This window comes from Lepidochelys olivacea, assembly GCF_965140295.1.
Source record: "Lepidochelys olivacea isolate rLepOli2 genome assembly, chromosome: 4".
NCBI lineage: Eukaryota > Metazoa > Chordata > Testudines > Cheloniidae > Lepidochelys > Lepidochelys olivacea.
Genome location: NC_140414.1, coordinates 40,813,045 through 40,885,133, shown reverse-complemented (window position 1 = coordinate 40,885,133; position 72,089 = coordinate 40,813,045). Strand labels below are relative to the sequence as shown.

Below are 72,089 nucleotides of genomic sequence, written 5' to 3'. Positions count from 1 at the left end.
AGAGATAGAGGATGTATGTGGATGGATGCTTGGTGTGGATAATAACTGAATGATCAGGGAGGTGCCAGCCTAAGAATCCAGTGTCCATCGGCTGAAGAAGGCGTCAAGTGGAAATAACCAGAGGACCCTCCCCCCCCGGAGGGCAGACTGGAATCCACCCAACAGCCTCAAGGATGGGAGAACCAAAGAACAAGATAACATCTTGGAGCTGTCAGGAATGTGCTATCTGCTGATTGATTCAGCAACAGCATGATGAAGCAATTCCCATAGACTGGCATAGGAAGAAATTCCTATAAAAATAGACTCTAAAAAGTGAGAACTTTGGGGTCTGATTCTGCAAACCAACTTCCAGGAGCATCAGATGAGCATCTGACAAGGCCCTGCTCCCTCCTCATGTCCAGGCCACCTGGCCAGTGACTTGGCATGAGCAACTCTAAGGCTGGTAACTATGATAACAACCTTGCAGAACCTGTGTGTGTATGTGTGTGGGTGTGTGTTTGTATGAATGAATGTGAGAATAAATATGAGATTGAATGGAATGTTATAGCTATAACTAACTGCTTACTATGATTCTTTCTGTATTCACAATAAATGTGGTATTTTGCCTTTTTCCCTTTAATAAGATCCTGCTGGTTTTTATTTTATTGGTACAACACGGGGCCATAAGGATCAGGGATGCCTTGAAGCAGCAATTTGAAGCTGAAAGCCACTAATATTTGTTGCTATGCTTGGGAGTGCAGTGCTTGTAATGCTAGGAAATGATTGTGGCTGGTGCAGACGATGCACTATGAAGGTTTAAGAAAATTACCTGTTGCTTTGCAGGGCTCTGTTTGCTTTCAATTAATGGAATACAGATTGCTTTCAAACCAACACAATTCTTTTATTTAAAAACAACAACTGGAGGAGAGAGACAAACAAAAAACCACATCAGTACTGTTGGGGATGGGGGAAGAGAGGGGCCCAGGAGGAGGTGGGGTCCCGGGACGGTTAAAGATTTGTGTATGTCCAAGTATCATATGCAACCTTGTCCTTTGGAGTACAGTGCAGTGGGTACTGAATGAAGTGGATACTGGGAGTCTCTGGTACTGGACGGTGATGGGGAAGGAGTGGAATGCAGTGGGGACCGACTGGAGCCAGGCAGTTGATAAGAGTGTGTTGGCAGTGTCTAGGGGGTGGGAGACACACGGGAAAGAGTTTTGCAACAGCAGCTGCAGGGGAGTGCAGGTGCAGAGTTGCTCGGTTTGCAGTGCTATTAACACCTGGAGTGTGTCCGCTTGGCGCTACATAACATTTAAGAGCTGTTCCAGGGCTTCATTCTGATGTGCTGCATTCTCCCTTCAGTCCCTCTTCTCGCTGTCCCACCACTCCTTGGATTCTTGTTTTTCGGCCACGGAGTGCATCATGACCTCACGCAGAAAGTCCTTCCCTAGTTTTTCATGGGGTCCACTTTCTAATTCTGCGCAGCTGTTCAGCCAGTGATAACAAAGACGGTGGTTGGGCTCCCAAGGTCATATCTATGAAACCAAAATGCAACATTTTACAGAAGCAGTATTGTTTGCAACACACAGACCACTGATTCAGTGATTTAAAACATAGCCAGTATTGACATACCTGTCACTAACTGGCTGACCCCAGGCAAGCACACATGAGCCACAAGTCTCCCAAAATAGGTGTTCCAGGACTGTACTGTACTGTACACTGGACATGTGGCTCTTGGGGAGAGCCAGCACTGTAGGGGGGGCTTTATAATCATTCCTGTCCCCTCATTTTCCACAGGCTATGTTCATTAGGGAAGATATCTCACTGCTGAGGGTGAGCAGGGAATCAAGGGTTCTTCTCCAAGATTGCAGCTTCTGCCCTGGCCCCTATGCGGCTTGCCTGTGTGCAGCAATGGCCCTCCCTCCTCAGTGATGGCAGAGTGGCATGGGAAAGTTACCCTTAATGGGGCAAGAAACAAAGCAGCTCTGCCAAAGAACCTGCGGCAGTGGATTGCCCAGTATCTCCATGAGAGTTTCGTAGAGATCTCTGAGGCAGATTCCCGTGAAGTGAGGGAGTCAATCAACACCCTGTTCCACTGCTCAGACTAGGCATGTGGTGGTACGTGCACCATACAGACACAAGCCTGCTTTCTGCAACTCTCCTGCCCCCAACAACTCGCTTCAGCGATTCCCAGAATCAAAGCCACTTACCAGGGGCATCCTCTCCTGTTTGTTCTTTTGCAAGTTCTGACAGCTGTGACTGGCTAGCCTCCTCCGGGGTAGAGAAGAGCTCTTGGCTGCATGCATCGCTGACCTTCAAGTTGTCCTCTGCCTCTGGCTCTGGGTCCCCCTTCCCCTCCCCCTCCTCATCCAAGATTTCCTCCTTCCACTCTCGACTGGCAGGCGAGTCACTGAAATATCCACAGTGGCCTTCGCAGTGGAGGTGGGGTTGCCACAGAGTATCAACGTCCAGCTCTTTGTAGGACCAGCAGCACCGGAGCTGCGGTTTGCCTCCTGCGCCTTGTGGTAAGCGCAGAGGTGAAAGTAAGCTGGTACGCCCTGGCACGGCAAGAGCCGGTGCGCCATACTGGGGTGGATCGGCTTCTCCAGGCGCAGTTTAAAGGGCCTGTGGCTCCCAGCAGCGGCTGGAGCCCCTGGCCCTTTAAATTGCTGCCAGAGCCCCGCTGCTGGAGCCCTGGGGTAGTGGCGGCAGGGCTGGGGCTGGGGCGGCGATTTAAAGGGCCCAGTGCAGTAGCGGCGGCCGAGCCCTGGGCCCTTTATATCGTCCCCGGAGCCCTGCCGCCACTTCCCTAGGGCTCCGGCAGCAGGGCTCTGGCAGCAATTTAAAGGGCCAGGGGCTCCAGCCACCTGGGGACAATTTAAAGGGCCTGGCATGGTAGTGGCGGCCGGATCCCTGTCCCTGCAGCCCTGCTGCTGGAGCCCTGGGGAAGCAGCGGTGGGACTCCAGGGACGATTTAAAGGACCCAGGGCTCCGGCCACCGCTACAGCCCCGGGCCCTTTAAACTGCTGCCAGAGCCCCCGGCTGCCGCTGTTACCCCGGGGAGGGGGAAGGAGGCACTTGCCGGTACAGGGTGGGCCGGGTCTGGCTCTGACCTCCCCCAGCCCCGCCCCTTCCGCCCTAGGCCCCGCCCCTTCTGGGGGCCAGATCCAGCCCCAGCCCAGCCCCGTACCAGTAAGTCCCTAGACTTACTTTCACCCCTGGGTAGGCGTTCCGCAGCTCCTTCACTTTGACCCTGCACTACAATGTGTCCCGGTCATGGCCCCTTTCTGTCCTGCATCGTGAACTCTGTCCGTAGGTATCGTAATTCCTATGGCTGGAGCGCAGCTGGGACTGGACAGCCTCCTCTCCCCAAACGCTGGTGAGGCCCAGCAGCTCGGCACTGCTCCAAGCGGGGGATGGCCTGGTGCGTGGAGCAGGCTTGGCCACCTGGAAAGATGCACCGAGACCACTGCACGCGTCACCGAGCACACAGGAAGGGGATTTCAAAATTCCTAAGGAATCTGAGGGGTGGGGCTCTCAGTTGGCCGCCTGAGGGCAGGGCAGTAGAGTTCAAGTCGATGACCAGAGAGGCGAGAACAGGCATCGTGGGACACCTCCCAGAGGCCAATCGCAGCGCTGGAATTGTCACGCTGTCTACACTGGCATTGCAGCGCTGTAGCCCTGGGGCAGAAAGCTCTCCGCCTCTCGTCGGGGTGGGTTTTTTACAGCGCTGCAACTGTGCAGTTTCTGTGCCCTGAGTGGCTTGGCAGCGTGTACCCCTCGGGAGTTACACTGCAGAAAGCTGCTTTACTGCGCAGAAACTTGCCAGTGTAGACAAGGCCTTAGTCAGGACCAGATTCCACTCCAACTGAGGCCGGTTGTGGCACCTTACTGAAATAGTGGTCCCAGTGAAGTAAAAGGGACTAATCACAGAGTAATGGTTGACTCAACCAGGGTGTGGCCCTCAGGTTTTAATCAGGCCTCCCTCAAGCAAAATTACCATTTCTTCCCCAGTGCCAGAGATTGACATCTTTCAGTACGGTATTTTGTATGATCAGACATACATTCCTAGACTGTTTATTCACCCATTTGGTGAGCCTGGCACACGTAAGATTGAAGTCTCAGGGAGGGATGAATTAAGGCATTCTGAGCAGTGTGGGCACAGCGCATTCTAGAGCTCCCATGGGCCCACCCCCACGCTGTGACAATGGTGCTTAGGCAATGGCCCCCCCATCCCTCCTTGGGGTGGCAGCAGCTTTTGGAATCAAGATGAATAGGGCAGTTCACATCTCTAGGAACTATTGTTCTATTGTTTCAGGCTGCCTGCAGACTCAGGCAGATATCACGTCTATTTGGCTCACATTCAACTCTTCTTTGCATTCATGAGAGCTGGAGACTTTTTTTTCTTTTTTTTTAATTGTTTCTGAGTTCATCATAGGATTCCAGCAACTGGAACACTAGGCACAGGCCTATAATTCCTACACCTTAATCCAGCAGTAGGTGGCATGAATTTAATCAGCAGGGAACTGCATTAGTGGCCCACTGATGCATTTCAAACATGTACATTGAGTGTAATCTACAAATAATACTTATGTGGGATTTATTGAATCCAATTTAAAAATAGATTGGGACAGAAAGAGGGGAGGAAAGTGGATTTAAAAGATAGGAGAGATTATTAACATTCTTTGTGGTTGTGAAAAGTCAGTCTTTTGCATTGTAATATTAATCCCACCCTTGTTTGAAATATTCCTGGAACTCTACATGTGCTCTAACCCTCCTCCCCTGCAGAATTTACAGCAGCCTTTCATTTATTCCTGCAGTGGATGTCTTGTTTTTTTCCCCTTAATAGCAAAGTTAGGGGGAAAACTCTCTTTTAACTTTCTGACGGCTAGATTTTGCTTTCATTTCTTACCCTGTCCACAGGTCAGTGCATTGGTGCACCCCCATGCCCCAGAAATAGCACAGGGATGGGCAGAGGCATGATTCCTTCCTAACTTCCCCATGTTTCAGGTGAGGTATAGAAACTTGATCCTGATCTATTCAAATAGTAAACTATTACCCACCGTGAGCTGGCTCTGCTGTGCTGGCTGGTGCATTAAGAAGGCGGAGCTGAGGCTCTGGCCACTCCACTCCCCTCTTATTCTCTGACCACCTGCTTTGGATGGGTAGGTAGGTGGCATGGTGGGTGTGTGCAGCATTAAATATAGCTAAAAAAGCATGTATTTTTCTTGGCGACTATTCGATTTGTCTCTGGGTGAAATAAAGGTGCTAGATTCTGGCCTGACTCACCTGCTGTGCAACACTATTGATTCCAGTGGGGGGTTATGGGCTATACAGTAAGTCAGGACAGAATTGCCCTCGCAGTTGCCATGTTAAAATATTCTACCAGTGCAAAATTCTACTCCCTGATCCGTATGCAGATATTGACATTTATTTCTGCTCTCCCTGCCCTCTGCATACCAATCTCCCATCAATGTCAAAAGGAACTCAATCACTGACTGTATCCACCACCATATAGAGCTAAGAGCCAGACTTAGCCCTTATGGAGGTGATGGAGAAGCAGCTGATGTCCTGCTCATCCATTCAGTAAGGATTAATCCCAGGCTATGATATCCCTTACTTTGAATAATCAGTGACCAGAGACACAATCTAACTAAGGAATTAGAAGGCAAACCAGATTAAAATAAAAATCTGTTCCACTCCAGTGCAGCTGTGGTCATTCTGGAGGGATGGCGTTCTTTGTAGAAACAAAAGAGTGATTGGAAATGATGGGAAACCTCAGCAGAAACATTATTTTTCTGCTCTTGGTAGCATCTCCTGTGAATATTCAATGTCTGCTCCTGCTGCCATTGAATTCAAAGGGAGGACTGCTATTGTCTTTAAGGAGAGCAAGTTTCCCTTTGAGCCCTCTCTCCCGCCTCCCTCTACTCCTGTGAATGAGAATCTGATCATAAAGGCACCCATATGAGACTTATCCAGATAAAGTCAATTGAATGGGTAGCTAAGACCAGACAGTCAGTGAGCAATAACTGCATTGTGCTGAGGCCAGAGCATGCTCCACGAAGCTCTGCAATTCTGGAGGGGATAAGGATTTGTATCCTCTGTACGGCCCTGTGGCCAGTTCAACAAATCCATTATAAACATCCAGCGTGATCCTGGTTTTCTGTTAAGGAGCAGGCCTTCACACTGTTGGAGTGAGTCACATGGCAGGGGGATTGGATGGAGAGGCTGCATAGTGGGCATTGTTCTAGGCAGGCTTGTCTGGAGATGCTCTTCTTCAGACAGGCAGCAGTTGCCGCTGAGTGCCTCTACAGTGCACTGCTGCTGAGATCTAACTCATTTATCCCCCGCTCCCATCCCCGCAGATGGACTCCGTGATGAATGCATCATAACTGATTTAACTGAGGCAGTGTTTAATCCAAAGGGGAACACAGGTCCTCCAGCTACATCCTGCCCCCTATTCTGTTAAATAATTAACACAGCTTTCCTTGTAACTGTCACCCCAGATTCCTGCTTGCTGAGAAACTGCAGCAATACATGCACTGATGTGTTTGTCATCCATGTGGAGAATGAAGGGCTGTGTTATTCAGAGGAGGAATGACAGTTACAGGCTGGTGGCATGCAGGCTCTGGAGTTAATATTGCCAGCTGGACCCTTTTAACCTCATCTGCAAAAAACTTTCAGTATTTCAGCAACATTACTCCAGTGATTTCAAATCAATCTATCAGAGACACGAGGAGCCAATGAAAAAAAGCTTCTCTGCAGTAGAGTTTTTGGATATTATTTTTACGGATGGGTAATATTACCACTCTAGCACCCCCCAGAGGTGATCTCAGAGTCTTCGGCACAGCCCTCCTGCTGCATTGTTCAAGGTGTCGGCCTTCTTGCAGGGAGGAGTTAAAGTACTCCAAACAAAGTCAGTATGCTTCCACTGCCCACAAAAAGGGTGAGGAGCCCCGGTGGGCCAGCCTATACTCTACCCTGGCCTGAGGCCCGCTGGGGATATCAGTTGGCGGCTCCTTCATGGGGCCTTGAGGACGGGCGTGTATTTGGCACGGTTTACCCCTGTCCCAGACACCTGCCCCTTCTGTGGCGTGAGGGAGACGCTGGCACACGATTACTTGGAGTGCACCAGGTTGCAGCCCCTATTCTGGCTCCTCACAAATATTTTGTTACATTTCTGGCTGCACTTTTCCCCTCACCTCCTTATCTATGCACTCACTATCCATGGCCCCACAAAACCACAGGACCTCCTGGTCAACCTCCTCCTGACCCTGGCTAAAATGGCCATCTATAAAACCAGGGAGAGGAGGTTGGCCGATGGAGTCTCCTGTGACTGTGGGGCCTATTTCCGATCCTCAATCCATTCATGCATCCAGGCAGAGTTCCTCTGGGCGGCGTCCACTGACTCCCTTGACGCCTTCGAGGAGCAGTGGGCACTGTCTCTGCTCGGTGTCCCCCTCAGGTTTCCTTTGACCACACTCCTGTTACTGTTATTTTATTAGTCGTCCCCTGAAATCACTTGGCTTCCAGTTCCTGTGGATCCCCCCCCTTAGGCTGGGGTGGGGCGGGGGGGAGAATCCTTTAGCAGTGGGTGGGCTTCCGCCTGCCCACTTTCTGGATCCCAATAGGATCCCTCTCCTGTAGCCATGTGGCCCGACCCTGTCACAATGGTTAACCTGACCTGTTTCTAAGAGGCATGAAATATAAAAAAAAAAGCAAAAAAAAAAAAAAGCAAAAACCAAAACAAAACCCACAATCCTACACCACTGGGAAGCCAAAGGGGAGTGGGTGAGGAACAGGGAAAAATACCGGCCCTTCACCTGTCTGAGAGGGCCTGGTGGGCCAAGGCTCTCAAGGCGTTTCGCCAGGCAGCAGCCCCGGCTTCCAAGGGCGAGGGAGGTGCTGAGTTGCAATCCTGCTCCTTCAGAGCAGCTACAGGCAGCAGCACGCAGCAGGGATCCTCCCTTTTAAGGCGTGACGAGCTTCACAGGTGCTTGCTGGGTTGAAGCTCACTGTGCCAGTGGAGCTTTTTAACCCCTTCCTGACAGAAGTGGGGATTTGCCCCACTACAAGAAGTAAGATCTGAGGAGTCTCAGGGATCAGGGTCAAAATTTAGATCTCTGGATTGAAACGAGTGTCCATTATCTTCAGGAGTGCACCATCTTGAATTCAAGAATGCATATGGCTGCCACAGACCTGGAGAGGTCTCTCCGAATGCATTGTTGACACCATTTAATGTGAAGTACTCGGAGTGATGTCTCAGGCCAGGAGAGTAGAGGGCAAACATTTATATAAAGCTACTAAGGCAATTTTATTCAGTAATGCATCATTAGAAGAGACTGACTCTGGGCTCTGCAGAGCTCTTTTTCCACAGGAAATATCCTACTGTACTCCGCAATTATGTTAAATGCTGGTAGTGCACTGGAAGTGTCCACTGCCACCACTACTCTCTTGCTGATAGTTCCTCCTAAGCCCTGGAATCTGCTGCATTTGGGACATCCTAGTTGGCCAGGCTATTAGATTTGCCCCATACACTTTATAAAAAGCACCAGGGGATCCCCAGAGAGACTCAGAGAGAGAAGTAGAAGGGACCACATCTCCTTGGAAGGACAGAAAGATCTCTTCAAATGGTCCCGCACACCCACCGCATACTCCTGGCAGCACCAGAGTGCAAGCACGGAGTATAAACCCAGGCCCTTGTCTGTTACTTGAGCCAACAACATGCAGGCAGAGAAGAGAGACTGTTTTCTTCTCCCCCTACTCAGACCTAATTTCCTTATGAATAAAATGACAAAATTCTATAGAGACCAAAACACAGAGCAGAGAACAGCTTTTGTAGAATGATCATGCTAGCACTTATATGGTGCTTATATCTTCAAAGTACAATATAAACATTAACTAACTAATCCCACGGCACCCTTTGACAGAAGTAATTTATCATCCCATTAATAGATAAGAAAATAATTGAGACTCAATTAGGTTAAGTGATTTTCCCAAGGCCTCATAAGTCAATAGCAGAACTGGGATTTTTAGTCACTACGTCCAAACTGAATTCTAGATATAGATTTGAAATGCTCTGTGTCCAGCTCCCACCCCTGAGTCATCCAATCCCCTGTTTAGGACCTGTTAATGTTATAAATAAATAAAATGAATCGTTGCAGTTCCCTGTGATTCAAGTTGCGGCCTGCTGCCATTCTGAGCCTCATTCTGATGACACCCGGATCTTACACTGTTATATATCTATTGATTTAGAGTTACTTCTGGAATTACTTCTGATCTACATTGGTGTGAAATCAGAATCAAGTCCTAGGCCATAGTGGCTTTGGCTAGTGAAGCCTTGCAAGGAGATCTCCCAATAAAGGAAAATCCACCTGGAGGAGGTTTCAGTAGCACAAGGTACCCATAACCCCCACACTGGTGGGGACAGGGGAGGGGCCCTGAGGCTGGCAGTGCAGCCTCGGAAATGGACAGCATTACGCTGTTGGGTAGGCATGGTCAGGGCACCCAGGATTCAGCACATAATCAGGCAGCCTCCACCAGGAGGGCCCCTTTGGAGGCCTGGTCACAAGTTATAATGGCCCTGCTCAGGGGTGAATCCTCCTGGGTTTAGTGGAGCAATTTGTACCCCTTTGTGCTAACAGCAGTGACTTAATTTCTGGTAGGGTATTTGTTATTCGTAACTAGTCCCCGGATTACATTACAAGGGAAGCAGCAAAACTGACCAGGCACAAAGTGCTGTGCAATGCCCAAAGGAACCCAACTAACACAACTGAGCAGCACTTTGGCAATCCAAGTGATTCACTATTGTTTAGGCTGCCAATCGCCGTTGTAGCTTGTCTGGCAGGCGCTCTGCTACACGGTCATTGCCACTAACTACAGAGTGACATACTAGCTGCTTCTCATTAAAGGGCTGTAGTAACTGAGATGCTTATCCATTGACTCCTACAATCCTGAGCTCCCTGACTCAGAAGTCTTGCACCAAAGTAAACAACAGAGGCCGACCGTTACAATGTGTCCTTATTTCAAACAACTACTGCCAGGAAGATGTGCTGAAAGAGCACGCTGCTGAGGCTACCCTTCTTAAAGCTAGCTCACTGCTAGCTGAGTCAGTCTGGTTTGTTGCTAACTCAAAGGCAACCATAAGCCAGAAACCCACTCAGAGCTAACCAGGGCACAGAGAAAGCCCATTTTTGAACAACCAGGGAAGCACAGGAAGAAAATTACCAAACTTTGGTTTTGGCCTCACTCACCAGATAAAACTGTTAAAAATGGATATTAAAATGTTAGATCATCTCCTTTTGGGCCAGGTTCTGATTCCTTCCTCACAGCACGTAGCATCTCAGTATTCTACTCCTCAGAGCAATAACACTGAAGTCATTGGGGTTACGCATGGAGCGATGAGCTATTCAGTGTTGTTAATAGGATCAGACTCTGGCCTTCTGTGGTTTACGTTACACAGCATCTCAGAAGAGACTGGGGACCCAGTTAAAGGGCCTGATCCAAAGCCTGTTGGAACCAACAGAGAGACACACATGAAAATACAACCTTCTGTAATGATCTGGTGTGCATTCCATCTTTTATAGCGCACTGGGAAAACTCAGCAAAATGGTGTCATACACATTTATTTTCCTAAGGATTTATGACAAACACTTGCATATTTGGGCCTTTTTACGGTGAAAAAATACAGGTACAATAAGGGTCTGTAATTTGTTAGAATAAAGAGATACTGCCAACTTGCTTAAGACTTAAAATTTAGATTTTTGTTAAGAAAAAAGTTTTTTTAATAAATCTCATAAATAGAAAAAATCATTTTGTAAAAATGTAAATGAAAAGGTTTTTTAATTTTTTTTTTTTTGGTTTCTCTGTAACAGCCCCTCAGAACGGAAAGGTGGGTAAATGGTTACGGTGCAATTCCTTGCTCCATCACAGGCTTCCTCTGGAAGTCCTTGGGAGAATTACTGCAGACAATTACCCACAGGGATATTTATACTTGCTGACATCACGGGGTATTTTGAGGATAAATACATTAAAGACTGTCAGGCACTCCGATACTAATCTAATGGGGGCCATATAATTATGTAAGATGGATAGATTGTGAAAGAAAACAATACCCTTGTTCTCATGCATGATAACCAAAAGTGAAACTGACTAAAAATAGTGAAAATGATCAGTTTAATTTCACTGTCTACCAGAGTGAAATCAAAAAGTAAAACAAACAATATAAACAGCAAATTAGCCATTTAAAATGCTGTCAGCTTTAATTATTAAAAGTGTTATTAGTGCTGATAGTTACTCGGCATGGCAGTGTTAGTTGCTTATAATTTATTAGGACCCTTCAACTAATCTGAGAAAATTTTAAAAACACCCTATAGAGTTCTGCAAAAAAGCTTTAATGTAACATTTTTGCAGCCTATTAATTCCTGAAACCTTACTACCTTTTTTTCCTTTAAATTCTGTAGCTGTATTTTCCAGAAGCACTAACCCATGTGCACACAATTTTTGTCACTAGGTTAACCAGCATTTTACTGTTGCAGACAATCCTCTTCTTTATTGGCTGTGGTACAAGATAACTGACTTAATCTTCCCCGTAACACGTGAGTTTTCATGTATCATTTTAATCTGCGAAACATTGGAGCTGAGTGTACTGTCACATGCCGATTTTACTTTTCTATGAGAAAGTGACTCCCAGGCTCAATGATGGATTGTTTGCTCTTTTTTAACAACAGGCAAGACGGTGAATGCCCTGGGGTGATAGACAGTGTGCAGTGGGAATGAGAGCAAATCTGATGGCCCAGTTCAAGTTCACCTGACAAAGCTGGAGCAGTCTGCAAACAGCATTCTAGAAAGGATTATTCACACTAGCATTATATTTCTGAATGCATTTTTTCCCTGCGCAGCTGCACAGCTCCCCAACACTGAAGGTTTATGCACCATAATAAAGAGATTTAATTTTTTTCTCTTACTTCCCACTCCTTACAACTAGTTTCCCCTGCTCTGTGCAATTATAGGACATCTGTATATCCAAACAACTCAGTACAAACAACACCTTGAAAACAATAGCAGAACTAAACAACAATAACAAAAAGCCTGAACTCTCTGCTGGCTGGAGAAACAAAAGCTGATGGTTTTGTTAAGCCTAACTTTGTACAGGGGGTCCGATATTTTTATGGAACTTTAGTACCCAGTTTCCTTCCCCCTCAAGATGAGGGAAAAAAATACCCTAAACAATATCAACCAGATGCTTTTCTGGGACAGGATATTGGAACTTTAAGACCTATTTTGGCTTGTAAAAAATTGTATTTTAGCTAAAGGAAGTCTTGAACTAAATATTTAGCAGGAAAATCAAATGTTGTTACAAAACACAAGGGGGCACACTCTTTGCAAAGTCAGAGGTGTTCTATTTTAGCTGGTGGGGCAGCTCCCTGAGAAGTGACAAATATTGCCCCCCATTCAAGAGGTTGTTCCCCCTGAGCGGACCTCCCCCAAACCTACACAGAACCCCACTGAAATTGATGAGGTGCCACATGGAGACAGAGTTGAACTGCATGGAACCATATGCAAGATCAAGGCCTTTAGCTGCTTCCCAGGTACAGTTTAGATAATACTTAGCACTTACTAGACATTGCAGTGGCATCTTCAAAGTGCTATACGAACAGTAACAAATTAATCCTCATCAAACCTGTGTGGTAGGTATTCATTATGCAGATGGAGAAACAGAGCAGCAGTGAAGTTAATTAACTTGAGTAAGGCCATACAGCAAGTCAGTGGAAGAACCAGGAATAAAACTCAAGAGTGTCTGAATCCTGCATTGCCACCACTAGACCATACAGCTCAAAAAAAAGTTTGGACAATGATCTGAATACATCTGAACCTAGTTTGTCTGGCTATTTCACAGACAGAGGCTTTCAGCGCTTTCTACGAGGTCAATCACATCACCAGCAAAGTAGCACTAAGCGTGAGGCTTCACTGCACAGTTAGCTCAAGCTATAATCTGAGTGTTAATACTAAATCAATTCCTGCCCCCACACAAAAATCTCTAGCTAAAGTGTGCTTTAAACTCAAGCCAGCTGCCCTGTCAGGTAATGTCTACACCACAGCTTGGGGGATGCAATACCTAGCAAGGGTAGACAGACTCATGTTAGCTCAGCTTGAGCTACGATGCAAAAAATGAGGCACAGGCAGTGGCTTGGACTAACCACCCAAGCTCAGACCCAGGGGGTTGGGCAGGCTTGGACTCTGACAGCTAGGCCGTGCTGGAACATCCACACTGCTATTTTTAGCACACTGGCTCAAGCAGAGCTAGTCTGAGTCTGGCTGCCTGGCCTGGAAATCACCCTCCCGACCCAGGAGCAGTGGAGACATACCCTTAAGGAGGGTGTGTTGAAGCTCCAGTGATGCTGCCGCTAGACACACAGTGGGGATATAACAGCTCGAGTTACAACTCATCAGTCTCTGCTGCTAATCCAACCACTCCGTGTAACTCCTGTGCTGTTCTGAAGGCTAGCTCGAGTGCAGGAACTTGAGTGTACTAACTCGAGCTATCTGTTGCAGTGAAGAGAAGCCCTACAAGAAATCTAATGCAGATAAAGCCTGACATTCTCTGCCCCTTGAATACATCCCCAGTGAGTTTCTGAGAAGGGAATGACATAACTGCATTTGCTACTTTCCAATTCTCCAGGTGGTAACTCACAAAAGTCCAAGAAGGTCATGTCCATGAATTACAAGCTTTGGTCTAAAAAAAACAAAAGATTGTTTCATAAAAAGTAAAAAGCGGCAGCTGCCTCTACCCAGGGTAAGCACTATTGAAGCCTGCGGACAGCACACATACCACAGGACATTCAAAGACTGCGGAGTGTTAAAAATCAGGGATTCTTGGAGTATACTAGAGAACCATGAACAATAACAAAAGTGCAGATAAAAATGAATGAAATAGAGGAAATGTTCAAAGCAGCAGCTGCATGTACATGCAATACTAAAACATGTCCCCAGCACACCCAGCAAACATGTAAAAGCTCCAAGAAATGTCCTTGGATTGTGGCTTGAATTAAATTAAGTATTTTCAGGGGGCAGAACAGCAGGGTAAGTGACACTGGCTGTTGAGGGAGTTAGTGTGAAATTACATCTCCTGAACCCTAGAATATCACCAGACATTTCTGCTTCAGTCTCATAATTTATGTTGACTGAAGAAACCCCAAAATGAAAGGCATCAAACCCATTCGGTGGAGAATTACAGTTTTATATAATGGTCTGTGAGTCAGGGTCACAAAATCAGGGACAGGAATCGATCCTGAGTCAACAACAGAGCTCCCGCTGATGATAATGATTGTACAAAGGATGAAGAAGAATATGACCATGTCATAATTAAACTTTCAGAGGCTATGACAAGTCTTTGGAGTCCACGCAAATTTTTCCATTAGCATTAATTGGAGATGGATCAAACACGTAGCTAGTAAAATTGCTAGTGCATTCAGCATCAGTCAGTGGGAAAATTCTGCAGGATACTTTTAGGACTGTCCCTGTGTCTGCCATTTGTTTATTTAATCATTTGTACATGGAATTATCTAATTTGCATGCATGACTGCAGAAAACATATGTGCAAATAATGTGTGCAATAGCAAGCCTTAGTTATCCACAAATGTGTTTCTTCCAGCATCATTACAGTTCAGAGTTAACATCATACTGCTCGGAATTAGGACCGTTCACAACTTTCTTTGAGTTGGTGTTTCAGGTTTATCTAGGCTAGTGCATAGGGTCACTGTACATTGCAAAGTTTATTTTCACAACCATGAGGAGCAGAAACTTAATATTTATATGATATTCTTATATTCTGCAGAAATCCTAATATATCATGGGCTGCATAGATACATTGAGCAAGTAGGGAGTTTGGCATCCTCATTCTTTATAGAGTTAAATCAAGAGACATGTTAGAAATGAAAACAGAAGAAAAAGGGAAGTTACAGATGTAGACCAAGGGAGAAAAGAGATCCTTTCAGGGTGGATTTGAAAACAGCTAGGAGTTAAGTAGAAAGAACAGGCGTACTTGTGGCACCTTAGAGACTTACAAATTTATTTGAGCATACGCTTTCGTGGGCTTGTGATGTACAGGAAGGCACTTCTAGATGACATGAGCTACAGATGACAGGCTCTTACACCATCAGTGACAAAAGAGTGCAAAGTGTCAGAGAATAAGTTCATGCTAGATGAGCACATGGGTATAGAATGTGACTTTAGGCACTGCCCTGAAAATTGTGTAAGCTGCAGTCCCCAGGAGACATTGTTATTCTGTGGCTATGTCGACGCTATGCGCTAGGGGGCGTGATTCCCAGCTCACATATCCATAGGAGTGCTAGCTCTCATCTGAGTTAGGACACTAAGAACAGTAGTGTAGCCACAACGCTTCCAACAAAGATAAATTCAACATTTCAACAAAATTCAACAAAGACAAAAGGTAAGGTGCTACACTTAGGGAAGAAAAAACAAATGCACAAATACAGAATGGGGGATAACTAGCTTGACAGCGGCACTGCTGAGAAGGATCTGGGAGTCGTGATGGATCACAACCTCAACATGAGTCAACAATGAAATGCTGTTGCCAAAAAAGCAAATGCAATTTTGGGCTGCATTAACAGAGGCATTGCATGAGGTGATAGTACTGCTCTACTCAGTGCTGGTTAGGCCTCATCTAGAGTCCTGTGTCCAATTTTGGTCACCACTGTATAGAAAGGATGTAGAGAAACTGGGAAGGATCCATAGGTGAGCAACGAAGATGATCAAAGGGATGGAATGCCAGCCATATGAGCAAAGGCTGAAGGAACTGGGTAAGTTTAGTTTGGAAAAGTGGAGATTAAGGGGTGGGGGACATGATAGCAGTCTTCAAATACTTGAAAGGCTGCCATAAAAAGACGGAGAAAAATTGTTCTCTCTAGCCAGAAAGGGCAGGGCAAGAGACAATGGGTTCAAACTACAACATAGCAGATTTAGATAAGATCTCAGGAAAAACTTCCTAACTGCAACAACAATAGGACAATGGAACAAACTGCTTCGGGAAGTTGTGGAAGCTCCTTCCCTGGAGGTTTTCAAGAAGAGGCTGGATAGCCATGAGTCTTGGATGATTTAGATCCAAGTCCTGCATCCTGGCAGGGGGTTAGACTAGATGGCCCTTGCGGTCCTGTCTATCCCTATGGCTCTGTGATTCTATGAAGAGCATAGGCAGCACCGCGGTGCTAGCCGCCCTGAGTACAAACCCACCTGAACCCTGTGGGTACGTATTTGGGGCTGCTCGCGTGTGCTGCTGCTGTCTGTGCTTTTGCGGCCAACTCCCTCTGATTAACACGGCAGCTCAGATGAGAGCTAGCATGAGTACATCCGCATGGACATGGAATCACATCCCTAGCTCATACTGTAGACCTAGCCAGAGACACCCCTCAGAGAAACAAACAATTTCTCCTGGGTCCTCCTTGGTACCAGCAGCAAATCACATCCCCCTGTGCCAGCTCAGCCAAGGTTCCACCTTCCTCCACCACCGCCTCTCGGGAGCAGTTACACCACGTAAAGCTAGTGTAAGTCAGATCAGAATGTTCCTCCACATGTGTAGGGCAGCAGGGAATGCCCTAAACCTACCCACATCCAGTCGACAGCCAAAAAAAGCAAAACCAATGTTCTTACAGACCAACTTGCCATTACTTATGGCTTGTCTCTATGGAGAGTTAGTATGCAGCAACCTGAGGAGTAAATCTACAGTTCAACTAGCCTACCTTTCACTAACTGACTGCGTGGATCCTACTACCACATGCTACAAGTTCAGTACAAGTTTCACAGCAGCGACTGCAGGATCTACGCAATCAGTTAGTGCACGGTCGGCTGGTGCATCGCAGATGTACATTCCAGCTTACTACACACTAATTCTCTGCACAGACAGTCCCTTAGTTTATAACTGTACTTGAGTATACTCGTTAAAGGCAAATAGCTCCCTTCACTTCAGCGGGACTACTTGTATGAATACGGGTTGCAAGACTGGCCTTTAGATTTGTGGCAGCCAGAGTTCCATTAGAGGCATCAGTGGGAGTTTTGTTTTGTTTTTAAGAGAGAACTGCCAGGCTGATAGGAAAGTGTCCTGTGGGCACATTAAACACAGATGTGAGCAAGTCCATCCATCTGTCCTCAGGCACGGCTTCCTTTGGCTTCAACAGCAGTTTTGCCTGTATAAGGGCTGCAAGGTTTGCTCTGTGGCTAGCACAGTTAAAACTGCCATTTTACAATGTAAGCAAGAAATTACACACTCAGGTCTGAAAAAAAGAAGCTAAGTTTTTATCACTTTTTGTTTTAGTAACACAGCATGTCAACACTGAAAAAAGTCTCTGAAAATCATAAATACAAGTAAACCCAAATACCTGAAATAACTATACCAGATCCTGACTACACCCTCTTCCTTAGGATAGTATCTCCTAATAGCAGCAGGGGTTACAAATCCCACTGTCCTTTCTCAGCCAAAACCCACATTGAAGTCAAGCCCTGAGTAAAGGTTGTACCATCGTATCTCCTTCTGGTGCTGTGATTTCTAGATGAGACTGATCATTATAAGGACAAAGTTCTAGTGTGAGCTCACAATATTGCTGGCTCTTGTGGGTTTGTTATACCCTTGATGTTCCTTGAATATACTTTTATGTGGTTTTGTTAATTTCCACAACAAGCTGTATTCAGTAACGTGGTGTTACCAACCTGGAACAATGACCCAGATCCTTCCAACACTTAGGAATAGAAGTAATTTTACTTCTATGGCTCTTCTCTAACAAGCAGAGTTATTAATGTATATAAATGTGTGAGGGATCAGGTCCCATGTCAGCACCTGTCAGGCTGTCTTTGCACAAAGCTAGTTAGGTTTTGCTACCGAAGGCCTCGTTAAAGAAAGATGATGGCAGATTTCATTGCACTCCACGTGTTGATTATTGAAGAAATAATAAATTCCTTTCTCTCCAAAGTTGGTGGAGTGTGAAACATCTTTCCCATTAAGAGAATGAATCTGGGGGTCTGTGAGGTAGATGAGGCCTTTTCCATTACCAGTCACCCAACCTGTAGAATAAAGAATACATCTGAATATAAAATGACATACAATAGTCCCTTCACTTCATTGTGTTCTGTAATTAAGCTCCACCCACCCCAAGTCTGATCAATTTTACATAGGTGGAATTCTGCTGATGTCAGTGGAGTTACTCCTGATTTACCCCAGGGTAGGTGAGAGCAGAATAAGGCCCTTAACGTCTGTACTGATATGCAGGTAAGAACACATTCACAAGATGACATTAGGTCCCAATAGCATCTTGTTTTTGGCTTTACCCTGCTAAGGGAGGAGGGTACTTGAGTCAACAGCTTGGAAGGTCAGGTCATCAGCTCTAACCCAGGAGAGCCTGTGAAGCTAAAGAGGGGATGAATGGTTTCAGCCATTTTGGGGCTTGCCAGTCACAGGGAAGGAGAAGGGTGGCATGGGAACTGCTACACTGTCTCGGTGTTACCTGAGGAGCCCCCTTTGCAGGGAAGCCCCTCAGGGGCCCATTTCTGTTAGCTTTAGTTTAGCTTTCACATGGGTGGAGTGACACAAGGTTGCACCACACTAGGATCTGGCCCAGGAACATGATTACAGTTTCTCTCACATCACGAAGAAAGGGAGGGTCTCTTTGAGCCGCCAGGTGTTATTTATTTCACATGCCAAAAATTATGGCCTATTTTCTTACACAATGTGAGTCTGAGTCCTCTCTATGCCTCCCCTTGTCTTAGTGACACTGTAAATGGTTTTGTTCTTTGTACAGCACACACTGCTGGAAAATGGGAAGGACACACAACAAACAGAACCAGCCATCATACAAACCTTGCAAATCGACAACCACATCTGTGCCATGGGAAAACTCATGGGAGAAATGGCCAAAGGCCAAGCCATACTCTGTGGCTTTGTACTCTGTTTTTACTACTTTTGTGTTATTAGATAGTTTCACAAATTCTCCCAGAATATAGGGCTCCACACTCACACATCCTTTTATAGATTTGCCTTCTAATATCTGAAAGAAAACAGAATGTTAACGGGTTAAAATAATCCTAGTAGAGATGAAAACAGTGAGAAGTCCTATAGCTCAGCTATCTGAATTCTTATTTGCACTATTACTTTTTTTCACTGCACTAAAAGGATGTAAAGAGCCCCCACACTGTGCCATCCATTTGTTTGGTCCCATCACAACACATCTGGAAGCAGAGCTCACATCTAGCGAGAGAGAAGAAAGTATCAGCTCTGGAAACGTTAATTCAGCCTGGTGACACTAGACACGGGGATCAACAAGTTCTATAGGTATCTTCCTTGTAAAGCAAATGAAAAATATATTGCAAGAAAGTCAGTATAAAAAGTGGGAGAAGGAGATGAGAAGATGGCAGACCAACAACCAGCAGCCGTTCATCTTTTACATGGTCTGTGGTTGGTGGACGTAGTTATGTCTACATATTCAAGCGCTTGAATGTATTCATGCTAAAACTGCATTAGGCCTTGCTAACCAGTGCTCCAGTGTAAAGCAGCATCAATGACAGCATACTTAGCAAAAGCAGTAAAGCAAAGCTCTTTGATCCAAGGTCATTTGCATATTGCATTATAGCATATACGTGAACAACAGAGCAGTAAATTATATTCCACACATGCAGGGACAAAGACATAGAGGACATAGATACTGTGTATAATAGTCTACTTGGCTATTTGTATTTGAAATGCAGGAATCTAATAGAACGTAGTTAAATATGTAAACTAGATTTATAAAAAATAGAGGGATAGATGTTGGCTAATGCTCTGGACCCGGTGCACCATTCAGGTGATGCAAGAGGGCCAGAAAGCCACTGTCTCAGGGTAGCTGCAGATTTCCCTGGAACGGAGGACTCCCCACATGGCTTGTGGCCAGCTATGTTGACTCTAGGCCATCCCCTCCCATCCCTCTCGGTAAGGACAGTGTCTTGGGGGCAAGTCTGGATGTAATGCAACCTGGTGATCCCCATCTGCTCCTTGGGTGCCATTACAAATCAATGCAAATTAGGGTAACCCTCAGGCTGCACTGAATGGGGACTGACTGGACCTGAGGATCTGGCCCACATTATTGTAACCGTTATTTCCAGCAACATTGTTACGATTAGTAATTATTATTTATGATTATTTTAATGATCAAATGAAAAAACAAGTTCCTGTCTCAAGGAATTGACAATCTCAGGGCCACACCCTTCTTGCCTGGCTCATCTGAGTAGCAAGGCCACTGGAACCTTCATCGAAGCGGGTGGGCCAAGGACAAAGTGGCAGAGGAATTAAAATACTATTTAAATAACCTGCAGAATACAACTGTAACATAAATAACCAGAATACAAAATGTAGCCACATTATAATATTTAATTATAGTACAAACAAACAGGCAACTTTAGTTCTAAACATGGGGACTGCATTTTTTCCCCTCAGCACATGTTTCCTTTGTTAAAAAGTGGGGGGCATGGTCCTTTTATAAGTGGGGAGAGCCACGGCTCCCTGCCCCCCATTCTGGCACCAGTGCTGAGCAGTCCCACTTAAATCAATGAGCCAATTTAAGTGAATAAATGGAGCAGAATTTTACCCAAATTCTGGTAGTTCCGAGAGCACCATTAGAAGTATAGGCTAAATTTTAAAGAAGCATACTAAAGGTGCAGCTACTAAAATAGTACGTGCACCTGCAGGCAAACATGAGCCCTCATATTTCTGTGCACAAACTGGTTAGGTGCTAACACAAGTTGGGCAACTACACCTACCAGCTGGTTAACTGAACCCTTCCCTGCCCAAGTTACACACGTAAAGGTATGGGTTTGGTGGCCTGGCAGGACATACATACTTTTACAGGTGCATCCATTGCACCCTTTAGTGAGAATCTGTGCTTGTATGTTAGATGTTTTTTCATCTTTAAATAATCAAACTTGTTTACCAGGTAATGGCATTTGCCTCTTAGGGGACCTCTACCCAGTGTTTCGGAGTGTGAACGAGCGAGCCTCTCTGGGTCGACAGACTTGGCCTAGCGAGGATCATACAACTGTTCTAAAAACAGCTGTTTAGACAGTGCTTTGAAGTTACGGCTTGAGCTCAGACTCTGAAGCCTACGAAGCGGCGGTCTACCCTTAGCCAGGAGGCTCACTTCCATTTGCTCCAAAATGCTGTGTTTACATATCCACTGTGTATGGGACACAAGTGGCTTATAATAAATTATTGTTCTGCAGAGATCTTGTAACTTTCCTAATTTTATACCTTTCTCTCTACCCACTGTTCTACAGGAGAAACATTCTCTGATCATTTCCTGCTGGCTTCTGTAAGCTCCCTGCTTCAGTTGATTTCAGTTCAGGATTTCTTACCAGGAGTACTGCAGAGGGGATATAAAAGATCTGTGTTGGGATCTTTTGCTCATACAGCCTTTTGTTGAATTCTGTCACGTAGTACTGGGCAGTCATTTGTCGCTCTACATCAATGAAATGATTAAGAAGCCCCTTTTCTTCTTTATACTCTTTCCCAACATACCTACATGGGAAAAACAGACACACAGCATAGCCAATTCCTCAGGCAGATAGCAATAAGCAAAATCCTCATTGGGATGCAAATCATCACCACAAATCCACTTTGTTGTTCAAGAGCAAAGCTATTTATTGGTAACTTATTTAAATGACAACAACTGAAATCTGGTCTTGTACCTCTTGATGGAACAACAGAAGTTAGCTCTGAAAGATCTTAGTCTTAGGGTGAGAATTTCAAAAGCGTGTAAATGAATTTGGCATCTAACTCTAGCTGACTTCCACTGGAGCATATTGCACCTTTGAAAATCCCACCACACTCCCTAATAACCCATATACCACATTTACTCATGATCCAAAATCCACATTTCCTTCTGCCAAGCAGCAAGCAATGCCTCTAGGTGCTGTGGCCTTGGTGAAGTGAGCTGGTAGACTTATTCCAGTTCTTAGGGCAGGGGTGTCCATTTCACAAAGCCATGGCACAGAATAAAATGTTATCCATCTCTCAGACATGCCATGCTCCGCCCTGCCCAGCTCTCTCCTTATCCTCTTGAGAACAAGACAGCTAGGCTCAGATTTTTAAAGCCATTTAGGTGTTGCTGCGCTCAGCATTGCAATGCCTAACTGATTTAGGAGCCTAAATCTTACTTTCAAAAGTGATTTAGACACTTGGGAGCCAAAATCTCTGACTGTAAATGGGATTTAGGCTCCCAAGTGTCTAAATCATTTTTGAAAAAAAATCAGACTTGGGCGTTACAGCACTGAGCACAGCAAGACCTAAAGACCTCAACTCGAGGCAGAGGACAAGACTTGGCAATTAATCTTGTGCCCATGAGCAACCTCTACTCATATTTGTATTAAAACACAACAAGCCTGCACTCTACTGTGTGCCTTGTTTACATACAAGCTTGCACTGAAATCACTAAATTGGTTTTAATTTGACTATTTTCCTATTTTATGCAAGTCTGTGTGTGAATAACTCTCATTTCAGATTACGAGTGTTGTATCTGGATTATATTTAAATTGGAAATAGGAATGCAAAATGAGAGAATCTGAAACAACAAAAGGTGTGAAATAAAATCCATTCACTTACTTCTGCGCAAGTTTGTATGTAGACAAGCCCAAGGGCATAATAGGAAAATGGACAGTAAATGTAACACAGTGTCAGATAACATAGAAAACAATAATGAAGCAATTGGTTCTTTTTAAATACCTGTCCCAATGGAAAGCTGTAACTTCAGAATCAAACTGGGTAACAAGAATATCCAGAGCTATAACAGTGAGGATCAATCAAATAGCCAGGAGCTTTGGAAGGGCTATAAAACCCTTTTGCTTCAGGATATTAACAGCTCTTAACAAATGGAGATTAGGAAGAAATACTTGCCCTGGGAACAGGTTATTCCATAATTCCCCTATAACATTGGGGTTTCTTGCACCTTTTTCTGAAGCACCCGGTACTGACCACTGTCAGAGACAGGACACTGGACTAGCTGGACCTTGGGTCTGATCCAGTATGGCAACTGCCATGTTCCTATGTGTGCAGAATTAGCCCTGATTAAAATTTCATTTCAGCAATTTGTGCTTGATCAATACCTTCCCAAAGTTTCTTCTTGATGCAGAAAGTGTATCCAAAATGCAGTCCTTTGTTTGCCTTCCTTCGCCACGCTCAGGTAGTCTCCAATATACACAGCTGTTTCCTGGCCTGTCCACAGCCCAGATTTCTTGGAGTATTTCAGAAGAAGAGCAGCTACCAAAAGAAAACCCCCACACATGAAACTGACAGCTTCTTTAGCAATGTTGTTCTATACCAGTAACCAAGGATGAAACCTAAGAGCTATCAGTTTTTTTCGTTGGGATTGATGTCCATGCCCAGACAAAGTTTCAAAGCTCTGCTACCCTGTCACACTCAACTATTACAGCGCAGTATTGAAACAGCATCTTTTGTAGAAGCGCATCTGTAAGTGGAAATATATAAGATAGTTAGGCAAAATGCGTTGCTTTGGCAGGACACACTGTAGGGCTGCTTTGCGGTTTCCTGCCCCCGTCTTGTACACTAATAAAAGTTTAAATGATTAGGGAGTCCAGAAGAAAAACTATTAGCAAGTAGAGAACACAAAATATCTACAGGAAGAATGAAATGCATTTCACTCCTGCTCTGTAATGCCCCTGCTATGTGCCAGTCATAAGCCTCTCGCTCATATATAAGCCTGAATACCACCAAATTGTGTGGCACTGGACAGTTATACTGATAAGAATATCTAGACTTATACTAGTTAATGCTAACACAAATTTGGAAGGAATATAAAACCTTCACGGTTAAAACCAATGTACTGCTAGGATTAGGACAGAGGTGGGAAAACTACAGCCCAGGGGCCACATCCGGCGCTCGAGCTCCCACCGGGAAGCGGGGTCTGGGGCTTGACCTGCTCTGGTGCTCCAGCTGGGGAGTGGGGTCGGGGTTTTGCCCCACTCCGCCTGGTTCCCGGAACCAGCGGCACATCCCCCCTCCGGTTCCTACATGTAGGGGCAGCCAGGGGGCTCTGCATGCTGCCCCCACCCCAAGCGCACCCCTGCAGCTCCCATTGGTCAGGAGCTGCCAGGAACTGAAAGCCAATGGGAGCTACAGGGGCAGTGCCTGCACACAGGGCTGCACGCAGAGCCGCCTGGCCGCGCTTCTGCATAGGAGCCGGAGAAGGGGATGTGCCATTGTTTCTGGGAGCTGCGTGAGGTAAGTGCTACCCGGAGCCTGCCCCTGATCCCCTCCCATGCCCCAACCCCCTACCCCAGCCCTGATTGCCCTCCCGCCCACCAAACCCCTTGGTTCCAGCCTGGAGCACCCTCCTGCACTCCCAACTCCTCATCCCCAGCCCCACCCCAGAGCCTGCACCCCCAGCCAGAGCCCTCACCCACTCCAGCACCGCAACCCCCAATTTTGTAAGCATTCATGGCTCGCCATACAATTTCCATACCCAGATGTGGCCCTTGAGCCAAAAAGTTTGCCCACCCCTGGATTGGAGGAGACCTTCATGTGGAAGTAGATTCTCTCACATTTGCCCACTGCAGGGCTCGTATACCTTCCCCTGAAGCATCTGGTGCTGGCACTGTCAGAGAGTGGATACTGTACTAGATAGACCATGGCACTTAGAGCTGGGCAGGAAATGATTCTACAAGAATTTTCAAGATTTCAAATAATTTTCCCATCACAAATTGAAATCTCAATATTCACAAACTGAACTTCTGATTTTTTTTTTCAGATCAGATCAATCAAAATGTTTAATCAAAACTTACCCTCTTCGGATTAGAGCCACACATTAAGCTAGTGCTTCGCTTCAGTTGTTTATTAACTTTGTGAGCTAGCAGACAGAGCTCCTAGACTCACAGATTGAGAACAGAGTTTTATTGAAATGAACAAAATATAAAACTCACAAGGACCTTAAGACAAATTAAAAATAATTGAGAGATTCTGGCAGCAGGTACAGTCTTACTTGGTTTGGTTAACGGATCAAAGGAAGAAACTGGATACGATATTAAGCAAAACAGTAAACTAAGCCAAAATGTTGTGCTGCCCTGGCTTGGCTCTTTTTTCATTTAAATGTAAATATTTTGAAAAATGAGGAGGGCCTAAAAATATCCAGACTCTTGAGATCTATATAATCCTAGTAAGAAGTACAGACCTGATTCTGCAGCCTTTACTCAGACATAGTTTCATAGATGTTCAAGACCAGAAAGGACCAGTCCCTACTCTACTCTCATCTAAATTATTGGCATAAATCAAAATGAGAATCAAAGATGTGACCCTCAGTTTACAGGGGCAGTACTCTAACCTCTGAATTAGAGGGCCAATGTACAAACACATATGAATAAGAATTGCAAGATCAGACTCTAGATTTCTATCTATCTTTGAGGGATTTATACCTTGTTCATCATCATAGTAGGAGTGCCAGCCTGCATGTAGTTCAAAATCCCTTCTTACCCTCTTATAACTGGATTTGGGATTACGATGGCACATAACATATACACACAGGGGAGATGTTACTTACAGTATGCTTTATGGAGCTGTCTAGCCTTCAATATTCCAGTAGACTCCAGTCTCTGCACTAGCCAGTGATGCTCAACACCTGACAAGAGCTTCTCATAGTCATCATCCTCTAGAAAGCGAGCTTTTAGGATTTGTTCTTTGGTTCTCCCAGGCTCAAAGACAAGAGAGCTCCCACTGGAGTTCAGAAAAGATGGACTCTCTAGTTCAGAGAAACTGCTGGAAAACTGCGCTGATTTGTACCATGATTTCAGAGAGGAGCTTGAGCTGTGGCTGCTGTTCAGAACATTCCTGTACTTTTCCGCTTCATCTTCCTCTGTGGTAGCACAGTCATTAAAATTGTCAGCTTCTGGCTTCTTCCTCCCTGATGGTGAAATTCTGATCCCAACCCTGTGGTTAAGTTGAGGCCTTGGAGCATTCATGGCAGGAGTGTTGTTTACTGAGCTCCCTCTATTGCTGAAAGCAAACTCCCATTCATCTTCTGTATCTGCCTGGGTGTCAACTTCAGGCATTTCAAAAGACCCATTTCCAGCAGAAGATTTATTAATCCAGTTACGTACAAAGGAACCACTTGCTATTTTTGACTTGTTGCTTATAGATGTAGTAGTACCTACCTTACCTATAGGTATATGAGGCTCAACTGACAGATCATCTGTACTGTCTACAGTATCTCCTTCCGGGTCAATCCACACATAACTATTTCTAGATAATGGCTCTGTGATTCTTTTATACGCTTCGGCATCTATTACATTTCCTTCCACTCTGCTGCGCTGAGTAGGGCTGTGAATAACACTGAAGTCTCTATTGCTATCCTCGGTTCTGGACTCAATCATTTCAAAGGATTCTAATTCTACCAAGGAAGAGGAAATCATCTCCCTCTCAGGTCTGTTGGGACCAGAAAAATGGGAACCCTTTAAGTCCACGAAAGAAATAGCATTGTTCCTGAAGTCTATACTATTGGCATCCCCTGCGTTCTGTTTTGAGGCATCCCTTTCAGGTTCTGTCCCCTGCAAGAGCCCTTCTCTGGAAGCTGAGGACACATCTGCTAGTCTATTAGCAAAGAGCATATTATTCTTTAATGAATGCTGAGAAGGACCTGAACAGCCACCTGGTGACTCCTGAAGAGAGAGATGATGAGTTTGGAAGGACGAGTGCAGGCTCCCGCCTTGAACATTTCCCTCAGTAGATTCAGTTGAGACTGTGCAACACTGCTCATCCACTGAGCCCTTTCCCCTTTGTTGCCAATCTCTGGGAAGCGTATTGCTGGCGTTGCAATCTAGCTCCTCCCAGCTAGCAGAGGAACTTGATTTTGACAACTTGCTCCAAGACTTCAAAGAACTAGTGGTTTGACTCCTGCTTTGCAAACTGCTGAAAATGCCATTTTCATCCTTGGTAACTTTGTCTAATGGCTTGCTCTCCATTTCTTCTACAAGGGAGACGTTCATTGCATTAGAACTAATCCATCTCCTTCTTGTTTGCCCATGGAGTCTCTCATGGCTTCTTGTGTTTTGTGAAGCAGAGATTTTGGCAATGTCCTTGCCACCGCATAATTTTTCTTCAGTGTTACATATAGTGTCTACATTTTTAGTGTCAGTTTTTAAGGCAGTGATGCAAGCTCCCATTTTGGCTTCTCTGTGCCTGGTTTCCTGGCTCCTGCAAGTACTTTCAAACACTTCACTTACTGACCTATGATGCTGGGAATGCATTTCAAGGATTTTCTCAAAATTCACTTCACCACGCAAGATAGGCTTTTCTACTACACCTTTGTAGCTATCAGGAACATAAGATCTGGCATCTGAATTAGGGAAGCTTTGTACTTGTAAATGCTCCTTGACAGACATGATCAAAGACATGATCTCTTTGGCAAGTGTTTCTTTGTCTTGATCTTCTGTAAAAGGTGAAGTGCTGTAAGTGTACAGTTTCTCCATGGCTTCGCTACATAGCTGTCTCACCACACAGAGTCTCTCGCTCTGCCCGTAGAGCTGCCGATTAACTGTTGTAAGGCAAAAAGCTGCTTTAATGAAACTATGAAGCTCCTGCCTGCTAGTGACAGGGTCATTTTCTTTCTTGGTGAGGAGACCAATTTCAAAGGATTTCTTAGCTTCAGACAAATAGAACTTTCTCTTCTCTGGAGGACATTGTGTGGAGTAACTATAGGACAATAAGCATGTGCCACGGATGTTCTGAAAAGGAAAAAGGATGAGAAGTCAATGAATTAGAAATCTGGAATTCTGTTCCAAATAAAAAGAAAAAAGTGCTGTTTCTTCATGCATTTCAAGGCACAGATACCAACTCTTACAGCTCGTTTCTGCATTTCTAGGAAATGAGGTAAGGATTGTCTCATATATCTGATTATGCTGCTTTATTCTAAATTTGCTTAAAGTTGCATGGGGGTGAGGTATTAACTTGCAAAGCACTATCACTCTGGGGGATCTCTCTCTCCGCCTGTCTTTCTTCCTCTGTGGTTTTAGATAGGAGTTCTGGGAAGGGTGCAGCATCCTGCCCAAGTCCCAGATGTGAACTGAAATCATACTCACCACTGCTGTGAGCACAAAAAGCGGGGTGTACTGGCTGAAGGCAGCTGCCAGCTTGCAGGCTTCAGCAGCTGACAGGAAGCGATGGTCAAACTCTTGGAGAAGGCGCTGTTAAAACAGCAGGATAAAAATTCCTTTACACACTATGTCATCTTTGTAATGTCATGTTCGTGGAGGTGGACAAAGGCAAGTAACACTTATAGGGTATGTCTACACTGCAATGTAAGTCCAGGGTTAGTAGATCTTGAGTTAGCAGAGCCTGGATTTGTTAACATAGGGTTTGAGTCTCTACGCTCATCTATGACCCTAGGTTAGGAATTGTTGAACCCTGGGTCCCAACTTGGGCCTGGAGCATCTACACTACATTATCTGGGCCTGAGTCCAACCACCCATATCTCAGATTTCCTAGCACCCTCCCAAAATGTGGCCGCTCTAGCCCTTTATTCGTGGTACAGTGTGGAAAAACTTGACGGTCCAGAGGACAAAGGAAGTCAGCTCATGGAATACTTTTGGTGGACTCCCAGAACATGGATCTAGTGGGGCTGTGTCTACATTGCAAAGCAATAGAGCTTGAACTGTGGGTCGTGGCTTGACTCAGGCTCAGATCCTCCACCCTCCTGGGGTCCTGGGTCTGAGCCCTAGGTTAGAGTGATTTTTGTGTGGATGGAAGCGGGGTTAGGCTTGAGCCTGAGTTTGAATCTTGGGCTTCCATTGGTAGCATTGCATACCCATAAAGACTTGACTGTATAATGAGGGTAATAGTAATGTGGTGGGAAATAGTTGGAAATAAAAGGGCAGAGTCTGATCTCAATTACACTGAGGTAATCCAGTATAGTTCCATTGAAATCAGTGGGACTGATCTGACTGCAGAGCCCAGCTGCATCTGCTGAGAACATGAGTCATAATTTGGCCTGATGTCATGAAATGCTACAACTTCATTAAAATAAAATCAGGTAAAGCAGTAAATTGAGGATTCCTATAACTACATTCAATTGGCCATGGATTTTGTAGTAGTCATTTTATGTCCAACAGAAATTAAGCTATATATCTAACCAGAAAACAGGAAGATACTAAATATAGCCAATGCACATGAATTAAATTGCCTTGTGAACCTTAACTTCTAGGTATCCTGATTTCTTCTGACTAACTGTGCAGCCTTACTGTTTACATTAACATAGTTCAACAGGAATTTTGTCTGAGCAAGATCTGATTTAGGACCACAGGACTTGACACACTGTGGAAGAAAATGAAAGTCCCTGTTTGTTCCAATGCAATGCTATGTTCAGATTGCACTTCTAGTTCAGAAGGAAACTGATTTCTCCTCTCAAGTTATGTGAAATAAATGACTTCATTATAGGACAAATCCTGAGATGCACTGAACATGATCCACTCCCTATGGGATGAATCCTGAGATCTTTAAGAAGTTAAAACATAATAATTACTCAGGCAAATTGCCATTGATTTCAGTGAAGATCAAGACTCAGTCAGGATAGAGCATGGTCCTTAGAATTTGATTAGTTGAGTCCACTAGGTTTTGCAGATGCTCAACACCTCTCAAGTTTTGTGTCCATAAGAGGCTTTCTCTTTAATGAGTCTTGGGCTATTGCCAGAGCAAGATACTAGATTATCTACACTAATGGTCTGATCAATACCAATTCCTGTGTCCCGGAGACCCTTCCCATCACATTGGAAGTTTTAAGAGGTGTCTAATTTTGGTCTTAACAATGTTCACACAGTGTTCCTTCAATTTGTCCTGGAGGGAAATGACACCCACTTTGTGTTTAGGTGAGATAATGAACTCTTTGGCTGGCGTTGTAGAGCTTCCCCAAGCACTCAGTGCAAGGACAAGAGTAGGAAGTTTGGCTGCGGTTGGTGCAACTAGACAAGGATCAGCAAAAGACTTCTAATATATGAATATTTACCAGGTCAACTTGAGAGTTGTTTTTAAAACTATTATAATCTTTCTCACTCATGGAAACAAAGATGTCAGCCAAAATACCCAGTGATGTAGCAATTCCCTGAAAAATAAAAAACAAACAAACAAGTGTTTTTTCCATTTTATTTTCTATTTTTGACGCTGCTGTACAAGACACAAAGATAAGGACATCTACAAGACACACAGAGAAGAGAGGACACATGGGGAAATCTAGAGCAGGAAACGAATTAGCCAAACTATATTTTTTGGATTATTATAAATGTGCGGGCATTGGGGAAAAATGAAGGCTGGTGTAAGTCTGTATGGCTCTACTAAACTGAATTAAACTGCATTCATTTACACCAACTAGGGAACTTGCTCTGTATTATAGGAGGGATTTGAATGAGGATTGGAATTTTGTTACATTCTTCCTTCCTATTTTCTCCAGCCTGTCAGCTTTCAAGGTGTGACAAATACGGCACAGCATCATGTGACATAAGAATATCTTCAGACTAAATGCTACATTAAATCCTGACTAAACAGATTTTGGAAAACAGGTTCTTAATCTGTTTAGGCTCAGTTTTAACACTCTACTAACTTTAGCTGCACAACAATAATTTAGAACTGATCAGTTTTTCTCAAACTATTTGCGAGGCACAAGGAAAAATTGTCTAGACAAGCGCCATATCAAATGCAATCAACATGCAGTTCTGCTGATAGAGCACCAAGCTACTGAAGAGTTAATGTTGCCCTGAACTATTTTATGAAGCACTTAAAAAAATCCCAGATTTTGACAAAAAGGCAGGAGCTCCAGTTAACGACAATTTAACTCTGGGGATTGGAATGAGCAATTTTGAATAGGGGTCAGTGAACCACAAGAATTTGTAATGTCATGAAGATAGGTGAATTTGCCATTTGTGTCCTTCTAAAACAGGACAATTGTTCACTATTCCCAAACAGATGCCAGCCAACAGATTACCTTAAGATTGCAGTTAGTACAGCTAAATCATTCCATTACATGATGCCTCTTTGCCTTCTTAAATATCTGTAAAATTCCCTGCACACCTCTGCTTTCATATAAGTATTTCTGATTCTGATTCAAAGGTTCAAGATGCAAAACTTTGGTCCAGAGTTTTAACAAACTAAGTTTAGGGAGTTTGGGATCTGGAGTTTTGGTTTGGTCCATTATAAAGACAGGACTGGTTTACACAATTGAGATCCAGATTCCAAACATTCTAAAGCATGGAAGTGTTATAAAGATCTGGGCTATTTGCAAAGTTAATAACAAAATATATGAAGGATGGCTGTAGGACCTATGATGGTTAGGGCACTAACATAAGACTGAGTAGACCAAGCTTCAATTCCCTGCTCTGCCACAGACTTCCTTTGTGACTCTGTGCAAGTCACTCACCCCTTCTCCGCCTCAGTTCCCCATCTGTAAAATGGAAATAGCAGCATTTCTCTACCTCACGGGGGGGTTATGAAGATGAATATATACTGTAAGCCATTCAGATACGTCAATGATGGGGACTGTATAACTACCCAGATAGACAGATAGATAGATATTCAGACCCTGGTTCAGAATTTGAACACTCCTGAAGCTCGGGAAAGTTTGGTTCCAATTAAATGGTTAAGGCCCCTCCCTAAAAGTATAACAATGGCTGCATCTTGGTACTAGTCTGTCACTCCATCAGAGAACTACATTGCACCGTCTCATTTGATCATTTACTTCTGATGATGCTAATGAATGAAAATGATCATTTTATTCCTTTGCAGAAAGCAAAACAAAGCTCAAGACATGCTGGTTTCAAATAAGCGCATGCACATGCATGTAAAAATAAATCAAGTATAGTGTAACATTCAGCTAGAACATTTGCCCCCCGTGACTGAAATTGACTACATCCAGGAAGAATAAACCCAGGACATATGACTGAGGGAAACACAATGGATTCTGGAATCAACGTGGAATTAGTCAGAGTATTCAGGGTGAAAAAAACACTAACCTTTTTATCTGGCTGAGGCAGTTTGAAATAGCCTACAATTGAAGCCCAAATCAGCTCCGCTGCCTCATACCACATTCCTGAAATAAAGCAGAGAAATGATCAATAAGCAGACTGCTTCTTTAAGTTACAACATAGCTCTATATTGCTTTAAAGCAGATGAGTTTATTTCACCTAACCTGAGCTGGGAGATTTCAAGACTGTATAAAACCATTCTACCACACTTTTCCAGCTTAGTTACAACATTACATTTATTAATTTCATATTGCTTTGGTTTGTTCATAAATGTAAGTTTTATGCTTGTGAAAGATCCTAGATTAGCAGTCATGAAAATGCAAATTCACTTGGAAGGCACAGCATAGCAGTAGGCCGGCTGTGCTATCATCCTACCAAGGGCAGAGCTTCCATACAGCAGCTCTTTGCACCACCATCCTGGGCCTTCTTGCGTCTGCCCAGGGAATTTTCATGACAGCTCTATGGGGGTAAGTTACTGGCTGGCAATTCAGGAAAGAATGTTGAAAAGGGGGGAATTGCTTGAATATTAAAAATAACATAAGAAACAGCATTTACAAGTGCATATCTTCTGGTGGTCTCAGCAAACAGACTGACGATCGGGTAATTAGTTTAACGCTTAAATGGTGAAATCACTGCATGGAAAAGTGTCTGGCTGCACAGTGTGATCTTACCAAGCTTTTGCAGAATCTGTCCTCTGATCTGTATACAGACTGACTGAACAAGAATCCTATCACTTTCCTTGTCATACAGCCACACGCCTGAAACGAGAGTTAAAAAACTCACTGGAGTGTGACAGCTGTTGGTGGTTCCTGAGCCCTTAAAATCTGATCCAAATCCCAATGAAATCAACTGGCGTCTTTCCAATGACTTCAGTGGGCTTCGAATTAGGGCTTTAGGTACCTTGTAGGTACTGAGATACAAAGGTGATGGAACAGTAAAAGAACTCAGAGAGATATACACCAGTATAAAGCTTTCATACCAATTATTTTTAGATAAACCATAGAACAACAGCAATAATAATAATAAAATAAAATAATAATAATAATATTTGGCACTTTTATGGAATATCCTACTAAAGATTTCAGAGCGGTTTGCAAGGGTGGCTAAATATTAATAAATAATATTTAAATATCACAAATATTAACTGAAGTGATTACTTAAATTAATTAATATATTTGTGGTAATGTATAAATGGCAGCGTAACACATTTTTTTAGCCTGTGCCAAAAAATGTTTTCTCATCACACATCAATATGTCAGGTTTCAGAGTAACAGCCGTGTTAGTCTGTATCCGCAAAAAGAAAAGGAGTACTTGTGGCACCTTAGAGACTAACCAATTTATTTGAGCATAAGCTTTCATGAGCTACAGCTCACTTCATCGGATGCATTCAGTGGAAATGCATCCGATGAAGTGAGCTGTAGGTCACGAAAGCTTATGCTCAAATAAATTGGTTAGTCTCTAAGGTGCCACAAGTCCTCCTTTTCTTTTATCAATATGTTATGCATCTTAAAACAAGAGTGCTCATAATTTCATCAAATAATGTTTAGGAATCTACATTCTTATTTTTGTCTGATAGTTATATGGCATCTTTCATACATATTGTATGTTCACACCCAAAACTTTATTAACTTATAAGTAAGTTTGCCAGGCATAATTAAAAACAAGACATACATTTACACACATCACTGAAAATAATTAAGGAATGAATATCACAAATTATGGTTACATAAAACAATTATTCTCGCTGAACAGCATTCAAATAACCTTATCTCAGAGGTTTGAATTTTTTTAAAACTGGCAATGTTGTTCATATTCAAAACTGTCAACCCACACTGACTTAATCACAAGTCTTCTGATATTTGGTATGTCTCTTCAACCCCAGCTCCTGGACTTACGTGGATGTTTGAGAGACTTATCTTTCATTTTAAAAAAGGAAGTTTCTAGCCCTCATTGTTGTGGAGAAAAGCTTGAAAACATGACCCAAGTGAATCATAAAGGCTCAGAAACCAAAAGGCAAAGAAAAAGCACCAAAAATTTATAATTTAAAAAAAAAATCTCATGATTTTTGGGGCCTGACTCGTGATTACTGAGCACCTGGAGTTGGCAATACTGCACATCCTTCCACCCGTAAAGCAAGTTCTGACTCCAACTGTATAGACCTCTGAGGGAGAGAGAGTAATGATAACAAAGAAGTATTTATAAAAATTCTAACAGTGTTCTAAAATAGCACAAAAATATTATGACTTTTAAGTTCAGTATTTCAGACCTTTCCAAGGCTAGAACCAGTGCTGTGAAAGATGGAATTCTTTCTTTTCCATTGGTACAAATCCCAATTTTTTAGCTCTGGTGGTCACTATATAGAGAAACAATTATTATTGGCACAGGACACAATATTCCTCATTTTGTGCATAAAGCCCGAATGGGAGGAAAGAGAGAAACATTTCTCTGACAATCTGAGTTAAAAAAGAAAATAAATAAAGATCAGTCAACTGTTTGAAACTGGCCAAAGGTTTAGAATCGGACAGAAATCAGCAGGCAGAGTGCCAGTCATACAGTCAAAGGTGCAGGGTACTTCTCGAACTAAGTAAAGGTTCGCAGAGTTTGGGCCCTGAATGAATTAGGGAAGTTTGAAAAGAGTAAGCTTCATTGTCCACATCTCTCTCTCTCTCTCTCATGGTAAAGAGCAGAGAGAAGGGAAATATGTAATTTGCCTACCACATTTTTGGGCATTAAAAATAAAATAATTAAAAATGAAATAAATACAAACAACAAAGGGGCTTTTGCGGGAGTTTTTGGTGCACAAGGAATGCATGATCAAGCTGCAAGAGAACATCGCAATTGAAGACCCGATCCTGCAGGCACATATTAGTTATCAGTATTATTTCTTATCAGGCTACTACTGTTAGCAGCACAACTGAATTCTGACTAATATTGGTAGGAAGCATTATGCCCGGTGTAAGTCATTGCAAAATCAGGAGTTTAATAACGGTTGGGCAGTGAATGATAATATTTAAAGTTTGTGTGAGTGTGGCGAGTGGTGCAATTAGCTAAAAGAATTATAAAACTGCCAAAAACGATGACTTAGACATACCTGTTGCTCCATTGTCATTTATAAGGCTGCTTAGAATATACTCAGCTTTTAAAAGTTTTCCTGAAAAAAGAACCCAAAAAGATAGATGAACATAAAAATGCATTATGTAATCTAGATGGGATTGAACTATTCATGAATAAAACTCTGTCTATTCTAGTTAGTCTCCATCTTCCTAATGCATTCACTGTTCATGTTTAAGTGGTTTTTAATTATACTATGTATAAAAGTACATTTCTGAAATTAGGACTGCTGTTAAACACTCACAGCTAGACATGAACTAGTGGTCAGGAAATAAAGGACACCTGTATGTATACTGAATGCCACATGCAATTTTGCATGTACAGAAACACAGAAGAAATGATAAAGTAGGATACTTTATAGCTAGAACACTTGCACTATTTTGTACTTAGAAAATCCTGTATGCCGAGTTAATATGTATTACTTTACAGCAGTGGTTCTCAAACTTCATTGCACCACGACCCCCTTCTGATAACAAAAATTACTATACAACCCCAGAAGGTAGGACTAAAGCCTGAGCCCACTCAAGCCCCACTGCCCTAATCAGTGGGGCCAAAGCCCAAGGGCTTCAGCCCTGGACGGGGGGCCCTGTAACCTCAGTCCTGCCACCCAGGGCTGAAGCCGAAGCCTGAGCCCCAGCACTCAGGGCTGAAACGCTCAGGCTTTGATCCTGGATCCCAGCAAGTCTAACGCCAGCCCTGGCAACCCCATTAAAACGGGGTTGCGACCCACAGTTTGAGAACTCCTGCTCTATAGCTCCATCCTGCCAACACTAGAGTGCAGAACTACTGCTGCGAATAGTCCCATTGCATTCATGTGATATGCTCAGTACAACGTGTTTGTAGAATTGAGGTAATAAATAAAAAAATATTTGTTAAAGAAACAACAACCCCTAGCAGAGTTATGGGCCTTGCTTCATTCCTTCCAGTACCTAGATATTACAGTATTACTTACAATCATGTAGGTCTGGCCCCTGCACAGCCACCCAGCTGTGGGGAGGGAGAAATGCACCTTACACAGAGCTGCTTCTGAGATGCTCCCTACAGGGGGTCAGCACCTAAAGGAGGGCAGGGAGTAGGCGGGTGCCATGGCTGTGATCTCCTCATGGGCCACTCGGCTGGTCATAATGAGGATAGTATGCTGAACTCGTTAAAAGGCCTCAGCTTGCCTGTGGTGCTCCACCCTTCCCATAATGTAGGGCTGCTCTGAACAGGCATAATCAAGCCCTTTGGGCTGAGCTCTCCACTGTGCCACCCACCCTGCATCTTCCCCTACCCTGAGATGGTGTCCTCCAAGGACAGGAAACAGTGGCAGATAGTGGAGGAAAGGAGAAGACTGTCCTCCAGCAGCTATGGTTCCCTGATCCCCTCTACCCCTCTTCAGGGAATAGGGAGTGCTCCTGGGGATTGATCACAAGCACAGAGATGTGGTTTTGGACAGAGGAGGGGTGAGGAGGTTAGGCTGCTACATCATTCACAGAAGAGGATTGGGGAACAGGCCCTGAGCTGCTGGTCTCTTTGCAGGCTGAGCGGCTCCACGCCCTTCTACATTCTCTCTCTCGTGTAGTTGTCCCACCAGTTCCCTGGGCTCCCCCTCTGTTCCTTAGAAGGGAGGACGAGAGAGGAGCAGGGGTGGCAGCTCTGGTGAGCTACAGAGAGGTAGGGCGATAGGACAGATTTAATTTTAGGGGAGATGGAAGGAGGTGAGGAAAGCTCAACTGGGGAAATGCATGGCCTGGCCTGAATTGTACTGGCAGCCTAAATCCCTCTCCCCACGATCCCCCAACAAATCCAGGGAGGCACCCTCTTCCCAAACCCACGACTCCTCTAAGCAACCTGGGACAACTACCCCTCCTCAATACCAGATTTAAGAACATGGGTATTGAATTCATGCAGCAAGGAAACATCCTACACACAGACTTTACGGGGAAAAAACCAGTAAAAGCTGCCAATGACAGCACAGCATTTAACAAAACACAGGTGTTCCACATCTCAGCCATTCGTCACTCGTTTTAATGGCCTGTGTCACACACTGGCAGGTTTGAATGCTGAGAGAGACGCTGTGAGGCCTTGTTTTACCACTCTTATCATACTGAGGCAGCTTTGGCTCCACAAGCAGTCCACCCGAAATCAACAGAACTGCTCATGTGAGTAGAGTTATATGTTTGCAGCACCAGCCCAAAATATGAATATTCTGGTGCTTAGACACCACAGCAATGGGAGCATTCGAAACACACGGATAGAAACAAGAATGGTTCTGAAAGGTAAATTATAGTTTCTATTGTCATTATTTTACCAAAAAAAAAATCACGTAATTTAAATTGAGTTGTTAAAACCAGGGTAGATTCAGTCAGCTTCTCCTTTTACCTTTGGTCCTGAAATAAGGGAAGATACTTTAAAAGCCGTTCAGGTACCATCCACGCTCCAAGTATGATGAAAAGAAGCACCAATTTACATTAGTGGGGCTGTCAGCGGCATTGTTTGTGTAGTCAAGTGGCCCTACTGAAAAAACGGCCGGGACAGTGCAGAGAAAATGCCGGTGTTCTAATCTACTTTTTAAAGGCTCTCGGTCAGAAGTACAGCAATTCAGATACCTCTGTTTGAAACCAGCAGGCCAGATTTGTGAAGGAACAAAAGCTCCAATTAGTATTTTCCACACCCTTTCACAATTTTCTCTACTGCTTTTGGCTCTGAAACCCTTTATGCCAGGCCCTTTGTGCTGGCAAGAGGAGGTGGGAGGGATGCAGGGGGGTGGGATCTACGTTTGAAAAGATGGCACTGGGATCATAGGAATGTCATCCCCAGAATAGGACAAAGTATCCTCTTGAAAGTCAAGTAGCTCCTAATTAGAACTGAGCAGAGAAAATGGAGAGGGAGAGTGCGAGCGCTTAACAGGGGTTTTGTTACCTGAATTTACAGAGATGCGAGCTAGGCGAATAACCACCTGAGGGGCTATTGGTGTGGCTGGCTGCAACTTGTGCAGGCCTTTGGCAATCCGAAGAAGTTTGCTGGAGGCATCCACCCAATATAGGAATCGGTCAATCAGGAACACGATAGCAGCTGCTGTTGCACAGTCCTTGACCATGATGGAGGCTTTCAAATAAACCTGAAAAGAACACCAAAAACAGGAGACAGCCAGGCACAAACAGGAGAGGTAAAAGAAGTTCAGTTAACCGTTTACAGAAAATACTCAGGCTTAATAACTCTTTGCCAAATGACAGGTTTCAGAGTAACAGCATTATTAGCCTGTATCCGCAAAAAGAAAAGGAGTACTTGTGGCACCTTAGAGACTAACAAATTTATTTGAGCATAAGCTTTCGTGAGCTACAGCTCACCTCATCAGATGCATCCAATGAAGTGAGCTGTAGCTCACGAAAGCTTATGCTCAAATAAATTTGTTAGTCTCTAAGGTGCCACAAGTACTCCTTTTCTCTTTGCCAAATGATGCTGCTTGTACAACACTATGCACGAGACCAGATTTTCAGTCAAATAGTCTTCCTTATTTGCTATCAGACAGTCATACAATTTTACAGAGATTGAAGAAATAGACATTGGGAAAAACAAATATCTGCTGGTTGATGAAATACTATATGCATTTCTCAATCTACTTGCAATTCTTTTGTTCCTGGGCTTTTGGTAAGGGCGATAGTGATTAAATAGCGTTTATTAGCATTATAAATATTACTTCTGTCTATTTTCTGATTTGTTTTTTAGCATGGAAACTTCTGGTTGGGCAGTTTGTTTTATGGGTTTGTAATGTGGATTTTGTCCCTATTTTGTCTTTTTAATTGTTATACTGCTCCTAGAATGGTAGTTAAGTGCTTTGTAAATTTAAATGAACAACAAACCAATTCATAGTCATAATGGTAATGTCTAGCTCTTACACTGCTTGACCTGGAGAAGTACCGAGCACCTCCTCAATTCCCATCTGATGTCACTGAGAGCTGCAAGAGCTCCGCATCTAGTTTGTGCAGCAGCTGTTATCCATAAATCTTCAAGGAATTTACATAGGTGGGTAAGTACTGTTAGTCCTATTTTGCAATTGGGAAACTGAGGCACAGAGAGGTGAAGATGAAAACTCAAACTTGAGTGCCTCTGAAAATCAGGCCACTTATTTACACATGCATAAATATTTAAATACTACCCAAATACTATCCAAATTTTCAGTGTTGCTGAACTGTTGGAGTTCCCATTAGCTTAAATGGGAGCGGTCAGTGTTAACTGCAGATTTTCTTTTCCTTTTTTTCCCTAAAAGTCCCGTAGGAAATTATGGCCTCTCAGGAGGCAAATCAGCTCTTTGAGGGATCAGCCCTAAATATAAATAACTGGCATTAATGCAACATTAAGATTACAAGATCAAACACTCCTTTATACATCACAAAGAAGCAAACAGGGCAGAAGTCCAATGTTTTTTCCTTTGCAGGTCACCTTTAATGATTTTTAAAGCAGTATTAGCTCCCTTGGAGTCCCCTCTGAGGCTGATCCTTCTTACTGGTATGAGGAATCAGCCAGAGTTCCTGAAGGAGCATGCTGTTAGGGGGAAGGGAGGCCAGCAGGGTAGCAGTGTGGATGCACAGAGACTCTGTGGGTGTCTAGAGCCATGCAGATCTTGGGACATCTGCCAGGCTAGGGCCCAAACACCATGCCCTTTCCAGGGGAGTTGTGGGATCAGTCATTGTCCCCTGCCACACACAATGGGGCAATGAGGAAAAGAGCTCCACAAGTTCAAATTAGGAATTTCATACATCCTTTGAGGGCCTGTCTTGTGATGGGGAGAGTAGCATCCAATGATCATTTCACTGAAATGTCTACATTACACCATGGCAGGAGCCTCTTTTCCTATCTCAAAAAATCACCCCGGGAGCACTGGTTGTAGGAGGAATGTAGAGGAGTGTGAAGTTATTGTCCCTTCCTTCTTGTCCAAACTGTCTTTTAACTGGATCCTATTCTATAGAATTCCCATGGGCCACATGGTCTCTCGGTCTTAAGTAAGAGAAAAGTGAAAGGAGTTGTCTTCACAGAGGGGAGAAGGGGGAGCGCAGGTCACTTCAGGAAGCGAGAAGAGACTCTCACAATATGGTATAGTCAGGGAACCCGTCCCTCCTGTGCTTCCACAGCCATAGAATATGCTTTCCAGCCAGGTCTTTGGCCCACAACCTCCCTGTAGCCCTCAATTACCCCGCCTTGTAAAAATGAGACTCGTAATGCTACTTATCCAGCTTTGTCAGGTGCTTTGAGGTGCTTGGATATAAAGAGCTCTCTATACAGTGAAAAGTGCAGAGCCATGAGTGTTTGAAAAATCTAGTATGTCAAGCTCTATTCCAAAAAGGGCCTGACTCTCCTCTCCCTCACACCAGTGTAAATCAGGAGTAACTCCACTGAAATCAGTGGTGTTAAAAGTGCTGTGAGTGAGAGCAGAATCAGTCCTCAAAGCCCTGTCAGACAGTGCGTGACTGAAGAGAGAACTTTATCTGAATCACGAGCAAAATTTAAAAAAAAAAAAAAAAAAAAATTTTGGCAGCTATCTCAATGTTTGTACTCGGCTTATAACATTTCCCTCTCATTAGCTCTCCTCATAGGCACACTGGCCCAAAACCTCAAAGGTATTTAGGCACCCAACTCAATGGCTATGTCTCCACTTATAACAGTGTATAAAGGAGAAGCACCACGCATTTAGCTCTCCGCCACACTGAAAGGTTGGCTGCATTGACACTTGTCCCTGTGGTGCGTAGCTATACCCCACAATGAAAGGCTCTAGAAGCAGCGAAAACTCCAGCAGCTCCCCAGCAAGAACAGGCTGTGGCAGGGAGGAGCCAGTGGGGAAAAGGCTCTCGTCGAGAAAAGCCCAGGCAGGGAAAGGCCCACCTGCCAGAGCCTTTCCTCACTGCTGGAACCTTTCACCATGGCTCTGGCTGTGGGGAGGCAGTGGACAGGACACTGCTAAAAACAGCACTGTTGACATGAGAGGCACTGCTTGGGCTTATAGAAAGTTGTGCAGGGAATATACCCTAGGGGTCCTGCCTGTAGGGCATGCCACTCTACTTGCCTAAGCTCTCTCTCCCCATCTACACGGATCTTTATATCTGCACTAGCTGGCTGTGCAGTGTCTGTCTGCTACACGCCACCGCAAGTGTACATGTAACTCACGAGAGTTAGGCGCCTAACTACCTTTGAGAACTGGGCCACTGAGACGGATTTTCCATTCATATGGGTTTTTACACCAGGGTAGCTCCATGACATCAATAGTGTTACCCTCGATTTACACTGATGCAACTGAGATCAGGATCAGGCTCACAGAGGGGATTTTACCACTCTGTCCAGTTTTTAAATTCACAGCTTGCTATGTAACTCTCAGGCGATGAAGAAAGCAAGGCAGGGATGGTTTGGATAGGATATGATAGGATAATGGAACCAATCAATAGCAGCATATTTGCTATCTCCCAGCTTTTCCACACTTCAAGGTGCTATTCTGATTTTTGTTTTTTTGTTTAACTTTTTCCTGATCCAGAGAGGGTCTTTGCTGAAAGGATGGCACTTGAAAGGGATTCCCCACTCCCTGCGTGCACATGCTCTACTTCTGCCTGCTCACAATGGAGGAATCCCTCTCTTTAAGCACCTGTAAACTGACCCTGCAAACTACCCATTCTAAATGCTCATGAACACACCATATATTTAAGCACAGAGCATTGCCTAATCTATTTTTTCTCCCCTTCTTCCCTTAATAGATTGGAGCACAAAAGCCTGAGAGAGGGTGACCTGCCAAACAAAAGGGCCTTTGAGTTCCTAGGAAAAGTAGACTTGGAGGAGGATGGAAGGAATCCAAGTGGCCCTATTATTTCCACTTGCACTAATTAGACATTTTTCTGTCAGCTATTGAGCACTGCTGAGAGGCCAAACTCACTGAATTCATTTCTAAAGTGTTTACAGAAGTTTGCATCTGTTTGTGTCTCTTCAGGAGGAAAATAAGCACTTCAATAGCATTGTGAAAAATCTAAACGAAGCATCCTATTCTGGAGGGCCTGGCAGCCTTGCAGCTGCATAATTTAGCTCTCTGCTCAAAGCTGAAGCCTCTTGTGTCTCTCTCCAAAACCAAATGGACTCAAAATGTAGAAAAGTCAAGCCCGGGGGAGAATCTTCGCTATTTTTTTAAAAAAAGGAACGGCTGCACGCTGTGTGGCATATAGTAACATAGCCTGGTGTCAGTCCCTGTCCTTATGTTCCTGTGTTTCTACCAGTACACTGAGAAATTAATACTCACTTCTTTCATTTGTTGCCAAATAACATGGCTTTAGAATTCCTTAGCATCCAAAGACAGTGCTGGATAACTGCCATGCTGGGTATGTAAACAAAATCATGTACAAAGAAACTCTCAAAACTACTTTTAAACAGACTGAGACAGAGGACCCAGTTCTGCTCTCCATAGCATCATTATAAACCCAGAGTAACTCCACTGACTTCAAAGGTGTAACTGCCTAACTGAGAGCAATCAGAAATTCAGATCTACTGCTCAGACATGGACACTTAAGCCCCTTTGTCCTTCTTTGGGGGGGCTCTCTCATTTACTATATTTCCTATTGTTATCATTTTAGAGAGTGTCTGTATGTGTCTAGATCTAGGGGGAGAAAGGGAGAGAGAAATAAAATACACTTTGTTTCAACATCTGTTTCCATGAAGTGAAATGCATATGTCTAATTGAGTTTATGATACAAAGAGGAACCTCATGGCTGGGAAGCGGAGTCAGGTGGTGACAGAATTAAGTTTGCATGAGATTTCTATACATGGTTGATTGGAAAAAATGCAAAAGAGCCTTTACTGAAAGTGAAGGGCTTTTTGCTTAACAGCAGTGAGTGGAAGTGTGTGCTGTTTTCATGGCTTCTTGCATTACTGCTATAGCTCTGCCCCACATAGAGCTTCAAGTTTGGGTCCCAGCTTTGGGTTCAAAGCCATGACACCTTCTTTGCACTGACAATGGCAGCTGTTCCCAAGACGGGACACAAACTCAGAACCAGAGCCATCTGGCACTAGACCTGGCAGGAACTGTGTAAAAAGGATATTATTGGTGTATAATGAATGAAGAGGAGGAGGGGAAGAAGACTGGGGAACCCTTAACGTGATGACTGATTTAACAGGAATTAAAAGCACAAATAAATGAAATACTGGTTCACGCCTGTCTGTCTATTTACAAAGCAATGAACACATAGGTAAGCATCCCATGAAAAGAGTGTTCGTCTGCAGACTCAGGAAAGTTCACACTGGGAAAGATGCCCTTGCAACTAAAAGGGGTAGAAACTTAGGCAGCTAATAAACGGCTTAATTTTCAAAGATGCTGAGCACCATTAACTCATCCTGCATTCATCTCTGTGCCTAACTAGGGAACTATGTGCCTAGCTGTAGGCACTCATGTTTGAACACTTCAACTTTCATTTATTTTGTTAGTGAAAATTTAAATTCTTCACAGAGATCCTAAATAAACGCATCAGGAAGGAATTTTCATGGTGCATATTTCCAGTGGTTTCAGTTATATTTCCTAGATCTTTTCCAAAATTTACACACAATTTACATCTCGTCTATGTATATAAATCCAAAGAAATTGTCTATTACTTGTTTATATTTCTTCCATCCATCTATATCAGCTGTGGGCCAATCAATGAAAGGCCAAAGCATTGAAGGATATGGCATTGAAGGACTTGAATAATGCACTGTTAGCAAAGCCCATCTTCTCCAGTGGGGACTGGATCTGCTGGGAATTGTTAACCCTGTGGCATTGCACTGGGTTTCTCTGTCAATCTTTGTAAATAATCTAACTGTAGAATAATATAGTTTGCATTTCTGTATAGTTCCTTTATCTGCCAATCTTGTAGCCCTCTACAAAAACTAATGAATTAAACCTCACAGCATCTCTGTGAGGTTGCTATGTTCTCTAACACACATTTTACATATGGGTTAACTGAAACAAAGAATGGTTAAATGACTTGCCCTAGTCATATAGCAAATCAGTGGCAGAGTCTGGAATAGAACACGATTCTGAACATCTAGTTCCCTGCTCAAACTGGTAGACACCACTACCTCACTTCTTATGTAACTTCTGGGAGTGCTGATACAAGCCCTACCCAACTCCCTTCTGAGGTCATTGAGAGTTTTTCCACTGATTGATTGGGCCTGTTATTAGTAGCCCCAAATACCAAGGAATTTAAAAGCCCTGGAACCTCTTTATTTTTTGAGTAAATGTCTTCCTTCACCAGATGAGAACTAAGTTCTGGAACAGTTACAGCTTTCAAGAATCAAAAACTCACTCTCTCTTTTCAGCTTAATTCTCTGGCAATTACATTTACTATATATTTTTCATTTCCTGTTCTAAGCTTTAACAGCACATAGACTTTATACACATGACAACACATGGATAAATATTCATTTGTGAATCTCTCAGGCTATGTTGCCATTGAGGAATTCTGAGGATGTCAGAATCAGGAAAACAAAGCTTGAGTCACTTTGGGCACTCACCATAACCCCAGGAAGATTAGTTACTAAGTACACGGAGCACTTGGAAAATGTAAACTGCTATGCAAGTGCTAAGTTTCTGCCTGCTATGACAGGAAAGATAGTCCTAGGCTAGTGCCCTAACCACTGGACTAAGGAGAGGCAGGTTTGATTCCCTACTGTGCTGGTGTGACCTTGGGCAGGTCACTTAGGTCTAGATCCTCAAAGATATTTGGTCACTTAACTCCAATTGAAATCAATGGGAAATAGGCATCTCAATATCTTTGATCTGGGCCATCTGTAAAATGGGGACAATAATACTTCCCACAGGGGTGTTGTGAGAATAGATACAGTAAATGTTTTGTGAATCACCAGGGCTTGAAGATACTGCTATACTATCATTTGAAAACTGGGAATTAACAGGGTTAATTTATATCCCTTAAGGTACACAAGATATCATACCTTTAAAATGTTTCCTACAATGTGGTTGTAGCCATGTTGGCTCCAGAATATTAGAGAGAGAAGATGGGTGAAGTAATATCTTTTATTGGACCAACTCAGTTGGTGAAAGAGATGAACTTTTGAGCTCCACAGAGCTTTTCTTCAGGTCTGTGTAGCTGAAAAGCTTGTCTCTCTCACCACCAGAAGTTGGTCCAATGAAAGATATTACCTCACCCACCTTGTCTCTCTTTAAATACTTTAAAATGGTCATTGGTCACTCAGACTAATAGACAGCTATACTGTGGCCATTTACCAGACAGGGCTAGACACTTTCAGCATTATCACAAGTAACTTTGGCTAATTTACCATAGGATCCAACAGGTAAACTGTTCTTTGATCCAACAGATCAGATGGGAAGTTTTGGTTTTGTACCTATTTCAGTTTCCTGAGCACTGCAAATCATGGATTATAATTAGAGAGCTGCCATTCTCTGATGCTTATAAAAGTTCTGTGATATTTCTCAATTAAAAAAAAAAAGAAAGATCGGGGATGCTAGGGATGTAGGCATCGGTAGAAATGAAAGGCAGCCTGTGATGGCATGAATTCCTCCTTGCCCTGTACTCAGCACCAGACAGAAACAAAACTACAGATCTCAGTTACCTGACTCTCCCTTACACTTGGATTACCTAAGGGAGCTCTTATAATGTAAGTCAGGTAGCAAAAGGTCAGCCTGGACAGCTAAAGACCTAGGGCCAAGAGTTAGGGCTTTAGATTATAATGCTCTTTGTTACCTTACCAACAGGGACAAAAAGGAGAAAGCTAAATACTCAGCTCCCCCTCTTTCCTGCTGTTTCAAAGGTTCCCATCTCTAAAGTGTCAGGCACACCTGTGGCATCTTAATCAGGACTGTTTCTCTAATGTTAGCCTCTAAACATTTCATTAGGTAAAGTCATTAGGAAAGCGTATTCAGTCCTCATTAAGGCACAATTCTCATTGACTTGAATATTCCCATTAAACTTCATGGAATTTTGCCCATGTAAGGACTGAATAAGCTTTCCTGAAGTTAAGGTTGCAACTAGTTCCCATTACAATAGCCTATCTTAGACTGCCTCCCCACAATCTCCCAATAACTTTACCTTGGAAAATTGTTTTGGTCTGAAAATTGCCACATTTACTGTGAGGACATAGAAATAAACTAACATATTTTCTTCAAACCTGGCAGAAAATGTATTTTTAGTTAACAGTCATTAAATATTGTTTTACATTGTTCACTCTGCTTGTGAGTTATACCACTTGCCCTCATCCTGTGTTTCTCCTATCTAGTTAACCTGCAAGCTCTTTGGGGCAGGGACTGTCTACTTGTGTGTACATGGCCTAGCACCATGTGTGGACCCAGTCTTGGCTGGTCCCTTGGCACTACTCTAATAATAAGAAAGAGTTATCATTACTTGAAATTGACTTCTGTTTAAGGCTGGTTTCCCTCTAGTCAAAACTGGCTTACTCTGACCCCTTCCAGCTTTCCATGTAGTTAAATTTCCTTGAAACTTCATATGCTGGCTACATTTGAAAAGAAAACAGATTTTCAATAAGCAAAGTTCTTAATGATTCTTGTGGATGGTTTAGGGTAACTCTTCTTTGCCCTCATGCCTACAAAAAACTTGTCAATGGCTAGGCTGCTGATGAGACCACTGCCCATTATGGTGACAAGTATTATCTCATTATTTCCTTGTCTATCTGTACCCATTTGCCCTCTTGCTCTTTGGGTGCAGGGACTATCTTTTTGTTCTGTGTTTGTACTGCACCCAGCAAAATAGCATCCTGGTCTGTGATAATTACAAATATTTAATATAATAAATACAACGATTACTATAACAGGGTGTAAGCTTTCGTGAGCTAAGCTTATGCTCAAATAAATTGGTTAGTCTCTAAGGTGCCACAAGTACTCCTTTTCTTTTTGCGAATACAGACTAACACGGCTGTTACTCTGAAACCTATAACAGGGTGCAATCCTGCTCCCATTAATCTCATGGGAGATTTTTGTCATTTACTTCAGTAAGAGCAGGATAGGGCCCTAATCCAGTAAATCACTAAATGACATGAGTAGCCACAAGATGACTGCTCATGAGCATATAGTTGTTCCACAATGAAGCTACTCGCATACGTGTGTGTGTGGGCATGTTGCCCTCTATAGGCTGATAGCAGAACATAGGGACATTTTGATAGCTTACAGCTAACAGAGATTGTTCAGGTTTCAGAGTAACAGCCGTGTTAGTCTGTATTCGCAAAAAGAAAAGGAGGACTTGTGGCACCTTAGAGACTAACCCATTTATTTGAGCATAAGCTTTCGTGAGCTATAGCTCACTTCATCGGATGCAACTGTAGCTCACGAAAGCTTATGCTCAAATAAATGGGTTAGTCTCTAAGGTGCCACAAGTACTCCTGTTCTTTTTAGAGATTGTTCACAGAGCTAATATAAGCAGCAGACGCTTCAGGTTTTGGAACAGAAGGGCCAGGAGTCCTGTCTTAGTCCTGCAGGTGTGTGTGTGATTTTCTTATGGAGAGGGCATAACCCTTCCAGATTTAAGGCTGCAACCAAGGTCTGACAAGGGAAAACAAAAGCAGTCATATAAGTAAAACAAAAATCCTAATGCTTCCAAATGTTTGGGGTTTGGAAGCAGTAGGATCTCACTGACAACTGGAACATTTTTTAGGCTTTAGATACAAATAAAGAGCTCCATCCTGAAGTCTCTACTCAGCAAAAATACCCACTTTGTGGGAATTTTGGCTGAAGAAGGCCTGCAGAATGAGGTCCACTGTAGCTAGCTGCGGGATATGCTCACTTTTAGCTGACCACTCCTTTAAAAACCTGTTTGTCTGTTTAAAAAAAGTGAGAAATGCTTTGTTGAGTCAGTTAAATTGGGATGGTCATTTGGATATGCCCGTGAATTTTCATCAGAACACATTTCTAAGAGATGCAGGGGAGATTCCCATTGAATTTGGCCCAAATAGGACTAAAAAAAAAAAAATTGTGGGGGAAGGAAATAATCTTTTAGTCACATTGGAAAAGCAAAAATTCTGAAACAAATACTAAGCGGAGCAGTTTAAAAGGATGACGTAAGCCGTCTCACCTTGATAGGTCAGACAAACTGTTTGTGCCTCCTCCAGATTCAGCAGCCAGGAACTGATACACCAGTTTTAAAAATGTGAGAATAAGCCAAATGCTGAGGACCAAATTCCAATACACTCACTCCCTTTGAGTAGAACCAAGAAATCAACGAACTAGTCACCAAATAAGTCATTACACAACATGAGTAAAGGGATCAAAATCTGACACTTCATAATAGCAACAACGCTTTATGGTAATAAAGCGCCTTCCATTCAAGATCGCAAAGTTCTTTACAAACCTTAGTTCATTAAATTTAAGAACTTATTCTAAACATAATAATTTAGCATAAATGGAGATGAAAATTGTTAAAGGTTTTCCTCAATATTTACAAAGGCTTATTTTTCTTTCAGAGAATTTAATTATCTCTTTGCCCTCCATGTTAAAAAGAATAAAGAAGTTGTTCAGACTTTTATCTTTCCTCATCAAACTGTAAACATTCCTTTTCAGCCTCATTTTCCCCCAGCCTTTGATTCAAAGAGCTGAAGGAGCTCTTGCTCTGCCTTGAAATTTTATTTAAAATTAAGAAAAAAAAAAGGGGGGGGGGATGAGAAGGAGAGAAAAAATCCCTTTTCCTGACTAATACTAATAATACAGGTCAAAATGTCAGTCGATCTACAATTAAATGGAAAACAAAAAAGGTTTTCCCTTTTTTCCCCACAGTACAATAGTACTGGAATATAAATTACCGATGAAGATGAAATAATACTTCAAAGCACACGGGGAAGGGCAGCACAGTGTTTACAAAGTATTTTCAATGGCATGATGAAACATTGAAGAAGACGGTAACCCATTGATTTCAGGGGGTATTGGTGAATGGTTTAAAACTAGCATGCGGTAGGATTTTAGGTCCCTATAGTCTGTGACCCCATGATATGCTTTGTTTAACAAGGGCAGCTGCAGTTATCAACAGATGTTTCAGCAATAAATAATTGGTATCATCTCGGAAAAGACCCATCTACCTGGGGAGCGGGCATAATGCTGAAAACACTGCTCCGCTATTACAGCCACATTAATCTCCTATCTATCCAGCTTTCTTGGGGAGTTTACTGCAGGTGTTTGTCCTGGGAGAGAGCAGACAAATGCTCCAAAGTTAGAAAGCTTTGTGAGGACTGTAAAGGAGGTTGGCCTCTGCCATAAATTTCTGTCTAGGGCCACACACACCAACAGAAAAAAAGAAAATACCAAAATAAATTCAGAATTACAATAAAATCCTCCTTATCAGTGGAGCGTACGAAAGCAAACCCTCCCCACTTATTAGTAACATGTAAGGTGTTCAACTCAAGCTTCCAATTTTCTTTTTTTAAAGCGACTTGCGCTGATGTATAAAAAATATGACTGAAGTTCCTGGATCCAAAACTTGTCGGCTTTACTCAGGCCTGGCTCCCAGTGAAGTATACAAGATCAAGAATGGAATCCCTGCCTTAGTGAAGTCATTAAGAGTTTTGCCATTCATGTCAGAGCAGCCAGGATTTCTCCCCAGGTCTCTTGGGCCTGACTCCCCTTTCACTTGCACCAGTGTAATTCTGCTCACTAGTCCTGATGTACCTCACAGTAAGGGAGAGGAAAACTGGCATCACCTCATCTTCAGTTTTAACTCTGTTTTTAAACAGGCACCAGGAACCTAAATATCACACTTGACTTTAAAATAAACAAACAAGCAACACTTAATATTTCTATAACTGGAAAAGGCTGAGAAAAAGTGGGTTTTTTTATCCGGTTTGTTTAGCTTGAACTCATCACCTTCCAGGCTTGGGTCTTTATGCACCAGATATTGTTTAGGGCTCAATCCTACAAACCCTTTCTTGGGTGAGTAACCCTTACGCTTGTGAAAAACCCCATTTAAATCAAAGGGGTTTCTTGCATGACGCAGAAACACATTTTTGCAGGTTTCTGTTGTGGAGTTTCGTTCCAAAACCGAGGGCCCAATCCCACATGACCTCACTCATGAGAGGATTCCTTACTCTGTGCTATCATTGAACTAAAAGAGTTCTGTATTTTTTTAAAATCAGGTTTTACAAAATATTATATAAATATGTATTTCAGGATTTTATTTTAAATGTCAATGCAAAGTTTTCTGGGAGGATTTGAACATTCTCCTCTGTTGCTGGAAACCTGAACACAACAGCATCACAGTAGTGCAAGATCACTGGAACGTTAAAGGGGCTAATAAAGTGAAAGTGACTAATCTATTATTATTATTATTTATTTGTTTGTATTACCATAGCAACTAGGAGCCCCAGTCCTGGATCAGGACCCCATTGTGCAAGGCAAAAACAGAACAAAGGCCATCCCTGACCCAAATGCATCAAGTACAAAGATTAGTAAAACAGCATAAATGAAGTAAAGTTATTTTTATGTTTTTGTTTTGTATTAATGAACAAATCATTCCATGTAGGCATACTCCTGCCCATTTATATAATTAGTCCTGCCACGGGGAATACTATCAAAGTCCTTTTAGGTTCTGCAAACATTTTTCCTTTAATATTTGAGATACTTTCTTTCCTGTACCATTATACAGTAGCAAAATATTGTACACGTGGAGATGTCACTGCTTCCACCCATTATATCCTGCCTGGAGCCTTTTTGGGTATGTCTACACTGCAATTAGACACCTACGGCTTGTCCATGCCAGCTGACTTTCACTGGCGGGGCCTGGGTGAAAGGGCTGTTTAACTGCAGTATAGATGTTCAGGCTCGGGCTATAGTCCAAGCTCTGGGTCCCTCCCACGTCGGAGGGTCCTAGAGCCCGGGCTCCGAACATCTATGCTGCAATTAATCAGCTCCTTAGCTAGAGCCCCACGAGCCTGAGTCAGCTGGCACAGGCCAGCCATGGGTTTTTAATTACAGCATATACATACCCTCTGATGCCCACCTCCTGCATTGTCCACTGGGACTCATTACTCCACTATGTGTTGTGCTCTGAGTTAGGCCATTTTCCCCCACTACCAGGCATAGCAAGAGAGTCTCTTAACATTCAACATAAAGGCTCTCATTGGGTTGCCAGCTGGGAATAGGAGTGAACATCATCTTAGATCTCAAGTTCAAGTCTGAGTCCCAGCTAGCCCACAGCACAGAAATATAACAGTAGGGCCTGATTTTACTCACACTGGTATCAATGGAAGAACTATTAATTTCAATGGGTGCAGGACTGGGCTCCCAGTTTCTGAACAGCAATACTATCCTTTATCCTTCCACCTTTCGTTATGTCTACCCTATCTGTAGATTAGGTACTCCATGGAGAGTGATGAAACAAAGCCACTGTCTCCAGAATACGGATACATTAAAATCACAACGGGAATGATTCTAAGCTGTTCAAACTAGTCGGAACCCCGTCTCATCTGGGGAATTCAGCGAGGGAAGTGATGGAGTCCCATACCTAGTCTGTATGTGATTGGCCCTTTTCTGGTAGCTGCTTCCGCTGATCAGTTCATCAACAAAATCATTGTCTGCTAAATTACAGTGAGGAATGGTGTCATCTGTGTAACAGTAAATATAGTGGACTAGGGCACTATACATTCAAGAATTGCATTTGTAGATTTTAAAGGAACAGGTGTGTTGAACTTCATACCAGTAATTCATGCAGCCTTGCACTGATCATATCTTGCAGGTTTGTTTTGTCTTCTGGGCCTATGGCTTGTTTGTATTGCCACTTCTCTGGCACGAAGGGCCACTTCATTTCCTTTGCCTCTTCAATAAGGGTCCTTAGATCATCAGGGAGCGAAGCTGAAAAGGTCAAAGTGCAGTTAAGGAAATTGCAGACGATTCAGCCTCTAGTGTTATGATGTAGCATTTAACCTGCAAAAAGCATTCCCTTGCCTGCACCTCTTCTCAGTCACTACAAGCTGTTGGTTTTTGTCACAAGAGTAATAATGAGAGGGGTGCGTCTCATCAGTTGCTCTGCTATGCCCTGCAGGTAAATTGGGGCTGCCAGCCATTAAAAAGGTTTTTAGCAGGAAGTAAAACACTTTGGTGGCCGTCTATGCGTGAAGAACTAGAGAAAGAAACGTAGGAAACATTTTCCCCAAAGTGAGAACAGGGTTTTTGGCTGAGTGAATTAATCCAACAGCATGGTAAACCTATCCCCTTCGCTAAAGACTGTATTAGAAATCTGCTAATGACTAAAAAGGACTAAGATAATTAGAAGGCTGGGAGAGTTTGTTAAATAATTCTTCAGTGTCCACATTTGCCACAAAGGTCATTGGTAATGAATTATTCAACCTGCAGTAGTAGAAATAATTATGGATCACCCCCCTGCGCGTGCACACACACTCCCAGTACCACCATGAAAGGAGTAATAAAACTCAGTTATGTAGGAAAACAAAGAAGAAATTATTCAGTCCATTTGAATGGCTGATGTATGGCACAGGGAATTAATTCTCTACAAATGCCCTGTATTTACCAGCTGAAACTGCATCATCCATACAGAAAATCCATGGACCAAATCTTCTATGCAGTCGGGTAGTTCCTTTGTAGTCCATGGAGCTACACTGATTTACACTAGCTGAGGATCTGGCAACATGTGCCTGTACTGTTATGCTTCATTTTCAGTTTATGTTAGAAGTAATAATACTCCATAACATATACAGTAGAATTTTCAGAAGTGTTGTGCATAGATTAACCCTGCTCCTGCTGGAACCAATGGACCACTGACTTCAATGGAAGCAGAATTAGGCCAATTTTACACTTTTGAATTCCACATTGGCAGTGCCTTACATCTGAGGATCTCTAAGTCCTATTTAAAATGGGTATTGTACAGATGGGAAAACTGAGACACAGTGAGGTTAAAGGCCTGATTTTCTGAGGTGAAGAGCACCCAACACTACCATTGACTTCAAGTGGAATGTTGCACGCTCAGCCCCTCAATGATTTGCCAAAGGTCACACAGTGAGTCAGTGGCAGAGTTAGGAATAGAATAGACTAGGCATGAATCCCGGTCTCATGACTCTCAGACCTCTATGCTAACTACCAGAACTTGATGACTCCCAGTGCTAATAAAAGTGGATTAACCAGGGATTATTGACCAGTCGGGATTAATGGCAATCATCAGCTATGTATCTAGCTCTAGCTGGTCATTGATCCCCAGGAAAAATCCTGTTCTGAGATCATCATTGCTTAATGACATAATGAGCTAAATGTACTTCTACATTTCTACAAAATCATATCTTAGAGATAATAAATTAAAACCTACATTTCTTATCCTTATTAAAGTCAATTTACTGATAGTGAGATGTATTGGGCTGTAGAATAGTTTTCCTTGGAAAATGATGGAAGCCCTGACATTCAGGGCCAAATTTTCAAAAGTTGCCTTTAAAATTATGCCCAAATTCTTGCACATATTATCTCACTCAAGTGACATTGCACTGCAGTTATATGTTGCTACCACCCCACAAGCAGCCAGGATTCCCCAGTGTTCTGAAGCACTGTCTGGGCATTGACTGTATTATTCCCACGGCTGTACAGTATGGCGGAGAGTAAAGGCATGGAAATCTGGCTCAATGGAATGGACAGAGGGGATTACAGCTATGTAGCATGCTCACCTCTTCCCAGTGCCAACAGCAACTCTATGACAACAACTGTGGTGACACATAAATAGGACTGAGGGAAGCTTGGCTGACCACAAAGAAGACAGAACTAAGATCCTGCCTTTTTATGTACAGTAGCCTTATTAAACGAAGAGGAAGTTTCCCCTGGCCGCCTCCCCAGTGGAGCATGGTGGAGCCTGCTTGGAGACACTGAGTCCCAAAAGGTGCCATTCGGATACGCTACTGGGCTGTCCCATGTGGCTGACACCTCCAGCAGAGGAGCTTTTCATCTCCCAGCTTCCCCTTCAGCCCAGAGCCGCAACTGCAGCAGAAGAAGGAAGAGGACAGGCAGGCAGGCAAGCAATATCTGCAGAGATGCCAGAGTCAACTTTTCTGCCAGAGTGACTTCTTTGACTCAGACATTTGTAGTTAATGGATTTAACAGTTGCTGATATTGACTTGCTGCACCCCACTGCTTGCAACTTCCGAATGCTGCCAATCTCTCCCTTTCTTCTTCCTCATCTTCCCCCTCCCCAATAAAAAAAAAAGCACACTGAATTAAATAATACCGACATATAGAGGACAGTAACAGCACCAGGCATTACAAAACTAGTAAATAATGTGGTTTGGGACACTCATAGGCAGGCTCTCTGAGAGCATAACTGTATTACTGTTACCCTTAACCTGCTATTGTTTGTTTGCATTAAACATTTTATTTTAATTAGGCCCCAATCCTGCAGGTGGACTCTGTTCCCATTTGGATACAATAAAAAACAAAGGATAGAATATGGCCTCATCCTTTCCTATTATCTTAACCAAATGTCCTTGATTCTGTGTTAGTTAAAAAAGAATTTAGGACAAAATTTTCAAAAGCACCTAAGTCACTTGGGAACTTTAGTCTCATTTTCTAAAGTGACTTGAGCAATTAGGCCAAGATCCTTAAAGGTACTTAGGTGCCTTACTCCCACTGAAATCAGTGGGAGTTTTCAATGGGAGTAAGGTGCCCAAGTACCTTTGAGAATTTGGGCCTTACGAACCTAAGTCTCATTGAAAGTCAATGAGTCTTCGATTGTCTTTGGGAGCAGGTCTTCTTAAGCATTTGTAATGTGCCTAGTAGAATGGGGCACCAAACCTTACTGGAGCCTCTGGATGTGACTGCAATAAATACAATTATTGTATTGTGTTGTGCATTGTAACATCATCTATGGAACCATAAAATATTGCAGTGGCAACTATAAATAATATTGTACTCTTCAGCCAAAATCCAAGCACCACCGATTTTATGGCCTGGCTGTGTTATCTCTGTAAGCAATGTAAATTCACTGCTAATTAGGAGGGCTGAAGAAGGAGATGAAACTACACTGAAGCTGATTTGAAGGATTTATAAACAAAACAAAAAACCTTAAATAAGGTATGGTGAGGATTCTTTTTTTCCCCATTTGTGTGTGCATTTGGTTTTCAGTTCCTGTGTTTGGTCCGAAAACCAGTTTGACAAAGGCAACGTCTGTGGTAGGGGAGAGAAGAAAAACCCTCAGCGTTTGTGTTCAGAGAATCCCCTTGGCTCAAACTGCTGCCATAAGTGACCCTGTACTAATGCCATTCTGTTGGAAGCACATGTGGGCTTGATGAATCAGTTATATCACAATCTGATTGTTACTGCTGTTTAAAAGCCACCTGCCATAGGAAAGGGGATCTGCAGTCTGAGATCATCCAGCCAACCTGCAGTCTGTGCCCTCCAGTGGAATACACACAGAGACAGCAATTATGATTAGGTATTAATATTATTATCACTGCCCCATTGCAAGTGGATTTTCTTCTTTTAGCCAGCCCATGGCAGCCATTCCTAAGAAAAGCCTGAGCCTCACTTCAGTCTCTGATCACTCACTTCCTGAAGCAGTTTACCTGAAGGGCCATGTCTAATTTAGTAACTATAAGGGCACTGATTTACCTTATCTGGAACTAAACTGATTATTTCTCATGCTTTGTGGCATTTAATAGGAGAAAAGAAGAAGAGAAGGATGGAGAAGAAAGCGTTACCTGATTAGGAGTTCAACAGTCCATTCTAAAGAGTGATAAAGCTTAAAGGAATTTGTGATGAGAAAACAAAGTACCCTTTGTAGAAAAAGAAAAATCTTCCCGTATCTATAACAGAAACCTATCCACTACCCTCAAACACAACCATGCTCAGAAACTAACTGAGGTGCTTGATAGCCAGCTGACCTCCCAGTAAGAGCATGGGTTTGAAAATCTGTTCCAAGCAGACTAGAATACAAAATGGGTCAAGAATGGACTAAATAATATTATGATTGACTCACTCATGCAAAGTGGGGAGAATGCACTGAATGTATATAATACCAACTACAGACAAGTGAACTAGTTGGCGAGAGGCACGTGCACTCTCCGATTTAAAAAAAAAAGGGTTTTGGTGCTTTTAAAAAAATCTCAGATTCAACTATTAATATTTTCCTTCGTATTCATTGCATGAATAATTTTTCTGTGTGGCAAAACAGAAGAGGCATACTCTCCAGCTGGTGACAGAAAGAAAGACACTCAGAAAACAAATTCAGTAATGAAAACTCAAAGGATTTCCTCAAGTGCAAAATAAAAGCTACGATGGTATAAGGTTGGGTAGTCCCTTGGAAAGCTTATTACAAGAGAATAGAACTAACCGTAACATTCTGCAGGTTTTCGTGTCTAATGCAAATTTAAATTTCACTGGAATTGAAATAATTCAAAACACCAAGCATCACACAATGCTGAAATAAATGCTAGCTTCTCCATAGGACAGGCAATGTAAAACTCTTCCATCCTAGCACTCATTTTGCATGTATTTATTCCAAATATTAAATGGCAGAGGTTATTCTTTCAATATGGATATTGCAAGTGTTTTTTCTTGGAACACCACTTGTAAAGGTGTTGAATGTTTTACAAGAAAGAGATTCAAATGGTGAGATTTTTTTTATGAGGAAAAACTGTTAAATATATAAGCAACACACAAATTCCTCGTGACAGGAAAGTAAATAAGTGCCAGCATTCAGAAGTTGCATCTTTTTTTTAATAATTGAAATTTATGTGCATCAGCAAACTTTTGGGCATTGTTCTTCCCAAACTAAACTGCTCCTTATAGGCTCATGTTTACTGAAGCCTAAAATTGGAACTGACAGCAATTCACTGCAACAAAGTGGGCTTCTTTCCCTGCCTGCCTGTAGCCCACATCCCATTCATGCCCTAGAAATCCAGTCAGCTCCTGACACTGATCTTCTGAGAGAAGAAAAATAGGACAGGGATGGGGATGTGTCACTGTGGCAAGGAAGTTCACAACAATGTGCTGGTTTGTTCCTGGGGCCTCTCGTTGGGACCTCACCTTTGCACTGCTGGTATTCTCTCTTGTCTTCCTCCGATGCATCAGACAGCTTGGGTGAGAGCACATCCAGCGCTTGCTTGCACTCCTGAAGCAGCGTAGCCACTACTTTTTGATTATTCATGATGCCTGCTCCCACTCTGCTGCGAATCGGGCGTCCCTGGGTGAGCAGTGATCAATTACCTAGGAGAAGACACAAATTCTAAATGAAAAGGATCCCTTCAAGGCTGAGGTACCTGGTGAACAAAAGAGAGGGAAGATGATTAACTAAAGCATCATCAATTATCTGCGAGACTCAAGCAGGGAGAGATAATAGGGGAAATACATGACAGCCCCGGAAGACTTTATTAGAGGAGTGTGTGAAATAACTGCAGGGTCTCTGTGACAAACTGTGCAAGGCAAACATCTCAGAGGTACCAGAGAGCAGAGAGAAAGGGCTTGCTTTTCAATGGAGCCGTAAAATCACAAGCAGTGAAGTGACTAGCCAGGGTGTACTGAATCCCTTTTCACTTAGGAGACTCACGCAGTCAAGTGCTTTTAGTTTGAACTGAATTGTAGACCTTTTAAACACAGAATTACAGTGAATTTTCAAACACTTGCTGGGTGACATGGCATATGCTTAGTGGAGCCTGTAGGGAATAGTTAGGCTGTATAATTTTTACTCATGGGCATCGTAGTATGCAGCTCTCTCCTATGCATCCTCCCACCAAACTTCCCTAATCAACAACACACGCTGATAATCCCCCAATACAATATTCTCTCTAAATAATATCTTGAAAGGAATCTGTCCCAGCATTCAAGATTTCAGAATCTATATCTAGAGATACTAGTGTTTGATTCAATGGCTCTCAACACAGTGTGACGTAGACAAACTATACACAAAAAATCTAGCCTGAAATTACAGAAAACTATGGAATTCAGCTACAACAGCCACCTTAGAACATAGAGGGGGAAGAGGACTGTTTTTTATATTTTGGGTGGGGCTTGTAGCACTGCCTATTATTAGGATTGCCTGACATTTCCCATTATAAGGTCCTGTTTTCAGTTGCTTATAACTTTGTCGAACGTAAACCATTTTGGCTGAAATTTTCCATGTTGGGAGTCTGCTTCAGACTGGAGTTTTTAGAAAAATTTCAGCTGAAATGGTTTGGCCATTTCCAAGAATCGTATTAGAGAAAGATACATTGTTTTGCCCCTGTTAAATTTTGGTGACCTTCACTTTGAGAACTTCTAGTGTCCCCCCATTTTGGAGCAGGGACTTGAAGTTTGGCATGGGGTGGCCTTTGTGTCAGGGATGAGTCTTCTGATGACCCTGTGAAAATATTCCAAACTTTGGCCAAGTTATAAGCCTCTGAAAAACTGAAGTTGATGCCTGCTCAGAAGACACTTGATTTTAGCACTGAAATTCCCCAAAGATTCCAGTTGCACCAGGCATGCTCCAACTCAGGACTGATCAGGGCTTTCCCTGCATTGCATCTCAGAGCTGCTGCAGGCTGGGCTGAGTCCAGGTTCAGGTCAGGGTCCTGAAACTGAGAACAGAAAGCCTGTCAATGACCCCGCTGTTAGGCCCAGGCAGTTTGGAGGACAAAGCTGCTTGATTCAATGCAGAGGGGACAAGAGCTGGACCTGCAAGGGGAGAGAGGGATAGATTGGCATAAGGAACCTGGGTAGTAACTGGGACAAAGAGTTGGGGGGCAAACACTGAGATTGGACAAGAAGCCAGGGAAGGAAAATTGAGACTGGAAAACATGGGGAAGGGGCAACCGGAGGCCAGACTTGGGGGAGACAGACAGATTGGATGAGCTAGAAGGAAAGGTACTGGGACTTGCTGGTCAGTGAGACTGGGTTAAAAAGATGGGGTGACTGGGAATGGCTGGATAAAGAGAAGGGTAGAGACAGGGATGGGAAGTCCAAAGCGATGTTGCCTGATCTATTAATTGTATGTTGATTATATTACTAATTTAGTTTCCCTAATTAGCACTCTGAAGTTTGGTAGGTTCTTGTATCAAGATTAGGCCCAGTATTATCAGAACTACTGTTACAACCATGTACATCCTAATGTAACATGCACACTCTGGTTTATAACAGTTTTATTAATACAATTAGCAAATTCACAAACACTCCAACCCACCAAACCAGGCAGAAATAAGATAAAATGCATGGAGCATCCATATACTTATCCCCATATCTTGCAAAACAATCTTAAGTGTTAGTTATCTTCTTCCTCACCATCACGAGTGGTCATCATCCTGGTATCTCCCAAGAGCTACGTCTCTCCCTCTCAAAGCATACAGGCTGGGGTACAACTTTCATAATGCATTATGCCAAGGATTTTGGGGCCTTATACCTTAATTAATTTGGCTATGCTACTGTTTTACAGACCTTGAGGCTTTGTAGGCTCATTGCATTATACCCAGGCTTCCCCTAGCACATACCTATACCTATAGGCTACAGTGATAGATCTAGGACTTTCTGGGCAAGTAGACTGGGACTGGTATCAAAACCCTGAGGAGTGGAGACTGGGACTGGCTAGGTGAGGAGAATGGAATTGGGACAAGGAGCAAGGGGTGAGGAAGAGACAGGATTAGGGCAGGGCCACATTGGAAACGATGGGGCAGAAATGATCACATTTTGGGGGAGGGGGGCACAGCAGAAAAGTCTGTGCCTACTGCAGAACACTGCCCTACAGAGCCTGGAATGGAACCCAAGATCTCCGAGTCTCCCCACTCCTCAGCGGTCAGCAAATATCTCTGAAACCCTGGCAAACTCTCTCATTCTGCGCCAATGCTGGTCCACATACAGGATGACAACCTGCTACCTCTAGCCGAGGTCAGTGTGGTGGCTCTAAAGGTTCCAGTTCTGCCAATGACCCGTGTGGGTGCCAATATCATACCACCTGATGGAATTTCTGGGTTTTTTTTTTCCATTTGGAAATTACACACAATAAACTATGTGTGTAATAAACAATTAAACATTATTAAGGTTGCAAAGTTGAGCACTCAAAAGTCAGGAAATGCCAGAATAAAGTTACTTGTGCAACCTTTTATCTGCATTTGTTGCAGAAGCTGGAAGATGAGTAATGAATGAGGCAAGGGATTACAGGAAGAGAAAGGATGGTCTCGTGGTGAAAGCACTTAAATGCTGCAAAGAACAAGCACATGCTTTTAAATCACTCCTACATTACTCAGGGTTTCACTGATTTATGAAGCATGTTCTTTTTGCAGTTACAGTTCAGGACAGAAACAGGTGGCAAATTCTCAGTTTTAAATCCTATACCTCTGGAACAGTCTCCTGTCACTAGTCTTCTTTATGTTAACAGGAGTTTTGTTCACTTCACATGAACCCACTGGAAGGAATTATGACTTCAGTACATTCGTTGTAACAGTTAATGCTTGAAAGTGAGTCAGTGGAGGATGGGATGCTCACAAATTTGGTGGCTGCCCCTGAACAGGGATGGGTTTTTCACAGCATGCCTATAGAAGATTGCCCCACTCCACCAGTGCTGTCTTCTCCCTAGTGTTCATCAGTGATGGTAGGAATCGAAATAGGCCTGAGCCAGTTCTCTGCATTCTTCCAAGCATGCAGAACAGTCAGCAGAGCTCCACTGCCAGCAGAAGATAGGGAAATGGCAAGGAACTACTTTCTGGTTATGTGGTCTCTTTAGCTCCCCAGGCAGAGGGACTGCTGGATGCTCTTTGGGGACAATGAAAGAGGGAGCTATAACGCTCCCTAAGACTGTGGTCCCTCTAGGGTCTGCATCACCCCACAACACAAGGCTACACCTAAATGACACAATCTAGCTTGGAGGCCTGGTCTTCACTACAAAACATTATAGTGAAGACTCCAATTAACTTATAGGATACTGACCACAACAGTATATCCAGCATAGATAAGGCACAAACCGTGTTCAGCATCATGTCAGCTAGTCATGTTTAAACCCTAATTTAGCTATTAATAACTTAAAAACAAACAACAATTATCCTGAGGTTAAAACCTACCCTCTCTTCTTCCCCCCGCTCCAAAAAAAATTTCAAATCTAAATAACAAGTGAAATTGTAGGCCAAACTGATTTGTCAAGATCACTGGAAAAGGCTCATCACAACTTCGCTTCACAGAGATTCCTTTTCCTAAGCATCTTTTGTACAGGGATAAGTAGTGAGAACTTCAGTTTGCTAAACCTGGTAGCATTGCTGGAAAAGTACATCCTTATAGTACCAAAGCACTCTCCGCCTTGTCCCATTAGGGCTAAAGAAATTGATCTAGTTACAGGCTACCTGTCAATCAAAGAAAAAAAAAAAAAAGCTCTCAACTCAAGCTACTATAAAACACCAGAGCTACATTTACCATTAGGGACACTGACATCCAATTGATTTATCTGACTAAACAATCCTGTCTATGAAGGGGTGCATGTGACAGTCCCATGAGTACATCTCCGGTTAAGACAAATCATCCCTGCCATATGGCCCTAGTTCCATTCCTGCATGTAAATAGATTTCTTTAAAAAAAACAAAACTTGCTTTTCTGGGGAGCACTTTATTACCATACATACATGTATTAGTTTACACACAGTCTCTCTCTCTTTTCCTTATACATATATTCTGTAGTGAGAGAGAGAGAGAGAGACCCCACCGACTTGGAAATAGCGTGCATTAGCAGCTGGTTGAAGAAGAAATGTTTTGGGCCACATCATCCCAACTTCAGATAAATGCTCACAGAAAAAAAAAATTCTGCTAAAAATGCACTAGAGCAAGAAAGAACAGGGAGCTGGCCTTAAACACAGTGTTCAAGGAACAGGGAAATCAAAGGGAGCTTTGCAAACATGGTCCGACTTGTGTTGCATACATTGCAGCTGGACTTGGGAATCTGGCCCATTATTCTTTAAGTAAGACTTGAGAAACGTGTATATAGGTTTCCCCAGCTCACTCTGTGATTTTCAGTAGTTTTGAGGATATTTTTGTCTACCACAAAATCCTACCCCAAATATACAAGAAAACACTTTTTCCCCTTGGAATTCAATCACCTCTTCCAGGCTGTCCACTTCCAAGTTGCTCCCAAGGTGAATGATGGGTTAAAAAAAAAATCAAAATCCATATTTAGTCACTTCAGAAATAGTTTCCCATAAAAGATCTATACCTCGATAGTAACTGCAGAGTATAGTCAGGAAGAATAAGTTTTCTTTGAGTTATTGAGCACCACAGTGTAGATTTTGATCTATAAGTCCTAAAACTTTTATTGGGAAACAATTTGGCTCACTCTTCAGTTGTTAGTGGGCAACAGGTAGTCTGTTCCCAGGATTATGAAAACCAATCCATTTTTCTTCACATTTCCCACTTGCTGCTCTGCAACAATGCTAACTATAGCATCAGGATATTTTTTATCTGGTAAACTATCAGCCTGCAAACCCACATCTCTCCGAGTAAGTATGTTTTATGTTCCTGCAGGCCATTGGGAACAAGGATGAAAACACTGGCATTTTAGATTCTACCCAGTTTGGGCTGACCATCCTACAACAAACCATTCTCCCATGCCACGTTGGACTATCGCTGAGATATTGATACAGTGACCTGGTACCGTCTTTGCTGACTTGGCCTTTGTAGATTTTTTCCCCCTTTATTCCTCCTCTGTCCCATGCAAAATATAGTCAGTATAGACTGTTAGCCAATAATCTGGGCCTGTCATACCACGCCAGCAAGAAGGAGTGGCACAGTAGCTAGAAAGAAAGGCAAGAAAGAATAAACCCACCACCCACCACGATTTTCTTTGGTGGATGCCACCGCAAAGTGAGTCTACATACTGTACAATAACGAAATATTTGTATGATTTGTTGGTATATCATGAGCTTCCATGTGTTGGTGAATGACAGAAGGGCCCCCGGGGTGAAAGCAGCCATGTGTTCATTCTGGTGCTCTCTTTTGCCATTTCTTACGTAGCTTAATAAAAAATAAAATAAATACCAATAGTATTAGAGTGCTAAATACCTCTTCACCTCCAATAAAAAGGGACTCCTAGCTTGCATGTTATGTATACAACACCCTAAAGTCCAGTATATGACCAAACGTTATCATGAGCAGATGGAAGGAGATTTAGGGCACCAGAGCGGAACAACTGAGAGACTTTAATAGGATTATGAATGTATATTTCACTGGTGTAAAACTTTTCAATTGCATTTATTAATTTTTATAAACCTAGGCCTCTTTCCTGGCCCGGTCCTGCACCACCTTGAAGTCAGTTGCAAAGTTTCCTTTGGCTTCAATATTTCAGTATCCGTCCCTATATCAGGTTCCCAAGCGTTAGACCAGCAGCTCGATAACTATGGTTCCCAGACTGCCTGCAGATTGCAGAGAAAGCCGGCAGGTCAAAAGGTGCTGGCTCCTCCTCCAAGATCCTGGGAACAGCTGAACACCAAAAGGAGGAGCCAGTGCTATAGCCTCCTCCATCGCTACTGAGGAGGAGGAGAAACAGAAGCCAGTACCTGAGGCTGGAGCCATCAGGTGGACTGGAGAGGTCAGTTATGAGCAGGAGCAACATCTGGGAACAGATTTAAGAGCCTCAAACGAGAATGCCCAGGGGAGAAGCTACCAAGTGGCTCAGCAGCATTTTCAGGGGAGCAAGACGCAGGGAGGAAAGGGAATCAGAATGCCGGGCTAGCACTGGCAAGAAAACAGAGAAGAAAGTGACTAGGCAGAAAAGCAATGTGGCCAAGGAGCAGAGGAGAAGGGAATTGAGGGGTTGCACAACATCGGCCAAAGAAAGGAAGATCTGACAGCAGGGAAACATGCAAGAGGAGAAGACAATCAGGCCCCAGGGAAAGCTGTGGGTAGGAGAATAAAGAATATGGAGAAGGAGATGAATTGAAGAGCAAAAGAAGACAGTGTAATTAATTTTTTTCCCAAGGAGGACAAAACCTTTATTATATTAAAAACACCAGAAAATACCTACCAGTAGTACTTACACAAATGCTGTAGTTGCCACACAATAGGAGTGAGAGTAGGAGGCTGGGGGGGACCAGCAGGAGATGATCTCTTTAGTAAGGTGTGGACTGCACGGTGAAAAGGTTTCAGAACCCCTGAGCTAGAACAGCACACCATCTGCCAAAAGAAAGGAATTTTAAGTTATATTGTGGGTAGGAGGAAAGTTGGGACTTCGCCTAACTAGGCTGCAATCAGTTTTGAAGCCGTTTTTGAAAAGCAATCAGCACAGACACTCCAAAAATGGAGCAAACATCATAACAATTCGAGAAGCTGTGAACAATGTTTAGAAAATGTTCACGGTGCTACGGTCCTGAAATCCCAGTTAGAGTTTCTGAGCCTTTTTTCTCTGAAAATATATTACCCTAATTTTGATCTTATTGAGGCCATGCTATAATTCCAGGGAGACCAATGGAGGGGAAGCGAAGACCTGATGATTTCCATGTGGAGGCTGTGTTTATGGATTAATCCCAACAGGGAGCAACTAAACCTCATCCCAGGGGCATTTCAGTTCGGACTCAGCACAGTCAATTGAGAAATGAGGTAGTTATTTATGACTGGGACTGTTTTGACTTTCAAATAAACATTTTAATTATTTTAAGTGCTACACTGAAACTCAGAAATCAAACACTGTTTTAATTTTTGTGTCAGCTGTGCCTCCTTCTCCTCCCTCATGCCCTTCCGTAGTGATGGAAAATTCAAGCTGAGTTTAAATTCCAGAGTGTACATGATACTCAGCTTCATGTCAATCACATCAGAAAGCATTTCCCCAAAGCAAAATCCACTGCTGTGACACATTGCTGAGAGTGGGAAGAGATGCCTTTTCTACACTAAGCAGACTTAGGGCCTGATTCTAGGAGTAACTCCAATGAGGTCAGTGGGGCTGCATCAGTCTAAAACTGATATACATGAAAGGCCCACCCTCAACGTTCATCTAGATCCAGTTAAATCAATGTACTCAACTTCTCTAAAAATCAGGCCCTCTATGACTGTCTCAGACACCCTGACACATCTCACTATAGCAAAACATTCTCATCTTTCTTCCCTGTATGTTCATGATTTGGTGATATTTTTTCTCAACTGCTTGAAGAACTTTAAAAAAAAATCTGATCCTTTATTTTTATATGAAAATAGTTATTTTTAATATATTTGCATTAAAGTTAAATGTAAATTCCATTTAGTAGAATGCAACCTTTTAACTGTTCTCTCCCTTCTAATTCATACAGGTGCAAAGCGTTCAAAGTCACGTACAGGTTGTGCTTTCGCACTTGGAGGTAGATGCTTACGCAGAGCACTGTGAATCTTTGTCTTTACCTGTGCTGCATTTTTTATCCATTAAATCTAAAGAGCCTCATCCAGTCCCCTTTAGAAGTAGGTAGCAAAACTCCCACGGACTTCCATCAGGAGCAGGATTGGGCCCCACACCTGTGAAATTTAGAAGTCTAGATGTTGTGGTTTTATTTCTACAGCAGTCTGTTTTTCTTTTCAGATCCGAATAGTCAGGGTCACATTTATATGCACTGTCAGTCTTCCAGTTCCTATTGAAAAGTCAATTTAACAAAAAAAAAAAGAAGTAGAAAATGTATACTACTAGTTCTATGCATTTATGCACTTGTCACAGAACACTTTGGGGCCAAATCCCTAGTTCATGTAAATGGTGTTGCTCCATTAATTTCAATGGAGCTATGCCGATTTACAGCAGCTGAGGATTTGGTCTCATGTCCTAGAATTTTTCTACATGTGGAAAAAGCAACACACTAGCAACCAAAGACTTTAAAAAATATCACCAGCGAGCATTTCAGCTGATCAGTATTACTATCACCCCAGCAGCAGGCAAATTCAGTTTCTGAATATTCCGACAATCACTTGTGTTTCACTAGAGTATTATTTTTTTCTGGTGCATGGAAGCTTTGCTTTGTCAGAGATAATGAAAGAGACATGGCAAAGCTATTTGCTAGGGGCTTTTTATTTTTTTACTTCTCTGGTTTAAAGATTAGATGTTTTCTTTTTGTAAAGCTGGGTATACCAACTGGCATTGGCTGTATTAAAATAAGGAAGAACCTCAATCAAAAAAGCCTCTCCAAAGGCAAGCTTTCTTGTTAATATGCACAAACATGAAAGGCTTTCTTTTCATCCTATACAACTACAGTGTGTGTAAATTGCAGGGGGCTCATTGGCATAAATCTCGGCTGTGACCTCTGAGGTAAACTGGATTTACATTACTTTCTGACAAGAATTAAATGAAGGCCTTGTGGATATACGAACAGCCTTCTAGACTGCAACAGATGGGCATGAATGTGCTCCCTAGGCAAACTATCAGTGACATCTGTGTCCTCCAAATTCTGGTGGTCTCAGCCAATTAACAGGCAAAAGGAGAGAAGGCGGGGGGGGGGGGGGGGGGAAGCCGCCCTCTGTACAGCCACCCCTAGTCAAAACTGAAGCAGAAGTGCTTGTGTTTAGAAATGGGATCAGGAACAGCCCACAGCAGTGAGGGAATTGTTATTAGGCTCTACAGAGATAAGCATTACAGAAAAAGCTAATGTGGATAGGTTAGATATTATTAAAACAGAACAAATTCTGCCCCCCAGTTAAACCAGTGTAAACCCAGAGTAATGTCATTACTGAGATAGATTTGTTCTGGTGTAATGGAAAGCAGAATTTGGTCTTATAAGCAGAGATAGGCCCAAAACAAAACACTTCATCTAACCCCACTTACCCATACTTTGGGAAAGCTTAGATCCAGGTCTGGAGCCAAACTTGATGGCTGCTTCCTATCTCTGTAGTGGGGTGAATCAGAAACTGGATCCAAACATCCCTAATTCACAACTGGACTTTCAGCATGGCCTCACTTTATTTGTAAGCCATATGGGCTCCTGAGAAAAAGAGCTCAGGTGAGTAATGTAATAAAGATTGGAGACAGAATCCCTGTTACCTACCTTGGCCATTATTGAAAAACAGTGCTTTGGGGATGGATTGTAAATATATCCACTGGACATTTAAGGATCCTTCATATGGTTCTTCAGAGAACTTCAGATTTTTTTCAGTGTGGTACAGATACTGAGTAGAACATCAAGAATGTTCTTTATTAGTAAAACAAAAAAAAGTCTCAAGTGATTTATTTCAAAACTGTTTTAGCTTTTAAGGGAATAAAGTCTTTAAGGGAAATGATCTATTCAGAATGAAGCATTAGAGATTATTCTTTTGAATTTTAGGGGAACATCCATGAAATTTAAAAACAATAGACATTTACATAAAACTTTGATCCTGATGATGAGTGCAAGGGACTGGACTAGATGACCTCTCGTGGTCCCTTCCAGTTCTATGATTCTATTTGAGAAAACCAGACATCACCACACTAATAAGCACCTAAGAAAGAAAACTTCTAACAGGTGAAGTTTCACATTGCACTTTGTTTTAGGTCTTAAAAAAAAAGTTGTCAGTAAAAAATTTAGATTTCATTGCTCTCCAGAATGTATCCTCATTAAACATTTCCCTTGAGAGTTAGCATTTTTAAGATAGGTGGGGGTTTAAAATAATCTCCCTCAATTCTCCATGTCTATGGAAGACTTGTCCTTCTTGCAGTTGCATGTAAATATTCCCTTTTCAGTTAATTCACCCATAGCTATATCCACAAAACAAGATACATAAGGGAAGAAGGGACTGACGCAGAAGTACTGAGAACCACAACTTTCACTGAATTAAATGGGAGATGCTTAACTTTAAGTATGTACTTAAGTATTTTTCTCAATAGCAGTTCTTTCCTGAATTTGGCCATATATGCACAATTTCACTGTGGTATAAAGACACTTCACAACTTGTACACATTTCTTTCACACAGCCATTTGCACTGTCCATAGGAGCCAAAAAAGGCTGCCTGCAAGAATATTTGCATGAGCAGCATTATTCTGGAGAACATAAAATTGTCTCCTCGATCTGTAAACCAAAAATGTAGAGCAATTGGCCACTTTATGTACGAGGGGATGTAAAGGAGAGGGGAATTCTGGGGCAGAAACTGATTCCTAAACTGTTCAAACTTTGTTTACTTATTAACCAGAAATGTTAAAACAAACAAGCAAGCAAACCCAACCTGAGTCATTTTTGAAATGCTCTGCTGCTCCTGTTGGACTATCCTCTGTGCCTCAGGTGTCTATTTTCAACAGACTGTGCAGTACACTGCTCTATATTCACTCCACATTCATAGGCCATTGGTTCTTGTTGCTTGATAAAACTGGCTGATAGGATGGTGGATGTGAAATGTGTACTGTAAGCTGTTCCTCATGAAACATAAGTGTGTAAATATTTCCATTACTTCCCTTAAGAACAGTCCAAAAGTCCCAACTTTTTACCTCCTCCACCCCCAACTGATACCTCTAGCATAACACAGGGTGCTAACAGCAGAAGGGATCTTTGGCTAAATGCAGAATTGTGATAGTGTCAGGACTTGGTGTACAAAAGCACCTGTTGTTTTGCTCTTGTAGTGATTTTAAAAGTGCTAATTCTGGCTCTCCCCCTCTCTCCCAAAACTACCACTTCACACACCATTATTGGATGCAAAAGAGGGAATAACTGAGAGACAGATCAATAAATTTAAAAGATCTTTAACAAAAAGACAATGAATTTGGTACAGCACATATTTTTAGATCAAAGATGCCTTTGAAGTGACAAACCCCTAATCCATAAACTACTGAAGCACTTCCTTTCTGTTCCAAACTACTTGTTGTCAAATAAAATGGAAGTTAAGGAAATTATCTTTATCTGAAAATGGCCAAAAGAAGCCATCACCTAATGACAGCTTTGTCACAAATGACAATTGGGGAAATTGTTAGGAAGGCGAGGCCTAACGACTTGAGAAATAAGCTTGCTGTTTGCACTAATCTGGTCATGCAGCCCCCCACACACAATTCCAGTCATCTTGCTGTGTGAAACAGCTAAGTCTTTGTCACTGTTAACAGCGGCTGGAAAGACTTCTCTTTCATGAATATGTATCACCAGTCCTCCGTGTCTGCAGAGACAAACCCTTCAAAACTGCAATATAAAAAATAAAACACCCCCCACCCCAAACAACCAACCAACAAAAAACAAAATCCTAAGCTACTGAGCTGAGCGGAGTGAAATGCTAGTAACTAATGAAAGCTCACGCTTTGGTAATCAAGCCAGAGGAACCCTCTGCTCAAAGCCTTTCCTAGGACTTTTATTTCCCAGCAAATTGAGATGAAGCCTATAGAGCACTTCACATCTTCATGTGTAAATGTGCAAAACCTAAATGACCCCATAGGGGTATATTATGCATCTATCTCTATATTTATACCAAATATTTGACCAAATGTGTTGCACATGTATGAAAAAAACTGGCTGTATATACAAAACCGTGGGCCTGATCAACTCAAACTCACGTGAACCCATGCTTACTCATGTGAGTAAAGTTGATTTCAAGGGGATTACTCATGTAAATACAGACTACCTGCACGTGTAAGAGTTCCAAGGCTTCACATCTCTTCGCCTGCTTCCCATCATGATAAAATATACAGCGTGAAATTTACAAATTAATAAAAAATAATATGCATTAAATCAGATTAAAATGTTAAACATATTTGAAAATAGTATATTAATATACTATTTTCTACTATAGGAATGGATTCCTTTTTTTAAAAAAATACAATTTGGCCAAGAATTTCAATAGCAACTAGTGATTTTTGGGTGCCCAACTTGAGACAACACAAAAGGGCCTGATTTTCAGAGGGCAGGCGCTCAGCACTTTCTAAGAATCAGATCTCTTTAAAGCATCTCCAGTTGGACAACCAGAATCACTAGTAATTTTTGAAACTCTTGGGCTTTATTTTTATGGGGTCTTTTTACCAACTATTCACAAAATGCTCTGCAGAGAGACGTATAATGGAAACATAGCGCCCAATTTTACTGTCAGTAACACCGGCTAAATCCAGAACAACTCAGATGATGTCAGTGGAGTTACATTGGTATAAAAGTGGAATATGAGAGAGAGGGACTCAAACCCACAGCACTTTGTAAAACTGGGCACTGAGATTCATGTATAGGCAGAAGGGAGGAAATGGCTTATAAGGCTGCAGTAGAGTAGATCTATATGACAGAATTATTTTGCATCTGCAGAACTGATCCTGAATTTCCTGCATACCATAATCTGCTAGTAAAACCAATGGGAGGTATAGAAACACAAAGAATTCAGGATCAAAGCTTATGTGTATATGATCAAAATAAACAGATTAAAAAGTGGGGGGTGGGGAGAGGAGGAGGGTTTCTATTGGCAATGCTGTACATTTATTAAAAGAGTCACTATTGTTCATAAAGTTACCTTAAGATATTGGCTACTGTTGTTTGAACTTTGGTGAGCTAATCAGGTAACAAAATGAACCTTATTTACTAAAAAGAGATGTTTTTGTAACATCACAAATTTTACTTTTTCTCCCAGTAATAATGAGAGGAAGAAATTGGACTTCCAGTGGAGATATCAAGACACTAAGCTCAATTTTGAGGGTCTACGATATTATGCAATGTTTGCTGTAGACATTTCCATTTCATTAGCATATTCTACTTTACATGAAATCCAGTGATGAATGCTTCCCCTGATCTAAGGCTAATCCTCTTTAAAGAGCTACAGGCTATATTACATGTGGCCACAGCCGCAGTTATGCCATGGCTGAATCACTTTGAAGCCTATTGAACAGTGTTCCCTTGTGAGACTTTGCACAAATCCATAAACCAGTGCTCTCTGTGTTGTGAAATCCTAATGTTTTCATCATGAAGAATTTTTTATAAAGGGGCAGAACCTCCCTCCCCCCAAATAAGGTCACACTGCACATGAGATGCTAGGCTGCCGTCACTACTTCTAACTGCCAATCTATAATTGTAGCATACAAGATTAAAGTAAAATGTTGACCTGGTCTTTCAACAGCAAGCAATTATTCAGAAGACATGGCTGCTGGAACAACAATTCACAATTTACAGAGATGAACTGAGAACCAGCCTTCTGGGTGAGATTGTCTTAGCACAGTTTTCTGTGGGCTACCTAAAATTTACCAAATTTTGATGGCCACCTTCTAAATTGCAATGGCCAGTATAATCTGAAAGTGATATGGGATACTATTGTAAACTGGAAATGTTTTTTGAACCATGCTTCTCTCCCTTTCTCTATTCCATCCCCCTACTTCCCTTTCTCCTTTTTACGTCCTTTTCATTCCTATGCATTTTCTTCATCCACATTCTTTTTCTTTCTTTTCCTATATCCCTTTCTGTGGACCTGATCCAGAGCCAATTGAAATTGGTAGAAGGACTCCCATTTACTGCAGTGGGTTTTAAATCAAGCCTTCTGTGTGTGAACGCACACACATATCTGTTTCTCTTATTTTCAGGGTGGCAGCTGAAAACAAGAGAAAAGAGTCCAGCAGGTGCCTCACTGATTCACCAGAGAGCTTTATGATCAGTGACTGCTGCTGAGTAAAACTGTCAATATTGCATCATCCCAGGAAGCTTCATCACTTAGCAGTCACCCCAGGTAAAACACTTCTGGTCAACACCAACCAGCCACTCTTCTGCTGGCTATTCCACACATGTCCATTAATTAAACTCTAGGGCAAGATACATCTCACATAGGTAGATGACTAATGCACATCACCTAGCCCCTTTAAAATTTGCATAGTGGACTAGAACATACATTGTTACACAATACAGTGCACAAGGTACCTTATGTGAGCATCGCAAGACACAATACAATCAAATTAGAAAGAAAACCATGCTATTTATGGGCCTGTTCTAAAGCCTCCTGAAGCCAGTGACATTTCTTCAGGCCTTTAAATACTCCAAAGACTTATCTTTACGCACAATTAATTTGCTTCAGAGTAGCCAAACAGGGGGTTTTTTTAAGTGACAAAAATAATATCTTACATTTACCCAGAACCTTTCATTAATAAGGACCCCAGTATGATATTCAAAGTAACCCACTTCTAGACAAACTATACACAATGATCACTTCATATGCCTTTGAAATGCAGCCA

General features: G+C 42.7%; 1 protein-coding gene across 1 annotated transcript; it reads right to left on the bottom strand.

The window, feature by feature from the left end:
* Positions 1 to 17,297: 17,297 nt before the first annotated feature.
* ALPK1 (alpha kinase 1) lies at positions 17,298 to 67,085 on the bottom strand. Its single transcript, XM_084626819.1, has 15 exons — positions 66,999 to 67,085; positions 64,047 to 64,182; positions 57,098 to 57,277; positions 51,780 to 51,934; positions 38,035 to 38,233; positions 35,111 to 35,170; positions 32,691 to 32,777; positions 32,008 to 32,084; positions 30,012 to 30,107; positions 28,093 to 28,197; positions 25,560 to 27,738; positions 23,113 to 23,266; positions 21,367 to 21,529; positions 18,845 to 19,031; positions 17,298 to 18,051 (listed from the first exon to the last, which is right to left on the bottom strand). Exons 3-15 carry the CDS (start codon positions 57,216 to 57,218, stop codon positions 17,852 to 17,854), a joined length of 3,783 nt encoding a protein of 1,260 aa, XP_084482945.1. The 5' UTR covers positions 57,219 to 57,277; positions 64,047 to 64,182; positions 66,999 to 67,085; the 3' UTR covers positions 17,298 to 17,851.
* Positions 67,086 to 72,089: the final 5,004 nt, after the last annotated feature.

Excerpts from the sequence above, each read along its gene's own strand:
- ALPK1 (XM_084626819.1), bottom strand. The coding sequence starts at position 57,218 with ATGAATAATCAAAAAGTAGTGGCTACGCTGCTTCAGGAGTGCAAGCAA. Across the intron at positions 32,085-32,690 it reads ACAGATTCTGCAAAAGCTTG|GAATGTGGTATGAGGCAGCG; the intron begins GTAAGATCACAC and ends GCTTTATTTCAG. Across the intron at positions 18,052-18,844 it reads TGTGGTTGTCGATTTGCAAG|GTTGGGTGACTGGTAATGGA; the intron begins GTTTGTATGATG and ends TTTATTCTACAG.